We start from the raw sequence: 72,089 nt of genomic DNA, 5'->3' as shown, positions 1-72,089 counted from the left end.
TCAATTTTGCGGCGATTTGGCTAAAATTTGGAATGAAAATAGATTTTACACTATATTAACACATAGGCTACTTTTTGTTTCAAAAAATCTATGGTTCCCGTGGGAATTGTGAAAAACTGAATTCCACGCGGACGAAGTCGCAAGCGCCCGCTAGTTTGTAAAATAAAACCAATATAAGTTCAAACACCTTCACAATAATATAAGAACGGAATTAGTTCAGCACTAATTACTCGCTTGTATGTATTGAACGGATTAACGCTGGTGGCGAGTGGGCTATATTGAAATTTTCGCCAACTAAGAGTGCGTTCACACTTAGTCTTCGTGTATACGGTACCCGTTTTAACGGATACGACAAAAACATATATGCTTTGTTCACACATAGACACCGTATAAAGTTCAACGAATCCGTCATTGTCTGGATACGATGTTCACAAGCAAATTCGCAGTATACCGCCAGTATTTTACCAGGATGGACGTTGTCGTCACGTCTTTTCGGCAAAATTGTAAGAAAACATGATGGTTACGTGTTACGTTCATCCAGTATTCGATGACAAAAAGGAATGTAATAATTTACCTGACCGTTTTTTTAAAATGTATATTTAAAATAAATACCATATAAAATATATACATTAGGTGAAGTTGCTCATACAACTCCTTGCGCCGTCGATGAAAAAACATGTTTCTGATAAAAGGGACCAGTAAAACGGAGACCATGTGTGAAAGGGCCCTAAGTATACTGATAGTTTACTTCCGTTTTAAGTGTCTTCCGTGTTAGTTAATAGCAATTTATTATGATCATTTTAATGGCTGTACACAGCTAGATCCGCAGAAGAACCATAGCTCAACGTGCTGCGAAGCTGAAGTGGCAATGGACGGGGCACATATTTCGAAGAGCCGATGGATGTTGGGGTCTCAAGGTGCTGGAATGGCGACCCCGCACTAGATACGCAGTGTTGATTCATCCCCCGGCTGGTGGACTGACGACACTCAAGCGAGTCGCAGGGATTCGCTGGATGCAGGCGGCTCAGGATCGTGATGTTTGGAAGTCCCTACAAAAGGCCTATGTCCTACAGCCAGGCCTTCCTCCTTTTAGGAGACAGGAACATAGAACTTAGACCCACAGCACTAGTTCGGATGTGCGGGCTGAGGTAATAATGTTTAACTATTTAACCATTACTGCATCTAATAATCATATTGTATTGATAATGACTGGCCTTTTGTTCGACGGTTTCCGTGGCGTGGCCTCCTCCAGCCAGGTCTGGCTGGCTTCGGCCGGGGCTAGTTATCACCCTACAGGCACAGACGTACCGCCAAGTAATTAAGCTTTCCGGCACGAAGTCGGGTAGAAACCGAAAGGGGTGTGGATTTTCATCGTCCTCCTACCAACTTAGCCCGCTTCCTTCTTAGCACCGAGCATCCTGTATATTATCCCCGTATTCCTGCGGGCCCACGCAGGTGATGCCACGCGGCGTCAACTAGTGTTACAAAAATATGAAAATAGGTTTGAGCAACGTCAAATAACCGCTAGGGGCCGTACTCTGTACTGATCGCCGCACGGTGCTGTTAAAACTTTAAATTGGCCGATAGTTTACCATAATATGAGAGAATGGTTTTTAGTTGCATACAATTTACCTAATTATGCAAATTATCTCGTAAATGAGGTTCGTTTCATCGGTATGTTAAAACAGCCGACTGTGTACCTAGTGGGAGTTTTCAATATTTTCATACTGTTACTATCGCGTTGACGTAAACGAAAATTTATATGGAATTGAAACAGTTGTGCAGTAGTGCCACTAGATGGCGCTGTTTTATTTCTTAGGAAATTCGCATTTACGTTAACGTGATAGTAACAGTATCAAACTGCCACTAGACACTCTGGTATATAAGAAGAGCCATAATAGTCCAGTGGATATTACCTCTGCATTCGATTCGGATGGCGTAGATTCGAATCCGATCCGGGGCATGCACGTCCTCCTTTTCAGTTATGTGCATTTTAAGAAATTAAATATCACGCGTCACCAGCGTGGACTATTAGACCTCGTTCGCACGAGAGCTTTTTTTAACGGACTTCAAAAAAGCGTTCAAATACAAAAAATGTATTTCCAAGATGTTCACACGAAAGCGTTTTTAAAACACGACGCTTTTTTATCGAGCAGTGTTGCATTTTAAATTTTGGGCGTAGGAAATAGACCGTCATTCAACTTAATACTATAATATTATTAAAGCATCGCTTTTTAACTCTCGTGCGAATGAGGCTTTATCCTAACCTCTCTCATTTTGAGAGGAACTCTTGCTCAACAGTGTGCCGAATATAGGTTGTTAAAGATAATAATAGATGACTGCCTCGTTAGTCTAGTGCTTGGTTTATAGTCCTAGGGCCCAAGAACAAAATATTTATTAATGTTACACCATGCTGCTTAAACTTTGTGACATTCAAGTCTACAAAGCCGAATCCCGCCAATTCGTATTGGAACACTAGGTTTAAGCACCCAATAATAAGGAATATGTTAAAGTACCACATAAAATCATAAATATGCCTTCAACATCATCATCATTATCAGCCGATGGCCGTCCACTGCTGGACATAGGCCCCTGCATGGACCTCCGAGCGCAACGGTCTCAAGCCGCCAGCTTCCAGCGGCTTCCTGCAACCCGCTTTAGATCCTCGGACCACCTAATGCGGGGTCACCATTCCAGCACCTTGGGATCCCAAACGTCCATCGGCTCTTCGAACTATGTGGCCTACCGATTACCACTTTAGCTTAGCGACTCGCTGAACTATGTCAGTGACTTTGGATCATTTGCGGATCTCCTCTTAACATACTCGTATATCAAAAACTTTAGTATTGTGTACTAGGTATATACAAGGTTATATGTAAAAACACGTAAACTCGTCTGATTTTTATGTTTTCAAACAATATAAATGCCTAGCTTTTAAAAGCCTGTACAAAAATGAAATGGGAAGGTGACAATTATTTCCAGCGTTATTCCTACGAAACTTAGTGTTATATCTGGGACCGGAACGTTCTAGCAACCGGCGCTCGGAGAATATTATTTTAGCTTCCACAAGATAAATGGTAATGGGTTCGAGGCACGGTGACCTTACCGAAGCTGAAAGCGAAAGAAAAATATTATTTCTCATCAGTAAAGAAATTAACTCGCAGATGAGGTTCGCGAGATCGGTATAAAACCTTCGGAGTTATATCTGTAATTCACTTTTATTTTTACGTTGGGGAAAGTAAAGGTATATTCAGGCACAACAACATCAGGATTGTCCGGATCTCAAGCCGTAGTGAATTTCTTTAGAGACGAGCGTTTATTTTTTTTACTTTAATAAAACTAAACGGTTATTTTGTATAGACGAATCTTATTTTTACTCCTTTAACTGATAAATATCTTCCGCGGTTACGACAAACAATTGAAACCTTGTCATAGTTCAACTTACTAGTTGAAGTTCTATATAACACTACTTTTTAAATCAAAAGCTATCCATTGATTGCCACCCGACTAATAGTTGACCTTTGTATCATTCATATTGTTTCTAGTGTTCCATGGTAATCATTATCTACTTCGTGTCCGCTACTCCTTACATTTGAATCATCTCCTTAGCACTCACACTAGTATACTTTAATGTTATTTCACTACTTGGCACGCCTGACGCCTCTATCACTGACGCAACACTGAATAAGCTTCGATATGTTTGGATAGACCATAACATTCCAATTAACTTGGCTATTTGGAAAATTCATAATTAGGTACCTCTGAAATTTTTATTTTAATGTTATTTCTTTTTTTATATAAGAGTATTAGTCATGTTTGTAAATGACTATTAGGATATTTTATTAGTAATAGTTTAATTGGGCGTCACCAATAGGAGAAAGAAAGATATCAAATGGTTATAAAAAAAATTGATTTAGGCGGTATTGATACCATGGATGTGGAGTCCGAACGGTCCGTTGGACGTATGGTCTATGTCCAGTAGTGGACGTCCATCGATATGGATATGGATGTTGAAGCTTGTTGCTTACTCTGTAAGTGAGAATGATTAATGTATTCAAATTGTATCAAGGATCTCTCGGATTTGAACCGAACCCAACCATCTTTGAGAACCCTTGAGTTCTTTATCTCTTTATCGCTGTGGTTTAATATTGCTAAACTAATATACACAAAGAAAGACTTTTATTTAAGTTAGTGGCTTTAATATCATACATAATAAACAATATGAGCTTGGACTGTATTTTATTAAATAAAATGTTTTTCTTGACAAACAGTATTATGAAATAGTATGTATAACTTGATATTATGGTTTTCCTTCTTTTCATTATTTTTTTAAACTGTTTTTATCACTGGTTCTATTTTCATTATTCAATGGAGATTTTATGAAACTTTATATCTATTTGTCTATCTATATTTGTAAGAGAGAATTAGTTATCAAATGTATCTAACGTGGATAGGTGTTGATTCCCATAGTATACCCAGTATATTTTTTAAAATAATTTATTTCAACAAATAAGTCTTTTTAGATTATTTTCAGACATGAATCAGATCCAAAGACTGTACAGCAAGCGAACTTTCAATAAAACTGAAGAATATCGAGAACACGATGTGTACTTGATTTAAATGTGTACTTTTGAATAAAATGACCGAAAATTGCATTATTCATGCCTGTCTGTCGGACAGCTTTTATCTTCGAATGCACTTTATAGACTTTTGTTCGGGTTGATTAAACAAAAGAAGTAAGTAACAATAAAAAGGGGAGGTGAGAAAAAGTAAAAAAAAAATAAACAGAATAACACGCGAATAGAGTCGCGGAAACCTACTAGTCTTAGTATAAACAACTCCGAGCAGTTAGAAGCATTAACTATTGCAAAACATAATATATTACGGAGTAATGTCACAAAGCAAAAAGTGGTAACGTTACTTACGGAACGAGCGAAATGTGAAAGTGAGGAGACATAAAGCAGGATGCGCTCACATAAACATTCCCTCGCTAATGAGGTAGCTAAGTGAATATTTTTGCTCAAAATTTTCGTTGCATCCATGTCCATGTGTAATTATGAGTATATTTAAATTCTTTTAAGACTTGATAATTAGTTCTACTGAAATTTAATTCTAAGACCTATGAATGTTGTAAACATTATTAGGAACTGTCAATAGTCAATATTCATTTATTTCAATTAGGCAGTCTACAAGTACTTTTGGATCAGGATGGTCATGGATTGGTCAGGTATTAATATTATAAGATAATGGTGATAACAATTACTCGAAAACTTAAAATTAAATTTACGAGGGTTCCAAACGCGCCTATTGTGACCTGGACCAATGGTCCATCTCAGCATGGGGATCCTGAATCTAGAATACCAACTGAATACTCCGAAAACTATCTGAGTTTTCGGAGTATTATATAATAACACGAAAAATATTTCCTAATGGAAACATTTAAAATGTAGCGACCGTTTAGTTGAGATAGATGCAGTGAATATTTTCTTTTGGAGAGGTAAAATTTTCACCCGCCCCGCTCATTAGTGAAGGGACCTTTGAATAGGCGCGCATACCGCTTCCCGTCTGCAATTCACTTTTCACATTACCCAGTACCCACGCTTCTGTATGTTTTCACTCGTATTTATATTGGCCTGTAGGTTTGCGGAATGTTTCTTAGATTCATCATCATCATTATCAGTCTATTTGAATAGTATAGGGCCAGGTCTTTCTTCTAATAGATAAGAGTATGCGAAGTTTCGACAAACCACGCTGTAATGTGGCTTAATGGGCTTGGTGTGATTTTGATGTTTTTAAAATCATCTTTATCTTGATCGTCATCATTATCACCATTTTTATCACCATCATCATCGTTCAACATCATCACCATCACCATCATTATTATCATCATTATCATTATCAGATCATTTGAATGTCCTAATCTGTACAAGCGCCAGGCCTCAATCTGTACAAGATGGAATTTGGAGATTAAGTACACCACGCGGTAGTATCGTAACGACTAGTGTGCTGGTTTAAAGTAAAAATGTATAAATACTTTGAAATTCAAAATGTTGAATTCATTTAATCATTAACAATTTTAACTGAATTATTATGTTTTGGTAGAACTCGAGCAGCGGTTGGTTTTTATTTTAAATATAAATAGATGTTAAATGAATGGAAGGGTTGTATAACAACTGAGCTTTTTACTGATACACTCAGGCCAAAACACCCTTCCCGAACGGCCTTCTAAGACAAGGTCCGAGTATCAGAGGAAATGCTCTTGGAAAGTCGTTTCGCCCATCTACTCTACTTCTGCTTTCGGGCTACATCAAGCGATCCTTCTGCGCTCGCCCAAACCCCACGGTGATGCCGCTGAGATCCCATTAGGGAGCCTACGGCACTTACACGATCAGAGAAGAAAATAACAATTTTATTGTTTTAAATTTTTGATGACAGGAATTCACAAAGGAGAAGGAATATTTGTGACAACAAAAATATAACGTTCCACTGAGCAGATAAAAACGAAAAATATAAGCAGAGTTCACCTGACGTCAGTTATTCATATCCAATTTGGAGAGATTATGTAAAACATGGCAAATTGTTTGCGTTTGTTTATAATATAAGGCACGCGCCACGGTAATAAAGTCGTAAATGTTTCGGGACAACAAAGCTGACTGTAAGTGGCTCCATATATATTAAAATTCCTTTATTTGAAACGTCGAATATACTTCTTTTTTTCACGCAGATTACCTTTTCGGGGGATCCGGTATTTGTATCACGTTGAGTATAATTTTATCGAGTTCATGCATAGAGAAACAGTTATATTTGAATGCTGTTCCAATTTGATCGAACTGAATAATGAAATGGTTTGCCAATGGTATCGTAACGTGGATAGGTTGGTTCATATATACTGGTTTTATTCAAGAGTTTATTTCAACAAAGAAGTCTTTTTTAGATGAAACCCGGGAAACAGTATGAGGAGATTCGTAGTTTCGCCAGCCGTTTGGATGACTTTCAAAGAGACTGAAGAATGTGGAGGACACGAGGTGTACTATGATATATGTACCTACTAAAAGTAATACTTAAAACTAATACATTTATAAATTATATACTGTATCACTGTATCATTGGCACTGATTAGTCACTTCTGGAGAAACTTCAAAGCCTCGAACATGGGCGAGTTGCCAGTTTGTCGGTATTTTAAGGGATCTATTTGAAAGGTTGTGCTTAGGTGCTATTTGACGTGATACCGCCTTTTTTCTACCACCGCACCACAAGACACTTTTGAAAGACTTTTCATCTATATGTTGTTGAGTCTCTAGGAATCGCACAAAACGCTTTGCGTCTTCTTGTCATACGCACGACTAGTTACTTAATTACTCATTTATTATACCCGATCTTTTATAAATGATCATTCAGATATTTTTTTTTTGCTTTATATCAGATGACAAAAACAAAGCTGTGTAGAATTTTATCATGTACCTACTCGTATATTTTATTGAGAAAACTAGCATCACAAACAATGGAGTATTGAAGAATTGGATATAAGCATTTTCACTAAGTTACGCCCTATTTACCTTCCATGAGCACCTACCATAATTCGATATATTAGAAAAAAAAAGAATTACTCGCTGCCTCAGCGCAAAGTGTACGATGGGCCGTTTGATCATGTATGTCACGTGCCGGATTATAAAAGCTTTTTCCAATTCTCTATTGTAGGAGCGCTTCGAGATCTCGCGGCGACCACGTAGGCGCTATATCTTTCGCTCTCTGTACGCTTTTATTTTAACGAAATTTACCCCCCACCCCTCACCGTGAGAGCTGAAACATATTATCCGATCCAATATCTTGGATTTTAACCAAATAACATATGTTTTGCGAGATAAAATTTACAATTTAGAAAATTCCCGACATTCATGACTGTCGGGGATTTTTTAAATTGTGAACGAGTAGTCATGTAGTCGTGAATTAATTACTGTAAGAAATAATATCTTACTACACCCATAGGCTGTTATAATTTAAAAAAGTGAATAATGTCTAAGTACATTTTCGGCTGACGAACTTTTGATAATTTAACCGATCTTTTTAGACGTATGTTTGTCACTTTGTAACGTAGGGTTTGATATTACGGTAGGTATAGTTATTTAGACATATTTGTTAGTTCGTCCCTACTATCACCCCCATAACTGGAACAAATTCATAAACGTAGCCAACCATAACGGTTGAGCATTTTCTTTGCAAGCCATCTTCCGGTCTTCGATTCGTACGATAATAAATTTCCCCTTTGAAAATTGACCGACAAGATTATCCATTGATTTTAAATATCTTTCTTAATCTATTCTACAAAAACTGGCACTCTGGCTTTATGATTGTTTGACCAGTAACAGATTACGAGTATGGTAGAACATCTTATTATAAGCGGTAAGGTATAAGGCGATAGCCTATTGGTTGCTTACGTAACTGTACTAGTAAATGGCGTGAAATCAAAGCAAAGCTTGACCGGGTCCGCTGGTAATATTAATGTGAATCTAAAAAAATCGGATCGTGGTCGTTGCGGATGTCGTGTCGGTAAATGTGAGAGCGCCGTTACCGTCGATTGCCCCCCATTGTCTCCGCGGGAAGCGTATACCGAATCAAATTGGGAAATATTGAAAGAAAACGTGCTAAGCGATACCGTATCTGTTACCGGTTTATTTCGGGAATGCGGATAACAATAAAATAGGTAAAAATATCGTTTCAGACCTGCCTCAGTAGATTAAATTTTCAGTAATACCTACCTACGTTTTATAAACTCGTACTAAGTCATTTAAATAGAGTTTTGTTTCCTAGAGATATAGTGTTGCTGACTTTAGGCACCTACGCAATAAATGCATCTATAGAAGTTAATATAATTATGGCCATAAGGATTTTATAAGTAAAAAATTAATTAACTAATAAATATAAAAAATAACACGCATTTGAAGATGGTTACATTGTAAGTGGAAAGGTAAATGGAAGTGCAAGGGCACAAGTCTAGATCTTTGCAATGTGTTTGTTAAATGAAGAATATTCTATATAAATGTATAAATAATCGTTAACGCTATCAATCCATATTAGGATCACTGTTGAGCTCGAGTCTCCGCTCAGAATGAGAGGGGCTAGGCCTTAGTCCACCACGCTGGCCCATTGCGGATTGGCAGACTTCACATACGCAGAGAATTAAGAGCATTCTGTGGTATGCAGGTTTCCTCACGATGTTTTCCTTCACTGTTTGAGACACGTGATATTTAATTTCTTAAAATGCACTCAACTGAAAAGTTGGAGATGCATGTCCCGGACCGGATTCGAACCCACACCTTCCAGAATCGGAGGCAGAGGTCATATCCACTGGGCTATCACGGCTCTGTATAATATATAAGTACGTATGTGATTACATATCTACGCTGGAAAAACGTTAACCCGTATTCGCAGTCAGGTAAAAGTTAGAATAATAAAAGTTTAGGTTTAAGATAAAATGATTTTTAAGAATTAACCAAACTGTTCATCCTACTTACAACTTGCGACAGTCAAGTCGTCAGACGACCTAATATTTTTCCAGATAACAATAGTAAAATCGTCATATAATAAAATTATCATAACAAAGTGCCCGTTATTCGTGTTTTATTGCATTATTTGTTCACTCTAACGTCCATTATTCCCGGGCTACCTGAAGTGGAAACCAAAACACTCTCAACGGCGACAAATAAAGCCATAAAGTTGCCAACAAAAATAATATTTGTCGTGATTTTTTGAGCGTCCCGTCCCTACAATGGGGCCATTTGTTGTTCCCATTCATACAGATCCGGAAAAATAAAACAGATAATAAGGGCTCTCGGCCCTGCCGCCTTACACATTAGTGTCACCAGAAATGTGAACATTCTTATTCAAATTATTTTTTATTTGTTTGTTTCTAACGTTTAGAATAATAAAAATTGTTTACAGTTTCCTTTTTAGTAGAAATAGGGCTCGTTATGTTAAAGATCGTCTAGGGAAGTGATATTACTATAGGTACTTTTTGCTACCGCTAAGAATCGTTGCGTTTCGTTTTGAAGAGGTATGGTTGTAAGTACTTAAATACTTAATACCATTATGAGGAAACCTGCATACGTGTGAATGTTCGTAATTCTCTACGTCTGAGAAGTCTTCCGCATTCCGCATTGGGCCAGCGTGGTGGACTATTAGCCTAACCCCTCTCATTCTGAAAGGGAGACTCGTGCTCAACAGAGAGCCAAATATGTATTGTTAATGATGCTTAATACCTATAAGATACTGTCAAATATTATGATCTAAGAAACCGTGTGGTAGATGGATTGCCAGACCTTCGCCATTTTACAAAAACTGTGTTAACTTCAAGTTTAGTTAAGTGTTAAGTTAACCTATCCTCTTACCGAAACTGCGGTAAGCAACTATGAAGTTTATAACTAACTTTCAACTTTCATAAAATTACAAAAGACTGGCCATACAGAATCTCGATCTATTGTAGTAGTTAGAAGAATTGGATGTTTGTTCATCAGCTTTAGAATAACAAAATATAAAATGTATGTAACTTATTTAAAAAAAATATTGAAAGTTTGTTGAAACTAATTTGAAAAATACCTTAAACTTTGGAAATATTTCATGTAACGCACCTACTGTGTTTGGATACAGGCAATGGCAAAAAATCATCTTCTCAACTATAATTTATTTAATAAGCGCATTATACGTTGGGATCATCGTTCCTCAATTTTAAAGGATACAAATTCAAAATAACAAAAGGCAAAGGTGAACAACCATCACAACTAACAAAATCAGACTTTGCACACATTAAAACTTTGTTCAAATTGAATTTCTCTTGTTTCCCAATAAGTGCATTAAACAAACCACTGAATCAGAGTTCAGGTCTTTATCAAGAAACTTTGGTGCCAAAAAACTTGTCGGTGGGGGTGTATTAATGCAGTCTGCGCTTTTGGTTTAACTAACTTCTTTGTAACTTTCAATTTATGAAATTCTAGTAAAGAAGTTCGTTAAGTTCATTTGTAAGTTGTAACTGGAAGTTGGTCTAGCATCTTAGATAATAATTTTGTTTATGAGCCACCTATTTGTGTAACTTTGTTTGAGTAACTTTGAAAGTTCTTTACCTTTTGAAATTCTGTATTTTATCGGCAACGCGCACGTACAAACGCGAGAGTACACTTTACAGTATTTTCTGAAGTTACTATTATATATATATACTAGGTTCTGCACCTGATTGGACTTTATTAATGAATACGTATGAGAAACATTAAAAAATCCCAGCGGATATCGCTATTTCGAGATCTAGACCAGATATTTTCCTTTTGTCCAAACAAACTAAGCGAATAGTACTTGTAGAGCTTACTGTGCCTTGGGAGACTAACATTCCGAAGGACCACAGAATAAAAATTGCATAAATATTATGACCTAACAAATGAATTAACAAAAAATGGCTATGTAATTAGTCTGTACGCCTTAGAAGTAGGTGCGAGAGGATTACTAGCAAAATCTCTCTATAACTTGCTTAAAGACCTTGGCCTCTCTAGAAGTGCACCTAGTTCTATATTAGAACGAGTATCCAAAGCTGCTCTAATAAGATCTTACCAAATTTGGCTAGGCAGGGAGAACAACACGAGCAGAGAACGGGGAGTGTTGATCGATTGTGAAGCAATGCCTTAACCCTACATCCTGTAGTCACAAGTTTAGGACTCTGCTCGGAGTTCTTCTCTCTATCACGCGATGGACCCGGCATCCGCACGGTGAATCCATGGAATGCTAAGATATTCGTCTATCTATTTTGCTTGTTAGCCTGATATTTCAAAATGTTCATCTATCTATCTGTTTGTTTACCTTAATAAGAAATTTGAAATTCGTAAGGTAAAAGTGACTTATTTTAAAAATATATTTACGATATAGTCTGTAGATACATTATAATCTCAAATATAGATAAATGCAGGTTCGATTCTTAATTTTTTTTAATGTAATATCACTTTTATAGGTATGTCAAATAATAAATATCACCTTTCACAAATGATAGAGTTGAACATGACACCGATGGTAGTGTTAGATATGAGACAGAAAATTATAAATAAAATAATTATGAGGAATCTAAGCTTTGTAAGAAAGATAAAAGAACAAATTATAAAAAAAATAATGCACAAATCTATGGACGGCTTACTTTGAGCTACCTTGTTATTTAATATTACAGAAGTCGCTGTTGCCCTTTGTAAGAAAGATAAAAGAACAAATGATAATAAAATAATGCACAAATCTATGTACGGCTTACTTTGAGCTACCCTGTTATTTAATACCCGCATTCATTAAGTCGCCGTGAAATTGTTTAGCCTGCGATGCATGATACCTTTGGCTTAGTGGATTTGGAAAATATTTGGTGAAATAACAATTTGCACATGCATTGCATTCCCTTGGCACCCGTGCGCGCAGCATTCCAGTCCGTACAGCTCAATACCATTCCTATAACAACGTTGGTGCAGATGGAAAATTAAATTCTTCGCGAGGAATTATTTCATTTCGTAAATTAATTTATTTCATATTTTGTTTGTGAATGAATGCGTATTAAAATAATGTCAAAGATCAGAATAAGAAAATGACAAAGAAATAAAAAAGTTAAGTAAGAAATTAAAGTAAAACAGTAGGTTATATTTTCGTATAAAAGCATTAAAAAATTAGCGAATATTTTTTTATTATTTCAACAAACTAACTCGCGTGGTTCCCGTTCCCGTAGGAAAACGAAGATAATAGCTTATACTCTTTCTCGATAAATGGCTACCTAATACAGAAAGATTTTTTCAAATCGGACCAGTAGTTCTTGACAAGTGTGTTCAAGCAAACAAATTTTTAGCTTGATACTATTACTATAGAAGTATAGATTATTTATTGGGGATCGAATTTAGAAGAAAACGCATGATATTAGCAATCTAATAGCCAATTTTAAATGTAAGCCAATGGGGTTCCCAATTAGCAGAAAACGTATAAATTCAATATAGGAGTTCATTAAAGTTGATGTTTGCAACTGGAACAAATATTGCAGCACTGTTATAGTCTGATTTACTTTTTCTTATTTCGTCTAGAATTTTGCGATTAAAAAAATTAATAAGGTATTGAAGTTTACAAATACTAGTAATTAAATGAGGTGTTAAAAGCTTAGGTTGTAATTGTTACATTTACCTACGTACTAATTGATTATGAAATACGGCTAAAACTCACGTGATATTACGTCGGAGTATGCCCGACTAGTTTTGAACCCATACGGGGCCCTTAGTCATGAGCTGGTTCTTGCATCGCGGCACGATCCAAACTCGTAAAAACAATATTTAAATTGGTTAATATGGTTAATTGGTGACGAAGTTATGCGATAACAAACAAGAAAAAGAACATACGCGTCGAATTGAGAACCTCTTCCTTTTTTTTGAAGTCAGTATAAAAGTGAAGTAGGTCTGGCTATCGCAATACATTAGTAGAAATAAACGTTTTTGAATTTTACTTCGAGTTAGAATTATTTGTTTGTAGAAATGTTGAATGAAATATTGCACGAGTATTTAATACCGAATACTAATTTTTAATGTTCTATCGGTAACCATTAATCCCACGCGTCTACGTCTACGCTCTACATACAAATTGCCATTAAATTTTCACAAACCTCATCGTAATGACAGTGGCGACCGAATTATACCGTACCGTTGGATATTACCGTACGTTTTAACGACCTGTGTAATAACTCCTATTTGTAAACCGTTTGCAAATTTTAAAGTAATATTTCGAACTCGTTTAGCACGTATTTGGGATATAATAGCAATGATTTGGATTAACTAAATTGTACAGATTGAGGGTTCAAATAAATTGATGTTATTAAAATTGAATATAATGTAATTTAATTACAGAGGTTTTTGCAGTCATTATGATTAAAATAGTTGTTATGTGACAGTTTTGTAACTGTCTCATTGGTTTCAGTTTGTGACATAATTTTTTGAGTACTAGCGGACGCTCGCGACTTCGTCCGCGTGGTAGTTTTCACAAACCCCTCTGGAACCATGGATTTTTCGGGGATAATAATTAGCTTATGTGTTAATCCAGGCTATAATTATGTCTCAACTAGCAGACGCCGCGCGGTTTCACTCGCGTGGTTCCCGTTCCCGTTGGAATACGGGGATAATATATGGCCTATAGCCTACCTCGATGATGAAATGGGCTATCTAACACTGAAAGAATTTTTCAAATCGGACCAGTAGTTCCTGAGATTAGCGCGTTCAATCAAACAAACAGACTCTTCAGCTTTATAATATTAGTATAGATACCAAATTTCAGCTAATTCGGTTTAGTAGTCGAGGCGTGAATGAGTAAGAAACATTCATATCATCAAAATCATCAGTTTTCGCAAATCTCGGGAAACCATGGATTTTTTCGGGATAAAAAGTAGCCTATGTGTTAATCCAGAGTAAAATATATTTCCATTCAAAATTTCAGCCAAATCGCTTCAGTAGTAGCGGCGTTAAAAAGTAACACACATCCAAACATCTATGCAAACTTTCGCGTTTATAATATTACTAGCGGACGCCCGCGACTTCGTCCGCGTGGAGTTCAGTTATTCACAAAGCCTGTAAGAACCATGGATTTTTCCGGGATAAAAATAGCCTATGTGTTAATCCACAGTAAAATATATTTCCATTCCAAATTTCAGCCAAATCGCTTCAGTAGTAGCGGCGTTAAAAAGTAACACACATCCAAACATCTATGGAAACTTTCGCGTTTATAATATTACTAGCGGACGCCCGCGACTTCGCCCGCGTGGAGTTCAGTTATTCACAAAGCCTGTAAGAACCATGGATTTTTCCGGGATAAAAATAGCATATGTGTTAATCCACAGTAAAATATATTTCCATTCCAAATTTCAGCCAAATCGCTTCAATAGTAGCGGCGTTAAAGAGTAACAAACATCCAAACATCTTTACAAACTTTCGCGTTTATAATATTAGTAGGATATCGTTAAGTTTTTTTCACCTGGTTATGGCTGAGCATCGGCCAACATCTATTTGTTATACTCTTGCTGGAATAGCATACGTTGTTTTGCTTTTATCATTTAGTAAAGGCAAAACAACGTATGCTATGCCAGCTAGTATATTATACATTTTGCGATATCACCACAAAAGCCAACGTTTATCGTGTAAAGTCCGTGGATTCCGTACTCTTAACCTTCGTCCGTATAAAAGGGTGGTAATAGGTGGTACAAATTGACCGTCCGCTCAGAGTATTTGCCAAGCGGTCCACGTCCCGCCCCGATTACCGATCGGGAAGGTAATTCTTCGATGTGTGGAGACTGTGAGATATTTTTATCGGTAATAATAACGGAACAATTCGATTGGTCGACCCTTAAGAGCACTTGAGGGTTTTTGGTTTTCACACTTGAAATAATTTTTCCGCTATATAAAGTCGTGTGTATAAGAATTTTGATGAATTAAAGTTTTATTTTTTTTTACTACGAATTATATTTATCTGTAGATATTTGGTTTATCCGCTCCACTGTATATCTAATGTAAGTTTTAATTATCCTACTTAATATAATAAACGCAAAAGTTTGTATGGATGTTTGGATGTTTGTTACTCTTTAAAGCCGCAACTACTGAACCGATTTGGCTAAAATTTGGTATGAAAATAGATTTTACTCTGGATTAACACATAGGCTACTTTTTTACGAAACCTAAATGATTTTGATGGTATGAGTGTTTGTTACTATTTCACGCCTCGGCTACTGAACCGAATCGCCTGAAATTTAAGAAGTAGTGATAGATTATAGTCTGGATTACCACATAGGCTACTTTTCATCCCGAAAAAATCCATGTATTCCGAGGGATTTGTGAATCTAAACTATATATAAAAAAGATTTGTAAATGGCTAAACTGGACATTTAGTACTACGAGTAACTTATGTATTTTTATTCACGGAGTAATTAAAAAAAATACAGTTCCTTTGAAAGGAAATTCATATCTCAGTAAACACTTTGATATTTTTGGTCGTTAATAAAATACTCCATACATTATATTTATCTAAAACGGACCCTGATTTATGTTAGGTGATAAATCACGCTTTATTTTATTGGTGGAAACATTAATATGGCATTCGGAACCGTTTGTCTGTATCCGTATGATAAAATAATCAGTGTTACGGTTATGTGTGGAGATAAGCTTTTAAGTGAATTCAGTTAAATCTCCGTGACTGACTGTTGACCCAATTTTAAATATTTATCGTTTTTAATATCAATCAATTTACTTAAATTATTGTATGTACTGAAATTATGTGAAACGTAATTATAATGAAATGAATTAAATGATTGTGATTGATTAAGTGACTGTGATAGACCAATGCATAGCTTTAAGCAATGTGTTAAAAACATTGACTTAGTCGAGGTTACTAGACCATTGACGAGTTCCTTGTTTGTTTGATTGAACGCCCTAATCTCAGGAACTACTGGTCTGATTTGAAAAATTCTTTCAGTGTTAGATAGCCCATTTATCGAGGAAGGCTATATATAGGCTATATATTATCCCCGTATTCCTACGGGAACAGGTACCTCGCGGCTGAAACCGCGCGGCGTCAGCTAGTGATAAAGATGCTTGAAGGCCGTTGGATCAGCTTCCACCTTCACACAGGAAGTAAAATTATAAGAAATTGTAATGTTGTCGTCAATTGTAAATTATAATATTGTATGATTTTTTTAAAAGAGCAACTGTTGAGTTTCTTGCCGGTTTCTTCTCAGCAGAACCTGCCTTCCGAACTGGTGGTAGAATCTTTATAAAATATTCAACTGACGTGTCAAACTTGTAAACTGAGCCTAATAAAAATAAATGAATTTTGAATTTGAATTTGTATATAATAGGTATATTACCCTGTATTTAGTTTTATTATTATTGTTATTATTATTATATGATACCTATATTATAATTGTTATTTCATTATAGAATATAATAAAATAATAACAGAACAATGACAACATTGTTTCATATTTATTTGCTGATACGAAATTTATGTTATTGTTGAATTTGTGGATATATTTTTACAAATATTTGGTTCTTTTGGTTTCACTGTTCCCTGTTCCTGTGAGAATATCAGGATAAAACATACATGCATATCTATTAGATGTTATATCTATTAGAGACAGTGGCGTAGCGTGCCTCGGAGGGGCCCCGTATCAAATCAATAAAACCATAGACACAAAAATCTCATTTAGATTTTTTTTGACATTGGTAGTTCTTCTAAATGACCCTTCTTTATTTATTGTAAAGCTACTGTTACACATGCTCATTTCAAGCACGAAAGCATGCTACTATTGAGCAGTTGCTACTTATTAGCATGTGTATCGCAACATTGCTAATAATGAGCATGCTTATTTCGAGCATGCTCAAAAATCAACAGTCGTGCAATTTATGAGCATGCTACTTGCTGCGCGGGTGGAAGGGAACGAGTTTTTAGCGCGTCTGAACAGGTTTGCTTATTGAGTATGCTAGTCGATCAGCATTGCTATTCTATTTTCTTTTCACCTTCATATCTTCCTGCCTAACACGATACTATAGACAGAGAGCGGTAGATACAAATTATAGCATGTGTAATTGGAATGTTTGCTTAGAGCTTATTCAGGAATTACCTATTTAAAAATTGCATGCTTATTGCTAGCAAATGTAAACTGATGATAAGCATGCTCGTTTGTAGCATATATTATAGAAGGTTTTTAGCATGCTATTTTAGAGCATGTGTAACAGTACCTTAAGTTTACTTATTAAACTACTTGGTCCAAAATAATACACCAATTATGGATGTTCAGCGGATGTTTTTAAAGTTTATTATGTACTGGGATAAACTAGATAAATTCTTCGGAATGGCTAAAATAATGGTCGTGTTACCAAAACCGTTACAAAATTGATGTCTCCATAGTATTACATTTCACATGCTCGTTTGGTACAACACCGCACGATTTATTGGGCACCGAACAGGAGATGCGTTTACATGCTAGATAAATTAGGTGTTTCGCGCTTGACATACTGTTGAAATTCTATTTTATACCTACCCGTAGTCGTTAGTCTCGTTACTAGTTAGACTGTAAATTTCATGATTGTTGGAAGAAAATATCAATTTATCACTCCTGCACATTAATAGGTCAAGTCAGTGAACAGTGCGTGTTGCCAGTGATGACCTATGGTTTCGAGACTTGGTCGCTAACTATGGGCCTCATAAGAAGGCTCAGAGTCACACAGCAGGCGATGGAGCGAGCTATGCTTGAGGTTCCTCTGCGTAATTGAATCAGAACTGAGGAGATCCGCAGACGAACCAAAGTCACCGACATGACTCAGCGAGCCGCGAAGCTGAAGTGGCAAAGGCCACATAGTTCGAAGAGCCGATGGACGTTGGGGTCCCAAGGTGCTGGAAGTGCGACCCCCCACCAGGTGGACTGACGACATCAAGCAAGTCACAGGGATTAGCTGGATGCAGGTGGCTCAGTATTGTGCTGTTTGGAAGTCCATGCAAAAGGCCTATGTCCTGCAGTGGACGTTCATCGGCTGATACGATGATCTATTTTACACTATTTTTAAATCAGATTTGTGACATTGTTAAGAATTTCAACCAAATTCTTCACGTAATTTAATAATCTTTGAATAGGACCTACTCAGCTAAGATGTCGATATTCTAAATCATTTCACGGATCGTTTGTTGAGATAACCTTTTTAGGCGTTGTACATAACTTGTGAGTAAGCACGTAATAAATTAATAACTTTTGGCATCTACAAAGTGAATTGCATAAGCTTACGATGCTCAAGTGTCGATAAAATGATAATTATTGGAATAGAACTGGATACTACAAAGACTAGTATTCATAAGATTCGAAATACTGAGGAATTGTATCGTGAGAATGATAAAATCTCATTTTTTTCTCTCTATTTCTAAATTGTTAGGTTTGCCGCTTACCGGAGTTTTAACTTCTCGGAAGTAAAATGTCAGAGGTTATTATGAAGGTGATTTTAGAAATGTACCTGTACTGCACACTCTTATTAAATGCAATATCAGCTGCGTATTGAGGTTTTTAGTCTATGTTAGGATTACTAATTGCTGTAATAGGTACATGTTGCTATGTTTTGACGGCCTCCGTGGCGTAGTGGTATGCGCGATAATCTTACAAGACGGAAGTTCTGGGTTCGATCCGCGGCTGGGCTGAATAGGGTTTTCTTAATTGGTCCAGGTCTGACTGTTGGGAGGCTTCAGCCGTAGTTATTTACCAGCCTACTGGCAAAGACGTATCGCCAAGCGATTTAGCGTTCCGGTACGATGTCATGTAGAAACCGTAAGGGTTGTGGATTTTCATCCTCCTCCCTAGACAAATTAATCCGCTTTCATCTTAGATTGCATCATCATTTACCATCAGATGAGATTGTCGTCAAGGGCGAAATTCTACAGAATAAAAAAAATGCTAAGTGTGCATAATCAACAGTCGTGGGGACCTAATAGATTTCGTAGTTTAGATGATAGAAAAAATAGGTAAGTGATTTTACCAAATTTGGGCCTTTAGCGCCTTGGAAAATAAGTACAGAATATAAAGACTATTTTTATTATTTCGACTTGCTGAAACCATCAAAAATCTATTTCCAGGATTACTTTCTTTAAAATAAAGGCAAAATAATCGCACTGATGGTTTGAGAACAGAAATACAAGGATTTCATTATGCAACTGTATATATAACCTTCAAATTCTTTTAGGATATGCTCAAATTGTTACACTATTTTTTTTTGCTATCTTAACTAATAATCTACGTACTAGTTGAATATTTTACAGTTTTTTTTGGTTGCCCTATTATCGACCCAGTAATATGAAGGTCTCATACTTGGTTTAGAAAGTCAATAGCATAAAAAGTAAGACTTATATGTGGCGCGCTAAAAAATCTCTTATACGAGGGATATGTAACTTACACACACCACGCTGTTGCTGCGGGTTGGTGGACTTAAGATTTATATACTCTTTTGCGATCAAATATTAATGACCATGATAAATGACTATGGCTTAGAGAGGTCAATGGCGTGCACTTCATAGATGCATCATCATCATCACCTTGAGGACTCATCATGAACCTGTATTAGAGAAGAAATTTGTACGTACAGTGCATACCCTAGTTAAAAACTTGATGCACGCCACTGGAAGAACTCTCCGACACATCCGGTGTAACACCAACTTCCCCACTCCAAAGTTAGAATTCATACAAATAACTTCTTAGAAGAAATAAATGTTTAATATTTCGCAACTTGACCTAGGACTCGAACCCAGAACCTCGTGATACGAAGCTACATAGGATAACCACTGGACCAACAAAGTAGTTATATAACAACAGAATTTATAACGTGTAGGTCAGTATTAAATACATATGTGTTCATAAATTATTCATTTAATTTTATTTGGCGTGTCTAGGACACGGTCACTATAAGGAAAATGCAAGTATGATGTCAATCTATACAAATAAATAAAATCAAAGTGTCTGTTTGTAATATCAACATGACAGCTTTTTACTAAATGCATATATGAGTAAATAAATGACTATGTTTACACGACACTTCGTACCAGAAAAAATACAACCTGCCTATTTATTTCGTCTAAATGTGATAAGGCTGTTTTTATAAATGCTGAAGTGTATATGAAATCAAGTTTCACTTCTCCAGTTTTTAGTAACAATATACTCAAAGGCACAATTATCCGCCCACCTTATACGCGAGTATACTAAATTAAAGATAATTAGAAATAAATAATTATTAAATTATTAGGGTTCCATGCCTTTAAAGAAAAAACGGAAACCGTTAAAATGGAAGAAAACTTGTTATCAATAGCTCATTTGATGCCAAAAAATATTTAGTCATATAAATAATTTTAAACAGAATTTTATAATATTCACTAATTTACGTAATCGTACAAAAAACATACGAATATATATTTCCTTAATAGACCCCGAAACATAAAGTTTGGCAAAATAAGGCAAGTATAAACTATACATTGAAAAACTATTTTTGTACTTGGAAAATTGACTTAGACGGATGTTGATGTATAGAGACAACAGTTTTCGGATGGCAAAGTTAAGTTTGTCACTCAAGATTATCCTTAGAGCAATGTCCTGCACGCTTTCAAAGTTTGTAGACTCCTAGAATGTTACTTAATTAATTTCAAACAAGCGGACGTACGCGACTCCTTTCGCGTTAAATTCTATTTTTCACAAATCCGCAAGAACCATGCTTTTCCGTGATCAAGAAAGTACCAGTTTCCGTTCTACTCCCATGTAGTTTTTCACAAATCCCTCGGGAACCATGAATTTTTCCGGGATAAAAAGTAGCCTATGTGTAATTCAGGCTATAATATATCTTAATACCAAATTTCAGCTAATTAGGTTCAGTAGTCGAGGCGTGAAAGAGTAACAAACATTCATATCATCAAAATCATCAATTTTCGCAAATCTCGGGAAACCATGGATTTTTCGGGATAAAAAGTAGCCTTTGTGTCAATCCAGAGTAAAATCTATTTTCATTCCAAATTTCAGCCAAATCGCTTCAGTAGTAGCGGCGTTAAAGAGTAACAAACATCCAAACATCCATACAAACTTTCGCGTTTATAATATTACTAGGAAGTAGGATTAGCAAGTACTTGTACTCTGCGGAACACTCGGTGCACAAGTTCGGGTAGTTTTTGACTGGGTTTTGAAATATCTATTAATATTAACTTTTCGACACTTATGAAATTGCATCAAGTTCATAACGGGACTCTATTTGTAAGGTTTTTTCAACAAGTCAGCGTTGTTACATTAAACACTATTTACAATAGATATTACTTAAGATAAAATTAGTTTTATTTCGCAGATAAATTAAAGTGAATTGACCAAAAAAAGAGTCTGATTGTTATTTATAGTTGGATAATAGAGATTACGATCATAATACCCAAGATCTACATTACGCAAGTTTTTGGTAATACTTAATTAAATAAACTGTGTGCTTGATAGCTTTCTTAGAAAAAGGAATGGTATCAAAGAAATGCATTTGTTGTTGCTTTGCAATAATATAAGTAACTAGCTGACGCCGCGCGGTTTTACCTGCGTGGTTCCCGTTCCCGTAAGAATACGGGGATAAAATATAGCCTATAGCCTTTCTCGATAAATGGGCTATCTAACATTGAAAGAATTTTTCAAATCGGACCAGTAGTTTCTGAGATTAATCCAGTAGAATATACCAGACCAATAGTTCAATCAAACAAACTCTTCAGATTTATTAGTATAGATTGTGGCGTACGAAGTCGCACGCGAAAGCTAGTTATAATATATCACCCTATTTAAGCTCGTTAGGGCCTTTATAACTGGTGAAGCTTTTTATTTTAAATTGCACATCCGTATCCGAGTCCGCTTAACAGTATTCCCAAGCTTTTTACACTTAAGCACAGCGCATAATAGAATTTCTGAAAAAGAAATTTTAATGATGACCACTACGGATAATTATAATATTTTCAACTGACTATTATATGAAATGTTCACTTTATTCACTGAATTGAAATCTTATAATGCGATGAAATGACGAGTACAGAATGAAGTATTTTATATTCATTTTTCACTATCTGAAAATGTTGAAAATGGAAGGCCAAGGCGAACGTTCCTGGACCAAATCCAATAAAAGCTAGTTCAGGAAAACCCTAAATCGACGAAGTTGTATGAAAGGAATTATATGAATAGAAGAACTTGGTATATCTACCTCTATGGGAATAAGGAGGTATGAATACATTAATAAGGGCATACATTTTTGGTCTTACCTACTACTTCGGTTCTCGTGAGATTTGTGAAAAACTGAATTCCACACAGATGGAGTCGCGGGCTTCCGCTAGTATACTTTAAGATTAATTAAGATTCTTTAAGATATACAATATTAAGGATTACATATTTTCTAATAATAGAAAAGATTGGATACATAGTTCTAAATAATAATAAGATTTTTATTGTATTTAATTATTGTAAAATGTGATATTAAAAAATATGTATTACCGGAGTTTGATGTGGGCTCTTTTCAGATCAAGTTACGTTTCGAACCTTCCTTACTAAATATTAAGAAGAAGAAATACTTTATTGCACACAAAAATACAATTATAAATTGAAACATTAGAAAATATAAATTAAACTTAGCATGCAAAGGCGGCCTTATTACTATAAGTAATCTCTACCAGGCAACCCCTGACGAGAGAACTTGCGAAGAAAGAGCGGGAAGGTGCAATACATTATATGTAATTATATATATAAATAATTAAAAAAAATATATATAGTATATATAAATATAATATAATATATACGTAAATATAATATTAAAATTTACATATGTATTACATAATATATTACAACTAATACAAATATATATATATATAATTAATATATACTACATCAATAATAAATAACAATAAAATAAATACCTCGAAAAATGAAATTTTAATTCAACGACAAATAATGTCGTTGAATTAAAATTTCAATTTAAATGTATTAATTAGGTTTGCAACTTTACTTATCAACATTATAATAGCAATGTAAAAAAAATATAATAAATGTTATGGTCACAATTATAGCGATTTATTCCCATTTAATTAATTATTATATCTTTTTTACAAATAATTTTACAAACCTTTTAAATTCTTACAAAGGTTTTCAAATTGTTATGTCCCCTAAGGGGCTTTGGTGCAGTCTATTCCTTCACTAGAAATATTATAATGTAACAAGTAAAGAAATCATTTTGATTAGAACTCGTAAAGGCCCTAGGGCTTCAACAGAGTTTTATTACTTTAAATAATTCAGTGCAAATATATTTCAACATAATGTCAAATAAATTGTTCTACATTATTTTAAAATATCATTTATTAGTATCATTTGTTCTGTCCTTTTTATTATTATTAATAAATTGTGCTAAATCTATTACAACGATACGAAACGCTTTTCATTTGGGAGTCGTTTTTATTTACGTACTATGCTGCCATAAAAATATAAAAAGGAGTTTGGAAAAATTGTCAATAAGGTGTAAAAGAAGAAGACTATCACACAAGTTAGATTTGGAATAAATTTTAGCAATTGTTAAGTAAAAATAACTCATTTTCGTAAGTGTACTTTGTTACTGTCTGTCCTAAAATCTTAGAATATCGCGTGGTTCACCCTTGTTCGGATAGATTTGCATTAGCAATCAAGCTATTTTATCATATTCGATCGTGACAAAGTATCATATGGTTTATATAGACATCACACTTGTGGGTGTTTGAGATAAACGTAATTCTAGGCCACCATCTACAAACATAAGTCATTTTATTTTCCGTAGGCCACGAATACTTCTAGTTTTATAAGTATAGAACGACAGTTTAGTTTTTTCTTATAGAATATTGTAATTAAAGATTTTATCGTTATCGTTATCAACCCATATTTGGCTCACTGCTGAGCTTGAGTCTCCTCTCAAAATGAGAGGGGTTAGGCTAATAGTCCACCACGCTGGCCTAATGCGGATTTGCAGACTTCACACACGCAGAAAACTAAGACACAGTTGTGTTTACTGTGCACTGGCTATTACTTATATAATATACAATACATAAAAAAAACAAAAAGAAACAATCATTAGCGGGTAGTAAAATAAACAGCATAATTATTGTGTGAGTGTAACGCTGCTGTGTGCATTATCATCACAAAATTCACCAACCAATAATATAACAACACCAGCTGATGCCGCGTGGTTTCACCCGCGTGGTTCCCGTTCCCGTAGGAATATGGGGATAAAATATAGCCTATAGCCTTCCTCGGTAAATGGGCTATCTAACACTGAAAGAATTTTTCAAATCGGACCAGTAGTCCCTGAGATTAGCGCGTTCAATCAAACAAACAAACAAACTCTTCAGCTTTATAATATTAGTATAGATATAAGAATAAAATAAACGAAAACGAAAATAAAACCACAAATCTGAAGTGTTTCAATTAACAAATACGCATGTAAAACCGGGTTGTACTTGTTATACTGATACGGGTGTTCTTATAATACTGAGAATCTTTAAGGCCCTGGGAAATTGACAGCAGTTCTTATATCAATGCCGCGTTCAACAAAGCAGAAACCTATTGCATTAGATCCGATTTTCGATAGCAATTTCATCAAAGCAGCTTTACGAAAATACTGATTTTGTAAAACATCATCTAAAGAGCAAAAGATCGCTGTTTCCCTATGAATAAAATCTTATAATGTAGTTATAACATTCAGTAATATAAATTTTTATAAAATATGCTCTCTTACTCTTTTCATTGAAGTTAATTAAGATTAGTCTTTCCATGATGAAGCTTTTTTTATTCTTTACAAGTTAGCTCTTGACTACAATCTCACCTGATGGTAAGTGATGATGCCAACTAAGATGGAAGCGGGGTAACTTGTTAGGAGGAGGATGAAAATTCACACCCCTTTCGGTTTCTACACGACACCGTATTGGAACGCTAAGGGTTCATTTACACGAGCGGCAACTCTACCGACGACCACAGTCGACTGCAGTCGGCTACGTCTCGGCGGCAGGCGACTGCAGTCGACTCACGGCGGCGCTCGTCCACTGCAGTCGACTCCCGTTGGCTGCGTCGCCAGCCGCCGAGACGTCGCCGACTGCAGTCATCGGTAACAGCTGCCGTTCGTGTAAGTTAACACTAAATCGCTTGGCGGTACGTCTTTGCCGGTAGGGTGGTAACTAGCTACGGCCGGAGCCTCCCACCAGCCAGACGGGGACCAATTAAGGAAACCTCAATCGAAACAGCCCTCGTCTTGTAAATCCACCGCGCATACCACTGTGCCACGAAGTCCGTCAAAAAAGCTACAAGCGAATGTTAAACAATATAATTTATTGTTAAAATTTGCCTTCTGAAGACGACTGTTACTAAAAAGTTACCAGGCAATATGTCGCAGGGCCTATAGTATTCGGTGGTGCCAACTGTACAATCCGCAAATATAATTCCGTGACTTCATACGAATCAAACCGCCCTTTCGCAACGTTCTGTACACAAATCTCAAAAGTATCGATACATTCTAATGTTAATATGCAGATAGATCGCATCGGAGCCACACAGCAGGTGACCTTGGATACATCGTAAGACAATCACCGCATTACAACGCACCCAGGTCGGACAATAAGTTATATAGGTGCCTGAGGAAGGCCGACTCGTCACGCTCAGGTTAAGGACAGAAGCAGGTACATATGGCGAGAGATCCTTTGCTATGATATAACTGAATGACTAATTGGTCCTTTCGAATAGGTAGACAAGTGTTATGTAAGTAAGAATTCGTAGTATGTACAGTCAAATTCAAATTCAAAATTCATTTATTACAAGTAAGCTAAGTTTACAAGTACTTGTGATAGGTTGCTTGGTGTAAGCTAATAACATAATAATAATCTATACCTACTTATAATAAATCTGTAGAGAGGTAAATTCTGTACATTAAATATATTTCCAAAATAACTATCAGGGGGTGATTAGTGGTCGATACTGATGCCAAAAAAATCAGTAAAATTTTCGTCTGTCTGTCTGTATGTTCGTTATAGAAAACTACTTGACGGATTGTAACGAAAGTTGGTACAATTATTCTTCATACTCCTGGGGAGGGTTTAATATACTTTTCATCACGCTACGATCAATAGCAGCAGAGCAGTGAAGGGAAATGTTGGGAAAACGGGTGAAGTTACTCCATTTTACAGCGATACTACTGTAAGGGCTGGATTAAAGAGATCCAAGGGCGGACGAAGTCGCGGGCGTCCGCTAGTAACTAATAAGTAAAGAATTAAACTTAAAATTAAAATTACGAGGGTTCCAAACGCGCCATAGTCCTAGAGTCCACAACAAATTGTGCCAGTTTTCTCTGCACATACAAATTTAATATCAAATATGAAGAGTTTGTATGATTGAACGCGCTTATCGCGCTTTAACTTCTCGAGTAGAAGAAAAAATTCTGTGTGCTTCGATGCTAATAGAAGTAGAGTAATAAAAGCATAATCAATGAAAAAAAATAACATAATTATTCCTTTTGAGAGCTTTCGTTGCGTGTGCTGCGTTAAACATCATCGTCATCCTTCTTATCTATCTTAGTATCTTAATAGGTACGCTATGTAGGTTAGTTAGGAGTTATTAGAATCCTCGTAACTTTAATCTTCAGTTTTCGACTTTAACTATCATTAATATCATATACTTATACCGACGTACAAAAGAGCATGTTATAAGGCTATTTTTTTTTTTCTTTATATATTTTTTTTTTAGAAAAAGAAAATTTGCTATACGTTTTTAAATATGATTAATATTCCCATTCCCCTCCAAGTAGTCGGGAAAGATTGTATTAGGAGTGGGTACGATAAAAGACCAACGGGGCGGGGATCGAACCACCACACCTCGGTGATGAGTCCGAACGCTCTTACTGTTGAGTTATTGAGGCTTTAATTGAAATAAATGAATTTTGACTTTTGGCTATGCTTTATATAAAACAAGTGGTTGTTATTGCATTTGTATACTTAAAGCCTTCATATTTATGTATGTGTTAATAAATTTAAATACAGATGTAAACCTTGCTTTGAGAGCGTCCAAAAGTAGAGCGTGGGAAATTAAATAAGGAAACTTTGTAGGCAATTAGGAAATTGTTACGGTGTTTTGGAAAATTAAGGAAACTTCACTCGTGCTCGCTTTAAAGTTTAATTGGAGCTGTAATTGCAATGCCAGATTTTAAGGTTAAACAGCCAATCAAGTGACACACCTAGTTAATAAGTACTTCCCATGCATCTATACTAATATTATAAAGCTGAAGAGTTTGTTTGTTTGTTTGATTGACCGCGCTAATCTCAGGAACTACTGGTCCGATTTGAAAAATTATTTCAGTGTTAGATAGCCCATTTATCGAGGAAGGCTTAAGGTTATATATTATCCCCATATTCCTACGGGAACGGGAACCACGCGGGTGAAATCACGCGGCGTTAGCTAGTGTTCTATTAAACTTGTGGACCAGAAGCTTGAGCAGCCTGCGTATTCGGACTTACCTCATTTTAGGAAGGCTGTAAATTCGTTAGGCCCTATTATAGGTAAGCACGGGAGCCAGTAGGGTTGATGACAGTTTTTTTTTAATTTAGACCACAAAAGTACGATACACATAAAATTGTGTTACAGTCGACGACTACGACTAAAAATCGATATGACAAAAGTATAAAAATCCATACATGAATGACATGAAATTATAAATATTATGAGAAATTTTTGGCTGGTGGAAGGCTTCGGCCGTGGCTAGTTACCTATCGGCAAAGACGTACCACCAAGTGATTTAGCGTTCCGGTACGATGCCGTGTAGAAACCGAAAGGAGTGTGGATTTTCATCCTCCTACTAACAAGTTAGCACGCTTCTATCTTAGATTGCATCATCGCTTACCATCAGGTGAGATTATAGTCAAGGGCTAACTTGTAAAGAATAAAAAAAAAGAAACCCCTATATATTTTAACAATTGGTGTCTCAACAACAATCAGTAATTCAGCAAACGTGTAAAGCCCGTAAACTCTTCGTTAGAACATGATTTATCTAAGCCTCCCTCACTCGTCAGTTATTTAGGCGCGCGTTGAATAAATTATGGCGGGCATTTTTCCAAGTCAGTACACACCACTCATTTTCCTAACGAACGCCTCTACTGACGCACATATTTCAACGATTACTCTGTGAGTGCGCCAAACGAACCCGAGCCTGCTAATTTTGTTATTTACTTACCTACCTACTTATTTATGCATTTACGTACTCCGTGTAAATAATAATAAAAATACAACCGACTTCAAAACCTAAAAACGTACCCACTAAACTAAAAAGCGAAAAATAACATCATAATATGTTCTACCTGCTGATCAGTATGAAGGCGGTGCTAAGCCGGTGATGTATTAATTCAAGCCATGTGAGAATATCTTATAGATTTAGATTTTGCAGACAGTGTTGTTTCATGTGGTCCTGTCAGAAATAGCTTAAATTAAGACAACACCGGCTAAGCCGTAGCTAAGAGTAATCGGTGTACAAACATAAAAAAAAAAAAAATACCGACCGAATTGAGAACCTTCTCCTTTTTGAAGTCGGTTAAAAATACAAGAACAACATACAACAGAGGCATAATTTATTACCAGTAATGTAGCAGGTCTTATTCCTTCCTCTTAAAGGAGGACCTGGGCCAGGAGGTAATTTGAAATAGGATGATTATGATAATTTTCTTCATTACTTTTGAAGGTCAAGTTAATTAGAACTCTTAAGCCTGCGCCCTGGTTATAAGCCTCAGAATCTGATCAGAGCTTTTCTCTCAACCATGCTAAAAAAATCATCTATTCCTATTCAATGTCGATTTTGAAAAGCAAATATATGAAAAGAGTTTCTTTTTTAACCAACTTCATAAAAAAGAGAAATTTCTTAATTCGACGCGTATGTTTTTATGTTTTTTATCTCATAACTTCGTCATTTATTTAACCGATTTTGAAAATAATTAATTTATTCGAAAGAGACCATCTTCAAAAATGCATTACTCTAAATAGCGAAAATAATACCTTAGCGGCGGTGCGAATAAATCTTTGAACTTTAAGATCCTATTTGGTATAGCACCGCATTCAAATCGATCAATAATATGATAAAAGCCTAAAGCAATGATAAAGTCAAAGATAGAGGCTCTTTCTTAAAAATGCCTAGCCTAGCCTTAAATGTGTCATCCTATGCACCCTTGCTTTGAAGGTTCTACAACATTAAGTACTCAGAGTAACACCTTCCTGTCCTACGGAACCCAAATAAATCGTATAATATGATTGATATTTGTGAGAGATGGGATGGGAAATAACATGGAAATACGTGCATCATAATACTTTATGGCGCTGAGCAGTAAACGTGTGAAAGTGATAAATTTGTTAGGTAACAGTGGGTTTCACAATTTGCGACGGTGCAAATCATCCGAAATATTGTATGAGATTGAATTTCGGCTTCGGTGGGGAATTACACACTATGCTGTTGTCATTGGGTCGTGAGCGTTGATATTTGAATAAGTAGAGCGGATTATTAGTGCTTTACCGATGATGTGTTGATGATTTCTATGCGAACGCCATTATTTTGTTATGCAACATGATAATAGTTTGGCGTTGCAAAACAACTTGTTCTTCTATAGCCTAAAGTAGGTACAGACTTATTTTGGGGTATAAAAGAACAAGTGTGTATATAAAAAAGAGTTAAAAACACTGACAGACAACAATGTAAGGATGATAATTTACCTGACGTGAATTTCTTTGATCGTCGCAAATGCTGATATATTCCCTATTGGCTTTGCCGATATTCTTCTTCATTGTTCAGGAATAGATCTGCGAAATAAGACGTCACATGCAGGCACACAGAAACGCATGTTAAACTTCTTATACGTCAGGAAGTTGTGTTTTTTATTAAAATTTTATTATAATATTATTTTTTATTCTATAATAATGAAGAAATATTATTATTTTATACCCATGTTTATTTTTTATTTAAATCAATAACATAGTAGAAATTCCCGTTCATCTCCAATTAAACCCAGATTATTGATTTAACCCAAGATTAGATGTTGAACTGAGTTATAGGCTTTGAAACCTAAGATCTGCTGGGTTAAGTCCTTCTTTGCTCTACCTAACTGTTGATGTTATAAATTTAAGTACGTTTAAATTAAAAAAAAATCAATATTCATTTATTTATTTATTTCAAGTAGGCTTTATAATAAAACACCACACCTTTTGACCTTTGTAATAATTGATTTATCCTATCTATATGTAAGTATTAAGTATCTTGGTTGGCACGAGCGCTCGAATATTTGTCGCCAAATGTATGTGATTGATGGAAGCGATTTTTTCCATTTTTGTTTACAATGCATTGAATTTTGAAAACATGCTTTTTCATATTGTTCTAGTTAAAATGGGTATGAATTTAATTTATGAATTAATATTTACAGTTTTCACGGTAAACTGAACGATTTAAAACAGTAACAATATTACTAACTACCTAACTATAGCGTGTTTTTGTCAAACTAGATAATATAAAGTTACAGCAGGCTGATTTCCGTCTACATGAAATAAACGATTTTTTCAATATTTGAATAATTAACATCATTAAAATTTCATACATCTGTATGGAGGTACAAGCAGATCTAATGGCCTCTAAACATCTAAGGCCCAACTGCGACCTCGTTATAGGGGGATATATAGAATATAGAATCATCACGCTGCTCCGATGCAAGTTGGCGGTTGGGATTACACTAAACGATCTTTCTGATGACTATGATGATCTAAATGACTAGGACCTACGGCTTAATTCTTTGTAGAGGCACTGGGGTAATAGAACACTGCCATTTCACACCGAACTAAAATTTTCATTGTAATTTTCTGATAAGCCTTATATTTTGTAGCTTGACTCAGAACTCAAACCCAATACTTTATGTACCGAAACCACGTATACTAACCACTGGACTAACTTATAACAACCCTCTGAAGCTTACAATAATACCATAGTATATTTTATATACTAAAACTCACTTTTTTACTATTTTTAAAAATGACATTGCTACTATACGAAGCAGAACGAGTAGCAAAGATGTGATTTTTCCTGTAAAACAACTCTTAAGTTTGTTCTCGACTTTATAGCCCGCTGACACTTAAAAAGCGGTCACGTCGTGTTCTACAGCAATACGCAACATGCTTACATTTCTCTTCGTACGGTTGATAAAGTGATCTCTTTGTTTCACCCGTGTGCAGGACAGGACAAACTTTATATTGGAGTGATATTGTAAGACAAGTAAGTATCAATGTAGGAAAAGTGAGAAAAGAATTCTGTTAAAGTACCAACTGCAGGTACAGATCTTAACTATCTTAAAGTTAAAAATCTGGAGTTTTTAGAAAAATATATTATGTTCACTACTCTTGCTCAAAATCACTGTCACATTACCACTCCACAGCGGGGCTAAACAAGCATTTCAGCCTCTAGGGGCTAAAGTAATTTTGTTTTATTTTAATTTTTGTCTGTTACGAGTACCTACCTACTATAAAACGAAAAAGGTTTAATTCGTAAATAGTTTAATCATACTAAAAATATAGGGCTAAACAAGCATTTCAGCCTCTAGGGGCTGAAGTAATTTTGTTTTTTTTTTTTTATTTTTTGTCTGTAATAACTGTGTCTGTCTGTACCTACTATAAAACGAAAAAGGTTTAATTCGTAAATAGTTTAATACTATACTACATACTAAAATAATGACAATTATAAAACGAAGGACGTTTTATTTTTTCGAATCGAATTATATTATGTACTCGTACCCACCAGGCCCTGATTGTTTGATAAAAATTTGAAATTGGAACGAAATGCAGCGTTCTTGTCTGTGGAATGCGTATTTTTATTGAGTTGCGAGCTGCGTTTGCAAAAAGAATTGTAACATTGAATACTGTAAATTATTTTATTTTTTCGCAATCATAGTGAAGAGTATAGTGTAACACGCGGGGCTAAACCCATTATAAACTCGGTTTCTATTTATCTAAAAATATAACATATATAATGGGTCTTTTTAGCCCCTTGTATAACAATCTACTATTTTTCGTCATCAGCAATTTTGAAGCCTCAATAGCTCAGTGGCAAAAGGGCTAGACTCATCACCGAGAGGTGGTGGTTCGATCCTCAACTGCTGGGCTATTGTAGTATCTAATTCTAACACAGTCTTTTCCAAGTAATTGGAGGGGAACAGGAATATTGGTCATTTTAATATAATTATGGCAAATATTTATTAAAATAATAATATTATAAAGAGGTAAAGTTTGTAAGTTTGTAAGTTTGTAAGTTTGTAACAATTCTTTGAAATGGGGTAATCTTCGGAACTACTGGTCCGATTTTAAAAATTCTTTCACCAGTAGAATGCTACGTTATCGGGGAGTGCTATAGGCTATATTTTATATTTCTGTCATATATAACTACTGAGTTACCGCGGGTTTTCTCTTACAGGTCGGACCGAAAAACTTACTTATTCGCATGCGCTGCCTCAACCATTGCGTATAACTGAAATTGATGTATGGAGGTTTTGAACCTTTAAAAGTTCTACAAAAAAGTCCGCGACACCATATATCTATCTTTTATATTTTAGCCGATATAGTACCTTTAGTACTTTAATAAATTATTTAAATTTTTAACTAAGGTTTACGTCATTATTTACACAACTAAACTTAAATCCTTATCAAAATAAATTATTTAATAATCACAAGGATATTATAGAGATAAGATTTGCCCTTTACAGTATGTTAATTAGTTATATAGTTTCGGAGATAATACAAAATTTCTAAAAGTCGCAGAAATGCCGCTATATGACGCCCCGCGGTTTCAATTACGTGGTTCCCGTTCCCGTGTGAATATGAGGACCAAACATAGCCTATGACACTCGCAAATAATGTAGCTTTCTATTGGTAAAAGAATTTTCCAAATCGGTCCAGTAGATCCAGAGATTACCCCCGACAACCACACAAACTTTACCTCTTTATAGTATTAGCATAGAAGACGCTTGGGAAATTATAGTCTTTTGGTCATTGCACCACGTTCAAAAGGGTACGGGTAGGGTAGGGTTAGGGTAGGGGTGAGGTAGGGGTAGGGAAGGGTTAGGTTAGGTTAGGAGTAGGGTAAGATAGGGTATGGATAGGGTACGGCTAGGGTTAGGGTAGGGGGGAGGTGGGGGGAGGGTAGGGTTAGCGTTAGCGGTGGGGTAGGAGTAAGGTAGGGGTAGGGTAGGATAGGGTATGGATAGGGTACGGGTAGGGTTAGGGTAGGGGGAGAGAAGTTTACATCAATTTTTACGCGGACGAAGTCGCGGGCGTCCGCTAGTTAAAATAATAAATTAACAGCCTACTACAAGGTCAAGCTTCTCTTCTACTTACATTTCTCATAAGACAGAGGATTTAGAGGTTACACACAGACACACACACATACGAGTAGACCGACTCAAAACTAACTCAGTAACTCAGAGTATTCTGTATAGTTCGATATTCTAAATATGAATTTGACAATACATTGTTGATTAGTTAAGTGAACTATTGATGTTGAAATACCATTTCGAATTCATCTAAAACTCGATTACATTCCTGTATAATATGCATCAAACATAATATCGTTATCGGAACATATTTAGCAGTATTTCAAAATTAGCGCCAATGCAATAGTATTAATTCCAGATGAGAAATTTTAGTCCTCATTTATAACTGGCATAATGCATTACTGCATACCCACGTGAACTAATATAATTATGACGTTCCACCAGTTTCGAGGTAATTAAATAATGAAATTAACGTTACATATTTTACTCCTTTTGGCGATTACTCGTGGTTCATAAACTTGTTACTTCAAAAATTAAGCTTATTAGGGCTTTATGACCACTTTTAATTATTGTCAATGGAAATTATTGTTTGTAAATTGTTTTATAGCTAACTACTTTTGTGTGTTAATTGTTATTTTTATTTTGTTTTCTCTTTGCATTTCTTTGCATTATGCCCCATTTGAATACATGAATTCCTTTATTTAAAGCTTGACTGGTAAATTGCTCTAAAGCAGTAAGACCGCCTTTGCACATTCATGTATGTATGTTTTCTATTATTTTCTTTGTGTTTGTTTTTTTTTGTGAAATAAAGTATAAATAAACATAATAAAAATAAAATAAGTTTTAATGATGAATAGCAAAAAGTATATTTTTAAGGTTTAACAAATTTGTAGGTTTCTAAGTTTAAAAATATATGTTTTTATGTTTGTATAGGTAAACTACTAACTCACTCGGTATTAAGTGACAATGCAATCTTAAGTATGGGGTTAATTTAGAATACACGCTTATTCCATCAATACATCTGACGGGCTCGTACGTAGTGTTATGGAGTGTGTAGTGTTCGTGTATATATACACCGGTAGTGGGGTAGTGTTCGTGTATATATACACCGGTAGTGGGCGAGAGCGGGCAGTCTATGGCTGGCATCGAGAGGAGGCGGACGTGTGCAGCTGGCCATTATAGTGTAGTGGTGAGACGGTGACTTACTGCTATTACGGTAAGGACAAGGGACCTTACAAATGGCGACGAGGTGAAAAAAAAAGAAAAAAAAAGAGAGAGAATAAGTAAAAAAAGTAAAATGAATACAGCAATGCGGTTAGTCAGTTTTATTTTTGAAAAGGACAGAACTTTTAATACTGTTGAATAAATTTAATGGGGTTTATCAAGACATTGTGTGATGATAGATAATCAAATGACATGGCATTTTATGAGTGTACAAGTGATAGACACGTCGTAGCGTGGCAATTTCGTTAAGTGGGCAAGTGATAAGCCAAATAGCTAAATTTGGTTACCTTCGTTGAGTCGAGCGATCCGTAAGCCGGGACAGTATCCCGCAGCGATAGCTGGAATAGACATATTCCGTTTTGTGCAGTACGCCTTGCCGATTTGCCTGCTAGACTGTCAAGTTCACTATACCTGAGCTGGTACGGCCAGTACGGTAAGACAAAAGTTGTTGTGTTGTTTGCCAGTTGGAGTGACGGTCTTACATACATTACGTATTTACTAAATGACGTATACAGGAATTTAAATTTATTTATCGTCACATCAAGTATTACCCTCAAAATTAAAGTTTAATGGGTATCGATATTCGTTGCAGGTATCACATTGTACAAACTTTATGATAAACATCGGGTATGGCCATAGTAGTTCTAGTGTGAATTAGCGTTTGAATAAGCGATAGCCTTGTCTCAACGTTTTATAATGAGGAAGGCGGTATTCGTGAGTTTCAACGTTATTTAATGGTGGTGTTAAGAGTCCAGTATTACAGCGATAGGTATACGGTGCTACAGTACACAATTAAGTGAAAGTAATTAATTGAGTGAACAAATTAGTGATTAGGTAAATTGCTATAGATACTGAAAAGTAGTAAAATTAATAAAATAAGGAGTCGGTTGTGCCATTTAACGGCGGTCAATCTCCGATTGATTTATTAATGTTTTATGTTTACCCTCATAACATTTCAGCTAATACATTACAAACGTGATCTAAAACTAAAGCCTAAAGCTGATGGTTTGTATAATTTGAAAAGGGATAGAAGTTATAAACGTTAAATGGTCAAATGTAACTTTTACGATGTTTTACATAATTTTAATGTTTATAAATAATAAATACTCTTGGGAAGTATTACCCAAGTTACATTGTGTGATGTTAAATACATCAAAAATATCCAATGGATAACCAAACTTCCCAGTAGCGTGCACTTCATATAGTCATTAAAGTACGGCATACCCATGCCACTGAGACCTTCACATATATAATATTGGCAAGACTAAGCTAAACTTATAAGGAGTTTAATTATATTGCGAATAGTGCAGGAGTTGGCGTAATATGAAATAAAACGCGGGGGCAAGTCTAATAACTATTTAATTACAACCAACATGACAATAACAATGCTTTCGTCTTCGTCTGTTGATACAGCTTGGTGTTCTGTGTCAAGCGCATAAGTCGCCCGCGTCGATAAACATTGGCATACTGCAATTTGCGCACGGGTTTGTGCGTGAATTGAATCTATCGTGTGAAGTGTGATAACAAAATATTGTGGGTGCGGCGTGTAAATGGATATGTAGTGTTGGTATGTAAGTATTATATGTAATATGTAATATTAAATTAAATATTTCAAATAATAATAATATTATAAATAAATAAAATAAATAAATAATGTATATAACCTACTCGTACATCGATCTTTGAGATAAGAAGGAGATTTGATGACAAAAGGTTGTGTAAGTTTTACTAGTGAAAGATAAGAATAATCGAGAGATTTAATTGGGATTTAGGTTGAGCAAAGCTAGTGATTTAATAAAATGTTGGTATGGGGAGTATTGTGAGGTTGTTGTAGTTGTGTCGTGGTCAAAGGGGTCACTCCACTGCGTCGTTGGTGTTGGTCCTGAGCATGACATGGGCTATGCTGTGATAGAAGGGGACGTTCAACTTGTGGTTAAGGTGGTTAAGTGTTGTGAACGCAAAATGGTGTAAAGGATCTCATAGTAAGAGACCATTCTGAACGAATGTGGACATGGAGATGTCACTAAGAGTTGCTGTTCGATGGTGAGGTGGTGCAGAATTGTTCTGTCATCGTGCAGGTGACACTCAAATAATAATTATTTGTCATTGTATTAGGGTATTAATACTAAATCACTGTGTTAGTTTGAAGTTATAAATAGCCAAGGAACATCCGAAGTCAGGCGGCGTGTTATGTGAGCGACATTGAGGGAGTCGCTAAAAGTTGTAGTTGTTTTACATTTGAGTTATTTAGTATCATTCGATTAAAGATTTGTTGTTGAACGTTGAATTGAAATTTGTTGTCGTTACACCCTTATGTGTGTGTTATGGTGTATTTGATAGAATTCTTAATTGATCAAGCAGATCTTGATGAAATTTAGTTTTCTTATTTTCAAAGAGTTTTTATGATGGTGCTCGCAATGCGTTGTGAAGTGAAATTGCACAGGATCATCATTTGGTCGGATTACAACAAGCTATAATTATTGATTAGTCATTTTGCAATGTAGGTTGGTGGAAATACTTTCATCAAGACCTAGCGCAGTTAAGTTTAAGTTTTGACGCAATTTAACTATGTATAGGTGCATGATTGAGTTTAGCAGGTGTTAGCAGTGGACTGTGAATGGCAGGGAGAACAGTCCTATATATATATATATATATTAGAATGAGAAACAATAGCCATTGGTTTGAAGTCAAACAACATTGAGACTAACAACGAATGAGCGGGTCAGCGTAAGTTTCAATTTTACAAAACTATTTGGTACAATTAAATATATATCAAAGTAAGAGCATTGCGGCAAGGTTAGAATTATCTGTCAATTATTGTGACAGCTTTTGACGGGTACTTAATAATACTTGATTAATGAAAACTGACACTTGTGACAGGTTCAACCAAACGAATGTTCGAAATATCATCAGATTTGCTTTATATGTTGTCTTCTGCACAAAAAAAAATAAAAAAAAGATAGTCAAAATGTAAGACCGCTATGTAAAAAAAAAAAAAAAGAAAGAGAGAGAGGAACTTCCAAAGTAATAGTATTAGAAGTGCCGTCCAGTGTATTGATAAATCTGACTGCATTAGTGTCACTTGTGGAGCAGGGGGTTCAATTAGTGGTCGATCCTACGATGCTTACAGACTTTCTTACGAGTGTCATGTAATACGGAAATTAGTAAAAACAAAAGGTTCTTACAATGTTTGAGAGTGACTTACTAATAAAGCTATAAAATAGCGATTGCACAAATACAGATTATACCAGTGTACAATTTATTTTAGCATAATAAGCTGTGTGAACTCTCGGTGAACTTGGAAACGTCAGCAATACAAATAAAGTAACTTTCAACAGTCTACCACACACGTTTGCAACAAAAGTATATTGAATTTCAATAAGGAACTCTTAAAGTATAAAACTGTCATCTGGATTAAAAAAGTTGAGTTCCTACACAGCTTTTGCCTTAACTGGAACTATGTGGTACGGACATCTCTAAAACCAAACAAAAGGATGTTCTTATTTTGTGATGTTAGTAAACATACTGAAATTGTAACTTATGCCTGGTTGATAGTTACGTTCCGTTATGCGAAAATCGCTATCTTAGCGATGTCTCATAATGCTCAACAGACTATTTAAGGCGGTGATGGCGTAATTAATTTTATTAAGTTGCAGATAAACATGTGTGATGGTGCGTGCTCATGCAGACGCATGCTCATGCAGGCGAGTGCTCATGAAGGCAATGCTGCAGAAGTTTATGCAGAGCGCGGAGGACCGTGTTGTTCGCAGTGGCTCTGGTACATGCTGTGGCACTGGATTACAATGGGCGTGATGAACTCCAGACGTATGCGATTTATCTATTTTGCAGTAGGCAGTTCTCTGCCCAATGATCACACAGTTAACTGATTTGCCAGTTCAGTCCAAAAGTCAAGTCTGGCCAAAAGAAGAAGGAATCGGAAGAAGAAAAATGTATTTGGAACTTCGGAATTTCATTAAATTGAAATTGGGTTAAAAGCTACGGAATTCCATTAAATTGGAATTGGATTAAAACCTTCGGAACTCCATTGAATTGAAATTTCTTCGGAATTTAATTTAATTGAAATTGGGTTAATACAACTTTGGAATTATATTAGATTGAAATTAGCTTCGAAATTCCATTAAATAGAAATTGGGTTAATAAAACTTCGGAATCCCATTAGATTGGAATTAGCTTCGGAATTCCATTAAATTGAAATTGGGTTAATAAAACTTCGGAATTCCATTAGATTGGTATTAGGTTAAAGGCTTCGGAATTTAATTTAATTGAAATTGGGTTAATACAACTTTGGAATTACATTAGATTGGAATTAGTTTCGGAATTCCATTAAATTGAAATTGTGTTAATAAAACTTAGGAATTCCATTAGATTGGAATTAGCTTTAGAATTCCATTAAATTGGAATTGGCTTCAGAATTCCATTAGATTGGAATTAGGTTAAAGGTTTCGGAATTTCATTAAGTTGAAAATAAAACTTCGGAATTCCATTAGATTGGAATTGGCTTTGGAATTCCATTAGATTGGGAATAGGTTAAAAGCTTCGGAATTTCATTATATGGAAATCGAGTTAAAAATTTTGGAAAGGAAAAAAAGAGGGAGAGTATTGGAAGAAAGTGGAAGATACTTTCGACAACTTTAATCCTGAACCACATGTGGTTGGAAATCAATAGGTGGAGAGTATGGTAGGAGTAAAGGAAATATAACAATAATTAAATTTGTTAAATAGGAAGGGATGTAGTGTTCGTGTATATATACACCGGTAGTGGGGTAGTGTTCGTGTATATATACACCGGTAGTGGGCGAGAGCGGGCAGTCTATGGCTGGCATCGAGAGGAGGCGGACGTGTGCAGCTGGCCATTATAGTGTAGTGGTGAGACGGTGACTTACTGCTATTACGGTAAGGACAAGGGACCTTACAGAGTGTTAAATCGTTTAGTGGTAACTAGACACGGCTGATACTCACAACCAACTTACAAAAGTTGGAAATCGAATCCAGTACCTTTAGTACAAAGGAAAGCATTTCTAACTGCAATAAGTAGTTGTCCTTTAACCAAAACTTGAAAAAGTTACCTACTTGAAATGAAAATTATCGCAATTATTTCACAAACACAATTATTGTTATTTGTGATCTAAGCCCTCATTCGCACGATGGCTTTTTTAACGGACGTTAAAAAGCATTCAAATACAACAAACGCGTTGGGCAAACATTTTGGGCGTTGCAAATAGACCTTCATATAACTTCATACTATACTTGAACGCTTTTTTAACGTCCGTTAAAAATGATCACACGAAATGATGAAATGCGAATGATCGTACGTGAGTTTTTTAAGTAAGCCCTCATGGGCTTACTTGACTATACTTCACAGATAGCAGATTAGACATTCTATCTACTACTATCAACTATCATACTACGGGTTAAGCCCTCATTCGCGCGAGAGTTTTCTTAAAAGACGTTAAAAAAACGTTCAAATATAGTATGAAGTTCTATTTCCAATGTCCAAAGTTAAAAATGCAACACTGCTCGAAAAAAGCGTCGTTTTTTAAAAACGCTGTCGTATTATACTTGAGAATGCATTTGTTGTATTTGGACGCTTTTTTCCGTCGTTTTTAACGTCCGTTAAAAAAATCTCGTGCGAATGAGAGCTTATTCCAAAATTTGCTTCACTCTATAATTAAAGCAGCACCTGTTTAGATTAAACGATGTTGCTGTAATTAAATTGGCTTCTATTACCTAATTTAGGAGTTGGGATTTCCCGTGATACTAGGCACTGTTTTCGGTGATGCAATGATATATTCACGTTAATAGAGGTAGCCTCTGATTCTGAAATTTGTTGAAAAATTATATCATGTTGTTTAGGAGGTGATAATGTTTACTTTGTAAAAAGTTCCATCCGATATAAAAATCGTGACCAAAACAAAATGCTTGACGAGAACTAACTTTCCTACTCCAAGATTTTTTTGTAACTGTAACAAAAAAATCTTGAACTTAGAAACCTAATATATTATAGCACAACCAGCACTCAGATCCAGGACCCCATTAACGAAACATCACCTAACCATGCAATTAATGAGAAGAAGAAGAAGAAGGAATACTTTATTGCACATAAAACTGCAATAATAAATAAAACATTAAAAATGAGAAACTTAAACACAGCATGCAAAGGCGGCCTTATATACTATAAGCAATCTCTACCAGAGACCCCTGACGAGAGGACTTGCGAAGAAAGACCTGCCTCATGTTCCAACGAGTCGAATGACCACAAAACAGACATCGCTAAAAGCTAACGCTAAATCTGTAAAAATTACTATCATTTTTGTGACAAAAAAGGTTCAATTTGGTAGTTAAATAGATAGATATAGATCCCTATAATGGAAATAAAATAAATTATAAAAGAAAATAATCATTGTTAACTATGATAACGTTTTTATTAAATTAGCAACTTGAATTTCTTGTAATCTCTTATTAGCAGATCCAGCCTTCAGAATCACTGATGGATTCACTGTCAGAAGTAGTAGTTAATAGAGTGCTTGTAAACTAACTCTCATAATCACCATCATTATCTGCTGATAGACGTCCACTGCTGGACATAGGCCTCTTGCGTGGATTTCCAAGAACATGTGACTCGAGCCGCCAGCATCCAGCGGCTCTCTGCAACTCGCTTGATATCCTCAGTCCACCTATTGGGGGTTCGACCAACACTGCGACCATTGCCATCCTAGCACCTTGGGTTCCCAACGTCCATTGGCTCTTCGCACTATGTTGCCGGCCCATTGCCACTTTAGCTTCGCGACTCGCTGAGCTATATCAGTGACTTTGGTTCGTTTGTATTCGGTCACCCAGAGAAACTCCAAGCATAGCTTGCTCCATCGCCCGCTGAGTGACTTTAAGCCTTCTAATAAGGTCCATAAAGTCTTATAATACATGAATTTCGTGTCATAAGTCTCTTTATAAAGATTTTCTTATTAAAAAGTGAAAGCGCAAGGATTTAGTTCAGAATTAATTATTACAGACACTAGCTTTACAATGAGTCTTAAATTCACTAGCTTTTTATCTATACCTAAAGCCATGATAGATTAAAGACGGTTTAATCAGAATTCATTAATTTCGTGCTTTCATTTCCTCCTGGAACGTAATTGCATTAAATTCACGGGTGAATGAGTTTTTCGTCAGAGTTAGAGCTTTTAGAATATTAAAGTTGTTCTTCAAATAATATTAAACCTTCGACGTTTTCGTAATTTATTAGTTAACCCAATTATCTTTCAACCAAAATTGGCAAAACGTACTTTTTACAGTTCAATTCATTTTTATTTGATAGTATTTCTCTCGGATATAAATTAAATTTGACAACAATAAATATTAAGAATTGTTAGGAGGTTTCAAGAACATTTTTAAAACTTAAAAAAACAATGAATTTATAATAAAAATAAGTAGTATTCATCATCATCATTAACAACCCATATTCGGCTCACTGTTGAGCATGAGTCCCCTCTCTGAATTAGGGTTAAGCCCTAAGTAGTACACGTAGAGAATTAAAAAAATTCTCAGGTAGGTATGAAGGTTTCCTCACGATGTTTTTCCTTCACCCTTCGAGACACGTGACTTTTAATTTCTAACTGAAAAGTTGAAGGTGCATGCCCGTACTAAATTCAAACTAATTTGGAATAAAATAGAACGAATACCCAACAAATATTTTAGTATATCAAAAAGAAAATTACGTAAAGAAAACAGATTACTTCGTTAGTAATTAACTAAAAAAACACACCATTATCTGAAGATTAGTTTACTATTTAAAATTCTTAAATTCGGGAATTGCTAAAGCAAACATTTTGTCTGTCGTAGAGAAAGCAGAATAGGCAAATATAAATAAATAGATATAATATGTCATCTAAAGCAATTTCTAATATCATTTAAAATCTCTCAGTTCAAACAGCTTTAGCTGTCATTTTAAAAAGAAGAATCATTTAGTTTCCAGCAGACGTTTCCTATTGGGATAAAAGCTGGTTCAATTCCAGAGTTATTTTAACTCAAAATATGTTAAAGTGACAATCTCTCTCGAAGTTAAGGATGCGTAATAGGATTCTGAGCTAGCAATTTCGGCAAGTCACCGATGAAAAATGTAGGTATGGTATAAATTTATCCTATATTTTATTCTAGTCATCAAAAAATCTAGTAATAAATGACTCACTCGATGAGAAAATAATAGTACGTACACGTACATTGACATCTCTCTCTATAGTCGTTTCTTCATTACTGGAGATCGTGGTCCTGGTAAAATCCCAGCCTCCTGCGGGTCCACGCCTTCTATCGGCTTCTGTTGGTGGCCATCGCTGTTATTGTGTAGAACTTTGTCTCTTTATCCTCTTTCAGCTGGTCAGCTCATCGTGCTGGTGAGCGACCCCTCGGTCTTTTCCCGTCAATGATGCCTGACCTACATTGACATATTCAATCTCAAAACTGAAATGTTTGTAGAAGTAACAGGGTATCTGCAATCATTACTATTTACTTTCGTAGCGTTAACGTTTAAAGATTTTTGATTGATTTTGAAATTTTATAATCTTATTTATTTTACAATCATCCCGACAATCTTAATGTTCTTTTTGCAGTAATTAGTTAATATTGTACTTATGTGGAGCCGCTGGATGCTGGCGGCTCGACACCGTTGTGCTTGGAGGTCCATGCAAGAGGCCTATGTCCAGCAGTGGACGTCTATCGGCTGATAAGGTAATCTCATAAAAATCAATATATACAAACTAGTCATTGTCCCCATTCACGTGAACAAGTGCGAAAACAATTGTATAAGTACTTCTTGTTACCTAGATTATAATTACAAAAAGTAATTATACAATTTCAAAAATAAACTTAGTCAAATATAATAATCTAAATGAATTTACCTTTCCATTCTACTGTGAGTTTGATGAAATTACTCGTGTAGTCGTAGTAACTGAATTTCACCGGTGAATCAAATGCACGTATCTCTCACGGACGCTGCAACAATGAAGTTATGGTTGAGAATAATATCGTTATCAACTAGCGCTTCTCATTCGGCAGATCAAGCCCGCTGCTCTACATCAAAACGTTACAACTGAATTTGGACTGGAATTTGGAGCATTGCTTGGACACTCAATAGTCTCGCAGCAGGAGGGTTGATGTTTCTTTATAATTTAAAAAAAGAATTTAAAAAAAATTTGTTTTGAATTTCTTTTTATAATAAGATATTGGACATGAAAATACTGAAGCTCGAAATAATTTCATTCAGAGCTAAAAGTATTATTAGGTCTAGAATGTTGAACTTTATGTATGTAGATTTACTTGAATTATAATATGATTTCATCATCATCATCATCATCATATCAGCCGATGGACGTCCACTGCAGGACATAGGCCTTTTGTAGGGACTTCCAAACTTTACGATACTGAGCCACCTGCATCCAGCGAATCCCAGCGACTCGCTTGATGTCAGTCCACCTGGTGGGGGGTCGGCCAACACTGCGCTTACTAGTGTGGGGTCGCCATTCCAGCACTTTGAGACCCCAACGTCCATCGGCTCTTCTAACTATGTGCCCCGCCCATTGCCACTTCAGCTTCGCAACTCGTTGAGCTATGTCGGTGACTTTGGTTCTTCTGCGGATCTCCTAATTTCTGATTCGATCACGCAGATAATATGTTTTATAGCACCATTAATGAACAGATTTTTTTTATTGTTTAAAAGGGCGAAAGCCTTTTGTTTTTCATTCAAAACATACATATTAAATATATATTTTTTTGATATCAGAATTTTCTATGAACTTTTTTCGTCGTTATCTGAATAGGAGGTATATACCACAACGGCTTTAAATATAAAATATAATTATATATAAAAAAAAACTAACACAAAAAACGATGTTGCTTAGTGAGTTTTGTTCTAAAGCAGCCGATATATTTTGTTATAAAACCACTGCACAAACAATTGCTAAACTTGTATGAGCTCGTCGTAGTAGTTATTCCGTTGCGAAATTTAGATCAAATTATTGTTGCCAGTTTTATGTTGTATTTACGTGGATAACAAGTTTTGAATTCGATTACTAGACCATCACGGAGCGTTGTGGTCGATTGGCCGCGGGAGCCAAATGGAACTTTGCAAATTGTTCAATTCATATAAAAGCTAAATTGAGCTAAATTGTTTATTTTATTGATAATTTAAACTATAACAATTAACAAAGCATTTTGTTATGACAGACTTTCTCTATTTCACATTTATAATTAAACAAAAATTATATGTATTACTTACTTATAATCGTTAATGTAATTGTTGAAAGTGGGTATAACAATAATCCCCAACGATGGTGAGGGGTGGGGTAAAGGGAATTAAATCTCGAATTTCAGTCCAAGCCACTAATTTGGACAAAAGTATAGTGTTTGTGGGTATTTTAAAACACGGATTTGCGCAAAAGAATGTACCTACGCTATGATAAAGTCAAAGGTTATGTTATAACGTGTAAAGTTGGGAGCTTAACTCTCTATGAGATATGCGTTTGGTGTTACTTAAATAAACAATTTCACCTTTTTCTAGAATATGAAGAATATTAAAATTTAGAAAAAATGTACTCCCATCAAAACTGAAGTCTTTGTCATCTATCAAAACTTATGAAAACATCATCACAATGTTTCTATAAATTTTAGTGTTTTTTTTATATTTTCACCGTAAAATTCCATTACATATCACAAAATGCTAGTTTACAGAGAACCCGAGGATTTGACGCTTCAAACCGTTGTGTTGTACGGAACATTGATGCTGCTATTGTTTTCTTCGTACAGGTTTATACATTCTCTAGTTAAACGCAAGAAAAACTCGGAGGTAACCCTCATGAGAGTCACTTCGCGAGTGCAACTCGGATACAACCAAAACTCGCAAAGTACTGTGTGTGTACCCGAGGAGAAAAAACCCAGAAAGCGACAAAGAAGAAAACGACAGCAACGAACTATCAATTCATATGCAACTACGGATAAATGGCTGCCAAGAAACTCCCAGGACTACGATGATTATGAATAAAAAATTGTTACCTAAACAATTTCGTCCGGGCCTCTATTGTGGGAAGTTCCCTAAAGAAATTAACCTAACCAACAATGTTCGAGTCGAAATATTGTCATGTCAATGGCAAAGTTTAGTAAGCAATTAAAAGTTTTTCAAAAGAGAAGCGAGTTTAACAAATTATGGGTCCACCTCAGAAATGATGAGTCACCGTTAAACATCGTCCCCTTCTGATACTTTAAAAGAATACCTGATTTTGCGGAATTCTTTCTCCTTTAAAATTTTCAATTGCTTACAGTTTGCCTTCACGAAATAGCCGATTCACGTTTTATATAAACTTAAATGATAGTGGCTCATAAAAGTTCTCAGTTTTATTGTTCGCAAAGTGTTGTTAATTTAAAAGGCATTCAGTCGATGTAAGTCAATATTAGTTATTTTCTTCATAAAGGTTAAATTTAAGGTTTTAAGTGATATTAATAAACATGTAAAAGAACTATTATAACTTTGGCTCACTGAGCACAATTTATTTTTTATTGAATGTTGCATTTTATTCTTAAATTTTTGGGTTTTTTCGTTTTAACGTTAGTTTGGATGCAAACTACAGATACAAACTTCATTATGGTGTTGTTGTTTATGGGAATGGAACTCGAGACCTTTTAGGAATAAAGTCATGCTTAGGTGAAACTACGCATGACTGTATACCAGGGAGAGATTTTTTTTTTATTTTATAATGATGCAGTCTATGAAAGTGGACTTTCCTTATATAAGGAAAATTATTCAACTTTGTTTGAAGAAGACAGCAAACCTGCATGTTTCTACAAAACTGTTTAAAACATTATTATAGTTGTGTGTTAGGTAATTAAAAAGCAACCTAATTACGGCGTTAGAATTGCCACAAAGTAGGCCCTAAGTGTTTAAGCATAGTTGATGCATAATGAATGAAGGAACGGGCCTGCTAATTGCGCTGCACTATTTTGCGGCGTGTTACTTGCTGGAATTAAGAAATGTAATTTGGAACGTGAAGTAAGTGTGTCGACTGCTGCTTTTGAGAAAATTCCATTTAACTGTTTTACACTTCAGCTTATTAGACTCTATTATTGTTTGACGTTGTAGTACGATGAGTTCTTATAACTATTTAGCTAGCGTAATTGAAAAATTTTGACATTTTGCTATATTTAATACGTAAATCAAATCAATTTAGGCTTTTAAACAAGCACTTAGATATATTTAAGTATTACGTATTACACTTAAATATATTCTATACTAGCTGACGCCGCGCGGTTTCACCCGCTTCATTTCCGTTCCAGTAGAAATACGAGGATAATATATAGATAAATGGGCTATCTAACACTGAAAGAATTTTTCAAATCAGACCAGTACTTCCTGAGATTAGCGCGTTCAATCAAACAAACAAATTCTTCGGTTTATAATATTAGTAGAGATGTTATACCTAAATATTATTGCTAAAGTAATATAAGTACCCTGCCCTGCTTTGTTGGTCCAGTGGTTAGCATGTAGCTTAGGATCACGAGGTGATCGGTTTGAATCCCGGGTCGGGTCATGTCATGGACTACTGACTACTGAGCTTTTGGTTCTTCTGAGACATTTTCAGTAAATATTCGCAGCCTGGAGTTGAAAAGTTGGTAACACTTACTACTTACTTACTTATACTACACGCCCGCGCCTCGGAAAGCACGTTAATCCGTCGGTCCTGGTCAAAAACATTAACATCTGGTAAGGGTCCTTAATTTAAAATTATCTCTCTAATCCCGCCAACCTGCATTGGAGAAGCGTGGTGGGTCTAAACTCCATATCCTCTCTTCTATAGAGAGGGAGATCTGACCCTATATTGGGCCTTTCATGTCATCCTATTCTTTATTTAGAAAAAAGCAGAGCTGATAACTTCCATGAATTTTTGTCATACTTCAGTAAAAAAGAACTTAATAAAGTATATTTTCAATACTGATATTCTCCCAATAATACCAACCACAGTACGGTGTGCTCCTGACATTTCCCGATACTTTGATTAAACGCTGGAAGATAGTACATATTGTGAAAGCTTCACTTAAAAGACGTTCAATATAGAGTGGCTTTTAAAATGAGTGCAAGCCGATAGCGATAAGCCGGCTCCACAGTTGCTGTCAAACACAAGGAGTTGCGGTTATCCGATAATAAGACCACTGGCTGCACATGACGTTGCCTGATACTAACAGATTTGATATAATATTAGTAACCCGTTTATATCTATACTAATATTATAAAGCTGAAGAGTTTGTTTGTTTGTTTGAACGCGCTAATCTCAGGAACTACTGGTCCGATTTGCAAAATTCTTTCAGTGTTAGATAGCCCATTTATCGAGAAAGGCTATAGGCTGTATATTATCCCCATATTCCTACGGGAACCGGAGCCACGCGGGTGAAACCGCGCGGCGTCAGCTAGTATAGAAATAACCCGTTTAGAAATAAACTACAATATTTTACCGTTTCGGTGTAGAAACAGAAGAAGAGATGGCTGGATAGTGTGAAAGAAGACATATGAATAAAGTGAGTGGATGGTCTTGACGACTAGTTTTTTTGGCTGGTGGGAGGCTTCGGCTGTGGCTAGTTACCACCCTACCGACAAAGACGTATAGCCAAGTGATTTAGTGTTCCGATACGATATCGTGTGAATGTTCCGAAACCGAAAGGGGTGTGGATTTTCATCCTCCTCTTAACAAGTTAGCCCGCTTCCATCTTAGACTGCATCATCAGATGAGATTGTTGTCAAGGGCTAACTTGTAAACAATAAAAATAAAGTAATTGAGACGAATGGAAAAGATTGACATATTTTTCCGACCCCTTTTATGTGGGATAAGGGAAAGAATGTGATGATGATTTTACTGCCTCAATGATCCAGTGCTTAGCCTTAGTTTCAAATCACGAGCCTGGATCGAGCTTTACGACACTGAGCATTTCTTTTTTCTAAGATTTTTTTTGCCGCTGAAGCAGACGTGTTTTGGAGTTACGACCACGTACCAACAAGCGCAGTAGGTATAGGTCGCCTACCAGCTAGATGGTCCGACGACATTTTCAAGGTAGGGGGAAGTGACTGGATGAGGAAGGCGGAGGATCGTGTGTGGTGGCGCGTTCTCGGAAAGGCCTATATAATAATTTCCAGGTCCAGGATACCTGGTAATTATTATAATTAACATTTGGAAGTGATCGTAAATATTATAATCCTAAACCACCCAGCTCGCATTGAAGCAGTGTCCTGGGTGTACTTCATACAAAAGAGAGATAGAAAAAAAAAATCCCTGTCTCTTATATTTAAACCAGCAATTCTGTAAATAGTTATTATTTAGGTCAGACGACTTGCACTAAGTTATTTATGTTTTCTAGGACCTCAGTAAATATACTACTGATTTACTGAAACATCTTTGAAGTACACGCTTGTTTCCTCAAAATTGTCTAAAACTATGATAACATAGCGTTAGATTTTTATTCATAAACTAGCGGACGCCCGCGACTTCGTCCGCGTGGAATTCAGTATTCACAAATCCCGCGGGAACCGTGGATTTTTCCGGGATGAAAAGTAGCCTACATGTTTATCCTGAGTAGAATCTATTTCCATTCCAAATTTCAGCCCAATCGCTTCAGTATCCGCAGCGTAAAAGATTAACAAACATACTTACAAACTTTCGCCTTTATAATATTAGTAGGATAGGAAGTAGGATACAATCTTAAAAGAAATGTTATTCTATTAGTGAAATATGACAATTATGTTTGTTATGGAAGGAGAGATAGCAGATATACCTACGTTCACGATTCTAGAATTTAAATACAAATTTATTTTGGCAATAGCTCAGCAAAAGGCGATAATTCTTAGATACTTTAGCGGCGTTAATAAATGCGCTAAGAGTTCTAACATTATTCAGTTTAATTGAGTCAAATGCACCTCACTACTTCTGGATAACCCACTGAACATTTAGTGCGAACATAACCTAGGGGATCAAGTGATATTCAAATTAGAGCACTCCATAAAGCGCCCGTTCGGCTGCCACTTGCAATTCAAGTTATTTACATATCTTAGTTCTGACGGTTATTGTAGTCCTTGCAAATGGTGGTTCAAATTTCTGTTTCTTAAGGACCTCTACGCTTGCTTTAGGGCTACATGACGATGAGTGTGTCGTTAATAACGTAAAATTGAAAATTTTGAAAAACCCCCGAATGTCATGAAATTATTAATTATACTCTCGATCAAGTCATCAATATTATGATATTTAAATATTACCTTCCAAATTACCACGGTCCAAACTCCTTTATTAGCAACCGTACATAATGTCTATACTATGTTAGAAGCATAGACTATTTTACATTATCAATTTTTTTTAAATGCAAGTTAGGCTTGTGCCTATGCCTGGTGAAAAGCATTAATGCAATGTAAGTTGGAACGCATTTACCTAGAAGATGCCTATTCACTAAATATCATAGTTTGACTTAAATATTTTTAGAGAACTACTAACAATATCTATATTTCGTGATGCGGTTTTGCCCTGTCGATCTGATATTCAAGTGAAACGGAACTACGCTAAACTAAGTTGGTTAATCTTCTTTGATAGATACTTTACCTTTTGTCTTTACAAATTGTGTTGAGAACTTGAGATACAATTTCGAAGATAGTGGACACTAAAACACGGGTATGCTTAATTTGATTGTAGGGTGGAGACGAACAATTTTCAATGTCTGATATAATTTTATTGATAAAGTGATAAGGGTTCATATTGCTTTGGTATTAGAACAATAGAAGCTACATTTATGTTTCGTTATTGTTTTGGGCTTCATGTTATAACTTATAACCTAACTTTTAATGACCTGTCTGGTCCCAATGCTGTGCACAAGGTTAATAATTAGGGTAGACTCTGAAAACCTTAACATTAAATTCAAACTGAAAATTTTCTCTATTTAATATTGGCTGGTATGTTTTAATAGAGTTAATATGCGACAAACTATATATCCCGTGAAAAGAAATATTCAAATTTCAACCAATAGCGGCGCAACCGGATATACCGCTGTCTTTCATTGCGTTGAGGGGGAGTGGGACTAAAACAACTCTGCCGCCATTGGCAGACATTTTGTCTATTTCTCTACACTTAGTTGCATGTTTGGCCTACTTGGTAGATTTTCATGTATGTAGTGCATGCTCCTGTATGTCACAGGGTCGTGGGCGTTCAACCCGAGCTGAAGTTGAGTTCGATTTCCAACATGGGTTTGTTGACTTTGACTTGACTTATTGACTTTTCGTCGAATAAATACAAAACTAATAAAGATCTATCTCTAATACGCAAAAGACTAATACCCACAGACTACGATTCGATTACTTGATAAAGCTGAATTTATATTCTAAGCTTAGGTCTATACTTAACATAATTCTGAAATGGGCTTCTGCTAAAACTACCATACTAATATGAAAGCTTTAGCAGAAGATAATCGACAAGACAAACTGTACCAAATATACTGATATCCTAAATTTACGGGAGATGAGCAGGTGTGAGCTAAAGGACTCAGCATAATGCTAAGTGGCTACCTATTTAGAAATTATCATACTATTTTATGCATGTACATAAGGGTAATTTCCGGTTAGTGGTCTGATGGAGAGTATCCTATGTTATCTTCTTTACGCCGAGCCAGTTTTTTTGTTCATATACGTGCATTATGCAGATATGAGTTTCCACCTGTAAACTAGATGACACCACATATAGATGAAGAAGCTATTGATAAATGTTCTCTCTCTCTATATATAATAATTTATTTATTTTGCTATCAACCGCGAAAAGCCGACGAATCCATGCGACAACGTCACCCAGGTCCGAAAGAACTTTTCATTACTTTGCAATTGCACGTTGTAGAGTCAACATCACCTGATGATGCTCCGGTTTCCGGGTAAAACGTACGTAGAAAGTATTTTCTTGGACCTGGGTGACGTTGTCGCATGGGTTCCGTAAAGAACTTGTAACTTGTAAAGAAAAAAAAAAGTGCAAACTATAAAATGTGATATTTAGAACATCCGTGGGAACCGTTATTCCACGGTTACTTGTGCCGACATCTGTTCCCCAGAGAGTGTCCCCAGAGAGTTCCCCAGAGAGTGTCTTCGACATATCGGTTCATATTAGAATGAGATGATTCCTAAAGGTGTGACGTTAATTTTGCCACCATGAACTTATTTATGATGCTTATGAAAGCGTAGTATATATTAGTTTATTAAGTTATGTGTTTTTATTATTTTATATTTATCTATGTAATCTGGTTTTCATATTAGTGTGTAATTATTTGAATGTATGTATTATATTTTATTTATACAACATGCATTCTCGTGTTTCTGCATTTTCCTAAAGCCAAGGTTTTCTGGAAGTAATCGCTACGTAGCGATAAGATCCTACTTCTGTATACTTTTTTTGTATTGTTATTTGTTTTTTCTTATGTTGTGGTGTACAAATAAAGTATAAATAAAAAGTACTATGCGAAAATAATATTGTAGGCAGGTAATTATATAAAAGGTAATTTAACAAACACTCAAGTATTCCGTCTAAAGCCCGCTCCAATAAAGCAAAACATCTTAAGGCCCCACGTCTTAGATATTCAGGTGAAATAAGCCGTGAAAGGCATTGGGGTGGATCGGGAAACGCAATTAACCGCGTCGCAGCCTCATTCGAGCTGTCTTACATACAAATATGTGCATAGTAGGTAAACATGAGCGTACGTTATTTAGGTAAGACTTTCATTTTCTAGTTATTTGTATGTAAATACCGCAATTTTTGAAATTTAGTATAAAATGTGAAACATGGAATTAGGCCAACGTTACAGAAAGTTACAGAAATGAAGAGCGTGTTTATTTTACTAAATTACCCCATTAGCAGTGGCGGATTTTCAAAAGCCTCAATAACTCAACGGTAAGAGAGGTTAGACTCATCACCGATGGTGGTGCGATCCCCGCCCCGTTGGTCTATTGTCGTACCCACTCCTAGCACAGTCTTTCCCGACTAGTTGGAGGGGAAAGGGAATATTGGACATATTACAAAAAATATGCCAAATATACTTTTAAAAAAAAAATGCTGCCGGTAGGTCCGTAGTGTAGGAGGCCGGTAATTAGGTATATAGTACCTGCATGTAAAGTATATTTTACAGATGAATTAGTAATTTTTCATACCTTATAATATTGAGTCACAAAAGCCAAGACTTGTATTCTCTTGATCTCTAGACTTGCATTAATGTTTTTGTTTATTTAAATTTGCCGCCCCCTAAAATCTGCCGCCCAAGGCTCCAGCCTACTTAGCCTGCTGGTACATCCGTCATTGCCCATTAGAATCTTAGCTGTAATAGTAATACCCAACATAGAAAATAAGCTAATTTACTTTATTGATTGTCATTGGATGTCAGTTGTCCTTAACTAAGATATACGAGTACGAAAATAGTGCCACAAACTTTACTGACCCGGTGGCCAAAAGTGGAACGAACGCGGCTGGCGAACTGGCGGTCGCTTCTACAAATGGCCATCTCTGAAGGCGTATGCACTGGAGGCAGTGGAGACGACGATTTCAATGACGCAAGCACCACCAGACAATGTTGCTGATTTTTTTTATTATTTACAAGTAAGCCCTTGACTACAATCTCACCTAATGGTAAGTGATGATGCAATCTAAGATGGAAGCGAGCTAACTTGTTAGGGAGTAGGATAATAATACCCTTTCGATTTCTACACGACATCGTACCGGAACTCTTAATCGCTTGGCGGTACGTCTTTGCCGGTAGGGTGGTAACTAGCCGGCCGAAGACTCCCACCAGCCACAACTGAAGCAGTTGAGAAAACCTCAATCGGTCCAGCCGGGGATCGAGTTCAGGTCTTGAAAGTCCACCATACTACTGCCCCATGGAGGCCGCCAAAAAGTAAGTCTGCTTCTATCCTCAACAGCATCGTCACTTAACACCAGAAGAGATTTTACCGCAATTTAGCCCGCATTTATGGCGATGACTTCTTATTGATTAAAAAAAAAACATAAAGAAGACATTACTTTAATTTGTACGATCAAAGTGCAAATTGCAATGATAGTGAAAAATAACATTTTCCACTAGATGTGCGATATTCATTAGGCAGCGAGCCAACAGGGGCGCAATTTAATTTATTACATAAATACTGATTCATCAGGGAATTTTTAATTTTCAATTATTCATTTTGTATTGCACCGATGAAGTGGGTCAGATTATTTTGAACGATATCATCATCATCATCATTATCAATCTACGTTAACAATCGATTACAGGGCCAGGCCTTCTTCTTTTTATGAGAGAGGATAATTATGGAACTTACTACCACTGATCCCACTACACTGATCCACAGCTTGGTTTAGGAGGATAACCTTTGTCTATGTAACGACCACCGTAAGGGGTTAATGATAATAACCGGGAACGACGGCTTATCATGCTCTCCGAGGCGCGGAGGCGTAACACCACCTATTTCCGAACTCTGGTTTGGCATTGAAATTTCAAAGAAGAAATAATAGCTCAGTAATTCATAGCCTGACCTCAAGATACGCAGCCACATGAGCTAAACACTCAACAAACTTTAGTGATATTCGTAGAGCAAGAGCCTAATCTTCGTCGTTCTTAATTAGGCTCTTATACTATTCGAAATCCCGATCAATGACGCGTTGTTACTTTAGAATCTTCAAATACTTCGAAAGTAAGCATTACCTTATTTTTTCAATGTAAAAAAATTTCAATTTTGTGTAAGACATGGTAAATCTTACATATATTCTTTTGAGTTTTTCGATGATTATGATGATGATTTAATATTACGCACTATTAACGTAGCAGTTCTCTAGTTCATTGGTAAATGGAGTTAAGACAAATAAACAATGGTGTTGGAATATCGCAAAAATACACGTCTATGGTGTCGTGTTAACTTTTGATAAGGTGTCTATTGTCTGTGGATATTGTTTATTCAACCTGTCACTCTCGCACATTCAAGTGTCATAATTTCTGTCATTCTCCGTTCGTTCAAGTGATCTGCTGTTCACTAGTCTTTTATTTTACCTCCGGGGCTCCTTATACTAGCAAATGTATAATGAGAATGTATATGTATTGTATAATACATTTCTAGTGCGTTTTATTTGAAATAACCTTAGTAGAACGCTGTTAATTCCAATTACATGGGCGAATCGCTTCAGCGAGGTGTAAGCGGATCACTGTGGCGCGTGTTTACTAAGAGCATTAGAAGCGTTGATAAAACCAGTACATTTGACCTCCTATTCGTTAAACAAACCTCCTTTATGCTCTTCATTTTGTATGTACGAAAAGGGTGAGGTAGACCAATTTAAAATTGTTACGTCTTTTCCACTCTATACTCTATGGGTGCGTATTTTGATTACTTGAAGCGAGTTAATGTCTTTGTGATAATAGAGATGAATTTATGCAGATTCTTTATTAAGAATTTGGGGCATCCGCTTTGCTTCTTGCGTGGCATTAAACATTCGAAAAGTGATTTAACATTGATAACTCTACCTATATAAATATACATATCCTTGTATATATTTTACGTTTCTGTATTATTAAACCAACTCTGAATTAGTATTAGTACGAAAGTAAAATAAGATAGTATGTAAGCGTCTTAAGTAAATATAATAATGCATTTCATAAAGCTATTATACCATATTGTAATTATTATGAATTAGCAGACGCCCGTCGTTTCATCTATGTCATTGAATATATATAAAAAACAAAGCCAAAACATATTGTTTCAGTGGCGCTAAAATGAGACTTAAGAGATGATGAGAAATAGACAAACTTTGACCAATGGCAGTGGAACCGAAAATAACGCTATCTCTTTTATTGTGTTGGGAAGAAAGAGATGGAACTGGGACAATTCCGCCGCCATTAGTCGAATTTTTTTCTATTTCTCTGCACGTGGTCAAATGTTAGCGTCACAGGAGTTGTAACAACACAAAAATCAGCACATTCATTTGTGGGTGAAACTTGAGCAAATTGAGATATGAATTAAAAGCCCTTCCGACTTTATTTTCCATAAATATTCCATAAAATTGGCTTCATAACAATACTATTAAAATTTATAGAATATTAAATACACTCCAATGTACAGATCTCTTTAGATAACAACACTAAACCGCGGGATTGATTCCTGAATAAAAATGCAGTTTATTTTCATCGGGACTTTTATACGACGATATAAAATTTTCCAATTCAACTGTTGGCACTCCTCACTGGCATTACTTCGTGCAGTCACAAATCAAGTCTGCCGACGTTCTGCCGAGCGCAGCCATCTTTGTTTTTCGCGATATCTTCCCCACATGAAAATGGTGAGGAAAGTGCCGTGAAATACGACATAGGGCTGACATGTTATGCACTATGTTTTGCAACATTTACTTATCTTATTTTTCTATAATAACTTTGATGGGATGTTTAAGTTTTGTTTGAGTTTTTCCAAACTATTTTCCACATTATGTTGCTTTATCTCTCCATAAACTTTCTGAACAGGTAAACGTTGAAGAAGATTTTTAAAACCCACCTTAAAGCAGTGTCTTAAGTTGCTGTAAAAAAGAGTATTTTAATAGGTAGAGGCGGATATCACATTCGCCTTCGATTCGGCAGTAGGTTCGAATTCGGTCCGGGGTATGCTCCAACTATTCAGCTAAGTGCAATTTAAGAAATTAAATATCACGTGTTAAAGAAAATCATCACGAGGACTGCATACCTGAGATTTTTTTAAATTCTCTGATACTAGAGTGTAAAGTCTCGCAATCGCCATTCGGCCAACATGGTGAACTATTAGCGTAATCCCTCTCATTCTTAGAGGAGACTCGTTCTCAACAGTGAGCCGAATATGAGTTGTTAATGATGATAGACCTACTTATCATATCAACAACCCAAATAAGGCTATCAACCTCTTGTCCTTAAGGAGCGAGATTTGACCCTGATGACGGATGATGATGATGACGATGATTATGATGATGATGTTGATGATGATATATATCATTCTTCATCATCATTTTCCCGCCACCGAAACTCTATACAATTTCATTATGTATATTGTACATGTATGAATATGTTTTGTTACGTATCGTGTTTGTGTAGGGAGGTCAATCTGTATCCATTAGGGAGTTGCAATAACGACGTAGCGGATTCATCAATATTGCTCTGATTCTACGCCGCCCGTATAACTTCCTTTTGTTTATTTTTGGATACGGGATGAATTCTTTTTCTATTTTATTTCATTTATTTTTGGTTGCTTTTATATGCTAGCGGCCATATAACGTTATAAAACCAATTTAAATAAACACCTTTATAGGTGTATCATCATCATTAACAACCCATATTCAGTTCACTGTTGAGCACGAATCTCCTCTAAGATTGAGAGGAGTTAGGCTAATAGTCCACCACGCTGGCCCAATGCGGATTGGCAGATATACACGCAGAGAATTAAGAAAATTCTCTAGCATGCATGTTTCCTTGCGATGTTTTTTCATTCACGTGTTATTTAATATCTTAAAATACACATAATTGAAAAGTTGGATGCTTCGGACTGGATTCGAACCTACGCCCTCCGAATCGAAGACAGAGGTCAGATTCACTGGGCTATCACGATTCGGCTCGACAAGAATTGTATTACTTTTTAATTACCTCATCTTTATAACCATATTGTAACGGCTTAATACAGGCTCAAGCCTCTCTTATTTTAACAGAGGGGATATGGAGTTTAGACCCACCACGCTGCGCCAAAGTGGGTTAGTCAGCCATCCATCAACATCCATTAGAATTAATTGCAAATTACCAGCATAATGTGAAGTTAAATGAACATTTATCCATCGCGGCGGCCAGTCAACCAGTTATCTTGTCAGATGGTAATTAGACAAGTTAATTATTAAGCTGCTTGTAATAATTATACATAGCTTCTGCAGTCAATCACATAGATAAACTTTACAAAATTATTGTTATACTCTTTTGAATAAATGTGTGGGTAATTATCAAAATATAGAGTTACTCGGAGTAACAGTTTGGTAAATGTTATATAAAAGAAAAAAATATATACGTAAAATAACAATTGCACAAAGGTATAAATGACTAGCCGATGCCCTGCGGCCTCCCCCGCGTAGGTCCCGTTCCCTTACGAATACTGGGATAAAATATAGCCTATCAATCTCATAAATATCGCAACTTTCTAGGGGTAAAAAATGTAAAAATCGGTTCATTAGGTTCAGAGAATACCCCCTACAATACCACGAACTTTACCTCTTTAAAATATTAGTACATTATAGATGAGTATTTTAAAAATCAATCATTAAAATTGACTAACAGTTGCAGCCAATTTTTTCCACTCTGTTGGCAGCAGAGCGAAGTTATGCCAAACAATACATTTCATTATTAGGCTTACCGCGATCCGGATAAAAACAATTTAATTAAAGGTTCAATAAAACACGTAGTAATTTAACTAAAGGTTCCGCTTTATTTATTAGGTTAATGGATAAATGGGTTGTGTAACACTGAAATAATTTTTCAAATCAGACCGCAGACAGACGCGCTAATTTCAGGACCTAGTTCCTGAAATTAGCGTGTTCAAGCAAACAAACTCATTAGCTTTACAATATTAGTATAGATTTATTATTTTTGTAAAAATGTCATCCGGTCCTTACTGGTGGTAACACAGTAGGTAAATGACATTTTGTCAATTGATTTGATGTTTATTTTAATATAATAAAGACCAAAACACTGAATAGGCCAGCAGGGCTAAGGCATTTCAAAGTTCATGTCTAGCAATAGAAGTCCAGCAATCAACACAATGATATCCAATGTATATTACAAATTAATGTTATTATAAAAAAAACGAATTACAATTTCGAGGAGTTACGATTGAAACAAACTTTCAAAATCGATTATTTTTAAACATCATGTATTTTCAAATACCTACCTATTCGCCGCGATCACAGTAGATGCCGCGATGCTGCTATGTTTTGGCTCCTTGGTTCCTTTGATGTCATTGACTTTAACCTAAACTAGGTGAAAGTTATAAACAGGATGTTTAAATATTTTCATAAATAATTTTCGCTAGCGTGTGAATTCTCTTGAGGTAATTTTTAATTTTGTTAAGCGGTTTCTTGTAATGGACTAAAAATTATCGTGGCAGCTTATAGACGAAAAAAGTGAAAATAGCACGGTGTATAGTTGGACAAGGAATTTTCCAATTTTTACCTATAGTGTCCTATATATATTACCTATAGTTAAAATCTTTATACCACCGCTGATGACACAGCATCAACACACTTAAGGACAGCTGTCTGTCATCGTCATAAATATTCCATTAACAGTTGCCACGGCCGGCAAACCGCTAACCGATCCAATCTCTTGTGTCATCTTAGGATGTATAACGTAGTTAGGATGCTGTCCCCGGGGGAAAGCGTGATTGCTATCTGCTTCTCCGGGCGCGAGATAACGAGAGGCCGGTAAATGATATTATCACTAAGTCCTGTTATGAGAATATGAATTTGATAGGACATTTGAGTTATCCGTTAAATTATTAATCTTGTCTGATTTTATATGGAAATCATCATTGAGAACTATCGTAAGTGTTATTCATATAAATTTATTATAAAACACGGTTAAAAATCACGTGCAACTACGAAGAGTTTTATGCCAATTTATAAACCTCGTTAAATGTTCCATACATTTTACAGGACAATTTTTTTAATCGGATCATCCTAATGAAAGAAAAATAATTATTGCACTCAAAGCTTCTTCTACAAAAATGTAATATTATTTATAAAAATAGTGCAGCATCCAAAATAGTTCCAGCAACTCCAGCATGGAAAAAACTGATTCAAGATGGTAACAATTTAAAAAACCGAAAAATATAACTTGGTCACCCTAGGGAATTTTTCAAAACTATTCAAATTAGATAATTAGGTGGTTTATCTACTATTTTCGTTTTGTCCATTAATTTCGTCACCCTGTATATCAAAACGCATACACGATTTTCACTAGTTCGAAACGCGCAAGCTTTTGGCGACTCCTCCCTAAATAAGAAAGATTTTAAATAGAAAACCTAGGAAACATTAAAGAATTTAAATGAAAAATGTCTACACTTGGAGAGCGTCAAAATTATAAAGAATCCACTGTATCATGGCGAGAAGGGGCAATGTGGCGTGGTTATGGCAAGTCTTTAAACTTCTCGAGTAAATTGTTAAAGTTGATCGATGAAGCAGTTCCCATGTAAGCTTTCTCTCATAAAAATCCATAAAAACGTGCAATTTATAACAAAAACTCAAAGCACCGAGCGCTGCCGAGCTATGCCAGACAGGAACTATTAATCGTGAACTCCACAAACCTCAAGAAACAGAACTTGAAATACGATTTCTTCAAATAAAGAATCAATCCTTGACTGAAAATGCATTTTGTTTGGTAAAAACTCTTTGATATTGTTGGTCTTAAAGTGCTTCGTTTTTATCTACGGCTGCATTTTATGGCATAAAATACGTAGATATGTCATTATATTTTTATATTATATGCAACAAATACGTGTGTAATTATGCCATATTGCATATGTAATTTACTCTTTGCTTTCGGTATTAATACCATCGATCTCATTAAAGCTAGGTAGTATATACCTACCTCATTTGTGTAAACTTTGCCTAACAACCTAACTGAACTTAGTTCTGAATTAGATTCTAGGAATCTAACCCGATTTCGATTCTAGGAATCTTATTCAGGTCATTTTATGATATAATTAAGTAAACTCAGCTCTAATATTTTCTATGATGATAAAAATAATATAACAAGCGGATGCTCGTAACTCTGTTAGCGTGTTTTATTTTTCATATATCCTAAGGTACCGTGCATTTTTCTGAAACAAAAAGTATCCTGTTTCTGTCAAATAAGCATTTGCTGCGTGAAGGAATAACAAATCTTACAATTACACACTCACATATACTTTAGTTTTTATTATATTATTGTGATTTCTGATAGTTAAGTTCAGCTGGCCTAGTCACTATTTTGTCTACCTAGTGTATCCACCAATATGCACCGGACGTCATTTGTTACATATAATCTCAATTCAGTATATTATGTCAACTGGGCTTCGATCGTAGCTAATAACCACTTTTATTCATTTTACCTTTCTGCAGGGCCGGACAGTCCATACGGCGAACGGAGTGGTCGCTCCAGGCGCCAAATCCTAGGGGGCGCCGAAATGGTAAAGACAAGATCGAAAAGAAATTTATTTCTTTTGACGGCTTGAATCGAATTGAAATCGAACGGTCGAATTGAGAAACCTCCTCCTTTTTTTGAAGTCGGTTAAAAATGTATGACATTCCGATATACGTTAGGAACTTTTCAAACGTCCCTAGTATATAATGTTAGGAGCAAACAGGAAAGGCGCCACAAATGGATCTCGCTCCATTCTAAAATTTACCTCGGACCGGCGCTGCCTTTCTGGTACATAGAAAATTGTCATGGGGTTTTATAACTTTGTTATCTATTAAATAAGAGCAACCATAAAATGCATGGGCACTTAGCGTCAGAAAAGATTCAACATTACTTTGTAGTTGAATAATTAAAAAAACTACAAATAGTTTCTACCAGCGTACTGTCAAGAGCAGACATCTTAGTTTCCTTGTAACTTTTACTTAAGTAGACGCAGTGACTGAAGCGCCACTTTAAAAATAAGTTTTTCTTACGTCAAAGACTTTTTTAAAACGCTTGTGAATAAATTAAGTACATTTTATTATTATTATTGGATGGTCACATTTTTTAGTCGGAGACTAAAACAGTGACCATCAGGCTAATTCATTATCTTCGACGTATGCTAGTTGACATATACGAAATTGAGATTCTATGTAACAAATGTCATCCGGTGCTTACTGGTGGACATCTTACAGTGGGAATTTAGTATTTTGTCAATTGATTTGATGTTTATTTTAATAGGTGTATAATAAAGGTAAAATAGTGAATAGGCTAGCTGTAGTATTATTCTGTGACGTTGTTGTCATAACTCGATAGTACCAACATTTTAGTTTTTGTTTGTATAGCGGCAACAGAAAGACATTTTACTGTGTGAAAGTTTCAACTATCTAATTAAGAGTATCACAGTTCGTGATATACTGACTGGTGACAGACGGACAGATGGATAGCGAAGGTAATAGTTAGTAGTAGGGTTTAACCCTTTGCGTACCGAACTCAGAACTAATGATGATGATGATGTTTTTTTTTTATTTAACTACTATATATTTAACATTTTCGTTAGTCCAGTGGTTAGCATAAGTAGCTTTTCAGTAGCTCACAAGAGTCAGGGAGTTTGTTGTATACAGCAACGTGCCATGCGAATTAGTAATTTTTTTAATAGAATTAAAATGCAACCAATCTACTGGTCGAATTTCGCCACATTAGTCAAACTTGAATGAATATTTTCGAGAGCTTTGTACATGATAAGTATCGTTATTAACCCATATTCGGCTCACTAGTGAGCTCGAGTCTCCTCTCAGAATGAGAGAGATTAGGCCAAAAGTCCACCACGCTGGCCTAATGCGGATTGGCAGACTTCACACACGCAGAGAATTAAGAAAATTCTCTGGTATGCAGGTTTCCTCACGTTGTTTCCCTTCACCGATTGAGGCACGTGATACTTAATTTCTTTAAATGTACACAACTGAAAAGTTGGAGGTGCATGCCCCGGATCGGATTCGAAATCGGAGGCAGAGGTCATATCCACTGGGCTATCACGGCTCTCCTGATAAATATAAAGAATAATATTATGGGATTCCAGTAATATATGAACGCTCGCATACTTAATTTGCTTCATAGTAAACTTTTACAGAGGCCCATAGTCCAGTAATTTTAGGCATTTTATACCCCAATCTGGGGAAAAATTCCTAGTGAGCTGAATTTTTGTATACACCTTTATTACGGCGTTTATATGAAGTTTTGAAAAATCGACATCGATATCGTGCCGGCTAAAAAAATTACAGAGGTCAAAAGGTCACGAAAATCAGTTTTTTGCAAATATTTCGCGACCTATTGCTCGGACGTCAATAGAGGTCATTATAAAAATTGTTCCTCATAAAATTGTCTACAAAAAATGTCTCTTATAGTTTTTCTGTAAAATTAACGGTTTTCCGATCATAGTGCTGAGAAAGCGGCAAGAATGCACTCACGTACGGTATTGTATACCGTACACCAAGGCGTAAACTCTATTGTTTTTTAGTAATGTTTGTAAATGTCTCTAAATCTTTTAGTTTACATTTAGATGTTTCCAGAAAGATATATTTATCGTATAGGGGTTTAGGTTTTTAGTAAGACGTACTATATCTCATTCTAATGACCTTCAATGGCATATGTTTCGTATTTCATTGTTCCGAGACCCGTCCCTTTATACCTGCTACTGCCAGTTAGACTGAGTATACTCATAGCACGCACTCAAATACTTGATCAATCTACATCAATTTTTTTCAAAAAACCAGGAAAAAACAATGCTGAAACAAAAATATACTCGACTGATAGCCTCAACAAGTATCCACATTGCAAAAAAAATATTCTGTTTCTGCATGCCATGACCGGATGCGATACAACTTCAGCACTTTTTGGGAAAGGAAAATTGAAAGTCATGAAGATGTTTGAAAAAAGACCCGATTTAAACAATTGTACAGAAATATTCCAACAAGAAAATTGCTCTCGAGATGTCATTGTCAATACTGGAATACATTTTCTACTAGCTGTATACGGTGCTCCAAAATCAGAAAATTCAATTGATAATTACAGATAAAAGCTACAGCTTTGCTAAATTAACAAGACAAAGTACAGCTGTAAAATTTCCTTCATTACCACCTACTTCTTCAGCTCAACAGCATATTTTTCGAGCATATTACCAAATACAAACCTGGCTAGGAAGAGACATCGATCCAGAACAGTGAGGTTGGGAGTTAAAAAATGATATGCTGCATCCAATAATGACTTTATTACCACCAGCACCCGATGAACTACTGAATACAATCTTTTGTAATTGTACAAAAGGTTGTGGCGGCAAATGTGGATGCAAAAAAATTGGATTGAGATGCTCAAAAGTTTGTGGGCATTGCCGCGGCCAGTCATGCTTAAACGCAGAGTCAACGAATGATGAAAATGATGAAGATGTAGATTTAAATCAAGAAATAACTCCACTTGACATTTTGTCAGTAGCCAATAACGATAGTGAAGCTGAAAATATTGACAATGAATAAAAAAAAAATTATTCGCAAAAATTTATTTTTTTCGGTATTTTTCAAAATTTTGATAATAAAATATTAATTGTTAATTAAAATAAACTTTCATTATATATCATGGATTATGCCTACGGGGGAAACCATGTAAAAAACGCGCCTTGCATTCTACCTCGAAGGTGGTGAGGAAACGAGTGCATCGTTACAATATAGTCGCCTTCTCAGCGCTATGATCGGAAAACCGTTAATTTTACAGAAAAACTATAAGAGACATTTTTTGTAGACAATTTTATGAGGAACAATTTTTATAATGACCTCTATTGACGTCCGAGCAATAGGTCGCGAAATATTTGCAAAAAACTGATTTTCGTGACCTTTTGACCTCTGTAATTTTTTTAGCCGGCACGATATCGATGTCGATTTTTCACAACTTCATAATAACGCCGTAATAAAGGTGTATACAAAAATTCAGCTCACTAGGAATTTTTCCCCAGATGAAACCTAAAATAACTGGACTACCAATCTGTAAGTCTGTTCAGTTATACTAACAATAGCTTTAATCAGCGCGCGGAAGTTTACCCTTGGTACATAATAAAGATATTATTCGCTCCAGTTAATTCTGTCAAACATTTGTACCTTAGTGTACCTGAACTATGTTCTATGAATGTTGATTGTTTCCTTTTAGATGTACTTAACTGTTTTAATCCATAATAAAATTATATTTGCGAAAGTCCGTTTGTTTGTCTGTTACATTTCACGGCTAACACACTGAACCGATTTTCTTTTTTTTTCTCTCATTTATTTATTACCTCTTTTAATTTTTAACAATATAAGTATAAAATACAAAACATCTCCCGCTGCGGGACATTTGAGTGCCCAAGGAACCGGTGGTCAGGGCTCCAGAGTGAGGAACCTCCTCACAATACGCGCCGTCTCAAGAATCACTGCCTTTTGTATACTTTTTCTATTATTATTATTTTATAGATAAAAAATATCTTGTAATTCTATCTCTTAACCGTAATTCATCAAATAAAAAAAATATTTTATTAAAATTAATATGAAAATATAATGGGACTTCGGCGTATAGACTTACTATTAACCATCCAATCCATGGTTCCAACGGGATTTGTGTTAAACTGCCTAAAATGATAATAAGTGTACATTATTCAATATATTATCATGCTTAGCGAAGAATTCATACAAGCCGATTCCCGACGGGTTACCTTTAAATATTCATGCATATTCATTGTTGTATTGTATCTAGATATATGAAAAATCGAAGTTTGTATCACGCTGTATGAATTTTCCTTTCTTTGGGACGGCTTCATCTAAATTCCATTCTTCGCCACTGTAATACATTAACATCATGTAATTTACAAGAGGACATGATAACTACATTGATTCTCATGTCTACGAGAATATTGCTATCATAAATCTCGTGTAATAGTGTGAGCAAAAAAATAAAAACAAATTTATTTGTCACTAGCGGACGCCCGCGACTTCGTCCGCGTGGAACTCGATGTAAACTTTCAACTACTCCTACCCAACTCTACCCCTACCCTACCCTACCCCTACCCTACCCTACCCCTACCCCTACCCTACCTCTACCTTGTCCTGAATTTTCTTTGCTATAAACCTCACGGAGCCCGAGACCTTTCCAACGAATGCAAAACCGTGGAAATCGGTTCTTGCGTTCTGGAGTTATAGCGTCAGGAAGGAAAACCCGACTTATTTTTATATAGTAAAAAAAAAATGAAGCGCCACGGAGCCACAGCTGTCTACGAATATTAAAATGTATGCTAACTCGACTCTCTAATGACCGAAAGATTTAAATCTAGAGGCAATGCTTTTCTTCCGACGACGGATTTTAAACAAGAAAACTTTTCTTTTGTAATTCTTTTTTGTTTTTGTTTGTTTCGCACATAAAAGAAACAAACGTTAACATTTTTACATACCTATTAAATGTTGATTGTCATGAATTTTATCGTTTTACCTATTCAATCAATTTGCGTAGAGCCCATTTTTTTTATTTCAAAATATAGAACCATATCAGTGAATGTGAGGTTAGGTTTTTCTTGATTTAAAATATAAATACCAGCTGATCATTGTTAGAATTAAAGTTTTATGAAATTGATTGTCCTACCTAAAAACTAAGCACTAATTTTAAGATTTTCGCATGTTTTATATTTAAACGTTTGCTCTGACGTATAACTATACTTTATGCTTACAGACTATTGTTTTAAAACATTAAAATATAAAAGAGAAAATTAAATAATCGTAAAAATGTATGTAATTAACTTTCTTGCATTATAAGGCGGGTTACTGAAGTTTTTACCCGACTGCAAGAAGGGTTATGTTTTTCGCGCGTATCTTGTATGTATGTACCTATGTATGTATGTCTTTATTACTTCTTTGTTATTACCTTTATTATTAAAAATATGTAGAAAATCATTCTATTCAATATAATAGATCCCGACTGTTTTCTACACTTTGTTTTTTCTTTTCAGTTTTTGTATCATTTATGCAGTCGGGTTTTTTTATTTGTTTAATTAATTAATTTATAACAATATATTGATTACAAGAGACAATATGGATTGAATAGAGGACTAGATACATTGAAGCAAAAAATCATAGAAACAAAGCGTTTGCATTATTCGATTGAGTTTGAGAGTAAGGTAGATGACAACACTTTCTAAATCTAAAAATAGTGTAGTAAATTTTGAACTAGTGCACACTTTGTCCAAGTCGAGAACTTTATTGCCCAATATACAATTTTCCAATTCCAATGTTGGCACTTCCATATCTTTTCACCGAACTCTCGTTCTGCGTGCACGGGGGGCCCACAAATCACTACCATTGTGTTCTTTCATATTTGTTTCCAGTTAAAATGTTCAGCGGCGAGGCAATCTAATAACGTCTCTCCTGAAAGGCAACCCGAAAATGGAATTAGTTTCTCCCAAAGCAAATAGATTTTTTAACAGGACATTCCAATTTATTTTTGTCCGATTTCTGATGACAGGTCGAGACCTCAATATTTTTTCGATTAGAGGATTGTTTTAACTCGATCTGTTAAACATAGGTAGATATGTATGATAGGTATTAATTTACCCTGCCTATCCAATGTTGTTGTCTTCAATATCTCGTTTTGATTTGCAAAATTTAAAACGTACCGCCAAGCGATTTAGCGTTCCGGTACGATGTAGAAACCAAAAGGGGTAAGGAATTTCACCCTCCTCCTAACAAGTTAGCCCGATTCCATCTTAGACAGCATCATCACTTACCATCAGGTGAGATTGTATTCAAGGGCTAACTTGTAAAGAATAAAAAAAAAAAAAATAAAATAATTGATTTGCAAACATAACGGCCTTTATTTGTTATTTTATGCTGGCAAATTGACAATTATTTGTTAGATATTTTGTTATATTTTTTTTTTTGTTTAGAAATTTAGCAGCATCCATTGGCAGAAAACCTCAAAGCTAGGAAATGATTGATTTATGGGAGACAATGAATTATTTGTGAGATCAAATATATACTCTGTTATAATTTTACGGGTCTTTGGCATTTTGGTAGTTGACAGAGTAAACATCACAAAACTTGCGAGCGTTACAAAAACATAGCCTACAAATATAACTATCAAAGACGTCTTAGTCGAAGAATAAACTAAACCTGGGTATGCAAGCTCGGTTAAGATTACCCGACTTACGTCCTTAACCGGCATATGTGCTGTGGTGAACAGGAAATTTGGATTAAACGGCGTTTAAACGGTTAATTATGTTTAAACAAATGTCGCTGAACTCGGGTCGGATAACTAAAGTCTTATATACGTAAGTCGTAATAGTTTGCTTTAAATACTCTAACTTGCATATAAGTCTGACATACTGGAGGAAACCACAACACATCAATAACTAGATCCAATTTAAGCCAAGCCAAAACAATGTAGGTTTTACGAACAAAAGCCCGACATTTCTCGTACACACGGCTTGTAAATCCGTCAATATTGGAGTCGCTTGTACTTGCGGCACACAGCGCACTGCATTGTATGCTGATTCATCGAAAATACACCAATACGTGCTATTGTTTTGTTGAAAATGTATGTGCTTTCATTACAAAAAGAAAATACGGCGTTCTACCTATTACATCCACTGAAGTATCATCATTGGACTATTATAAGGGCATCAATATACAGCCATGTTTTTTTGACGTGACAACGTCGTGTAAGACGACGGAGCCGGCTGCACACTCGAAAAAAGATGTTGTCATGCGTCGTTCCCTCGCTCTAGGGTTGCCAACTTTGTTTACAAGAAATGAAGTGCTACCACCAGACCTGAGCAAATTTAGAAATTATAAAATCCTAAACTGAATTGCGCTGGGAATCGAACAACTAATTGCGTCAGAGAGGTCGTCAGAGTTCTATGTTTTCTTTGGTTCTGTGGTAACCTTATAAAGGGTTTTTGGTGCTGAAAGCCACAATGTTGGTCAAAGGCGGCAAATTTTGTTAATTTTAATGAAACATTCAATAAAATAATTCAAAAATATATGAAACCCGACTGCCTAACCTGCTCGCAAAAAAAAAAATATTCAAAAAAAAAGAAAATAATTCCACCTCGAGTCTATAGCATTTCACAGTCGTCGTGTTGGTTTTTTTAACTTCACCTATCTAAGAACACTTGGGTTATTAAGACTAATCTAACATTATCTTTGGAAGATACGAGGTAATAAAGGATATTTATCTCAATACATAGTCCATTTGGAGAAAGTAAATTCAAAGAAAATCAATTCGAATATAAAATACAGCCGACAATAAAGAGTTATACGTAAATGCAAAAACTTTTGGATGTCGATTGTTATCCTTGTTTTGTTTAGGCGTATCGAAAGCAACTTACACGCAAGTTTCCGCGTCGAAACTTATACAACTTTGTATACTTTGTCGAAGTCATGTGAAGAATATATCAGACTTAAAGATTTGATTATTAACCTACTCCTTTTTTTGAAGTCGGTTAAAACATTTGAATAAATCGTTAATTAGGTATCTATACTAACATTAGCGGACACCCGCGACTTCGTCAGACAAATCAATGTAAACTTTCAATCTATTTCACCACTCATTTTTTTATGATATCTGAACAAATTTTTAAAACTGTAACTTTAAAAATGAAAGAATATCTATACAAACTTTCAACCCCTATTTCACTCTCTTCTATTTTTATTTTAGGGTCGAAAAGTACCCTTAGTTGTGAAAAGGTGACAGACAGACAGACAGACAGACAGACAGACAGACGGAGTTACTTTCGCATTTATAATATTAGTTATATAAACAGAAAAGATTTGATCGTTTTTTTGTTTGCATTGAATAAGCTCAGAAACTACTGAACCGATTTGAAAAATTCCTTCACTTTTGGGAAGCTACACTATCCTCGGATGCAATAGCCTATACTATTTCCCCGTATCACTACGGGAACGGGAACTACGCTATTTACTATGTATTACCTAACTTATTTACCTAAGAACAGCAGCATATGTTTATATATAAGAACTCGAACTTTTTGTATGGTTTATACTTTACTGGTTCCGAAAACCAGCTTTTTAGATACGCTAGGTATAAACACAGTGTAATTAGCATTTTTTACAGATTTTTCTAGTACATTTCGTCTTCTTTCAATAGGAGGTACTTTAGGACCGTTTCTATTCCTTTGGTAACATATATTAAATTTCAAAAAAATGAAAATTATATTTCAGTATATACAGTGTCACAAACAGTACATTCCATTTTACAAAATGATCAATTAAGTAGTGATAATGTGAAAGCGTGTCAGTGAAAAAAAACTCACGTCCGCTTTAATCTACATTCTGAAATGATCATTGATTTTCGTTTTCGAAATTCGTTTTAGTAAAATATATAGCTACAGTCTGCACTCAAAAGTCCTCCATTACTTTGGCGACTTCGCTAGTAAAGGACATACGATTAAAGGTAGTAAAGTCCCCGATTTCCTAGAAGCAATATTTTCAAGTTTCTAGAAATCGTTTACCTTTCATAGTCGAAAATCGTTCCGTTCGCTTTAAACTCAAAAGGCAAAGAAATACAATGAAAAAGCTCGAGTACTCCCGCTATCAACAGTGAGATAGCACGTAATGAAATGACATCTTAGATTGTTATTTCACCCCGGTCTCCCCTTGGTTGTCACAAGTATTCAACAAGCAACACATCAGAAAACCATGTTTTTATATTAATAATGCAATCATATAAGTTAAATATTTATATTATGGTTTAAATTAGTAATATAATGCTTCTTATTTGAAGTTTAGGAATTTACAGCCTTAAATTCAATGTTGCGGTGTATTAGAGAAAATGGTGTTGGTGCTCTGTTTCAGGATAAGATTTTATACTCATCATGAGAAATGCTATAGGTAATTCAATAATTAATTTAAGTATTATAAATTGTAAGTTTGAATAAAAAGTTATTTTTATTACTCACAGTTACTTATTTACAGTTTGCAGATAAGTCTTTGGCACAAGAGTAGGTAGGTAGGTACCGTTATCAACTTGGTGCTTCGCATACAGACGAATTCCTAAGAAACGGTATTATGATAGTCAGAAAGACAGTCAAATGGACAACCTGACAAACAATCAAAGGTTATTATTAGTAAATGCCCGTAAATATTCCGATTTATATAAGTTTTTTTTGGACGCCAGTTTCACTGATATAGTGTAAAGTGTACAAATGTAATAAAGTGTACTGTTTATGGCTAGTAAAAAATGTAAATATTATAAAAAAATCTTTATAAACAGTATGCACTATGCATCAATAATATAGGATTTTTGAGCACCTTTTTGAGATCTTTTTTTTTTATTTTATTCTTTTACAAGTTAGTCAGTCAGTAGTGATGATGCAGTCTAAGATAGAAGCGGGCTAACTTGTTAGAAGGAGGATGAAAATCCACACCCCTTTCGGTTTCTACACGGCACCGGAACGCTAAATCGCTTGGCGGTACGTCTTTGCCGGTAGGGTGGTAGCTAGCCACGGCCGAAGCCTCCCACCAGCCAGACCTGAACAAATTAAGAAAATCTCAATCTGCCCAGCCGGAGATTGAACCCAGGACCTCCGTTTTGTAAATCCACCGCGCATACCACTGCGCCACGGAGGCCGTCAGATCTACTGCATGGTATCTTCTTTCCTGGGCCTTTTCCGGGGCCTTTTGGTCACTAGTGGTTGGTCGTTGTACGTAAAACTACTACGTACTGCATGCTATATCTACATAGGTACTATTATAAATTCTTTTTTGATACCCATTGTTAAAAATATAATATTCAAAACGGATTTGAAAATTGTTTTTGTCAAATATTTTATTGCGGCCATGACAATAAAAGTGATACTTTGAATTTAATATCTGCAGACTGTTGTAACGGTGCCAGGTTGGCAAAAGGCATGTAAAATATCAATAATTGGCAACCAGATCCACCAATATTTCACGTGCTATTTGGCGAACGTGAACATAGAAAAGTTACCTAATAATATACATGTTCAAAAGAATGGTTTTATACATAGGTACATTGCTCTTCCATTTATTTCATTACACCTATTTCTAGATGTGTATGTCGGCGGAGGATACTAAATTCCACTTCTGATGTCGGCGGAACAGACTAAATACTACTTCTGATAACGGAGAAGTCGTAGTCTAATTAGTTACTTTAATTAATGTAAGATGGCGCTATCTAATCCTCCGACA

At 35.5% G+C, this 72,089-nt stretch overlaps 1 long non-coding RNA gene across 1 annotated transcript; it reads left to right on the top strand.

Moving 5' to 3' along the window:
* Nucleotides 1–36,714: 36,714 nt before the first annotated feature.
* Nucleotides 36,715–38,908, top strand: LOC128198152 (uncharacterized). Its single transcript, XR_008250890.1, has 3 exons — nucleotides 36,715–37,839; nucleotides 38,381–38,624; nucleotides 38,769–38,908. It is a non-coding gene; the product is annotated as an uncharacterized LOC128198152 (long non-coding RNA).
* The last annotated feature ends 33,181 nt before the right edge of the window (nucleotides 38,909–72,089 follow it).

The sequence above is a fragment of the Bicyclus anynana genome, chromosome 6 (genome assembly GCF_947172395.1).
Source record: "Bicyclus anynana chromosome 6, ilBicAnyn1.1, whole genome shotgun sequence".
Taxonomy (NCBI): Eukaryota; Metazoa; Arthropoda; class Insecta; order Lepidoptera; family Nymphalidae; genus Bicyclus; species Bicyclus anynana.
The sequence above is the reverse complement of the archived record's forward strand: the minus strand, read 5'-3'. Positions and strand labels throughout refer to the sequence as shown.